General features: G+C 39.2%; 3 protein-coding genes across 3 annotated transcripts in view; all 3 read right to left on the minus strand.

The window, feature by feature from the left end:
• The window catches only part of LOC100490822 (vomeronasal type-2 receptor 26), a 4899-nt gene extending 2141 nt beyond the window's left edge, over nt 1-2758 (minus strand). Inside the window, exons 1-2 of the mRNA XM_031891764.1 lie at nt 2741-2758; nt 882-1005 (exon numbers count right to left, since the gene is read on the minus strand). Of these exons, the coding sequence (XP_031747624.1) occupies nt 882-1005; nt 2741-2758 (142 nt within the window). The remainder of the gene's footprint in view (nt 1-881; nt 1006-2740) is intronic.
• Nucleotides 2759-20273: 17515 nt separating this feature from the next.
• On the minus strand, nt 20274-29657 carry LOC100498582 (extracellular calcium-sensing receptor). The gene is made up of 5 exons (XM_018096459.2): nt 29400-29657; nt 25447-26289; nt 22588-22815; nt 22120-22243; nt 20274-21256 (listed from the first exon to the last, which is right to left on the minus strand). The coding sequence occupies exons 1-5, from the start codon at nt 29655-29657 to the stop codon at nt 20334-20336; spliced, it is 2376 nt and encodes a 791-aa protein (XP_017951948.2). The 3' UTR covers nt 20274-20333.
• A 19439-nt stretch (nt 29658-49096) lies between these two features.
• Nucleotides 49097-60191, minus strand: LOC100485069 (extracellular calcium-sensing receptor). The gene is made up of 7 exons (XM_031891765.1): nt 60110-60191; nt 59474-59564; nt 55596-55722; nt 53611-54453; nt 51927-52154; nt 51073-51196; nt 49097-50143 (listed from the first exon to the last, which is right to left on the minus strand). The coding sequence occupies exons 1-7, from the start codon at nt 60189-60191 to the stop codon at nt 49224-49226; spliced, it is 2415 nt and encodes an 804-aa protein (XP_031747625.1). The 3' UTR covers nt 49097-49223.
• Nucleotides 60192-60948: the final 757 nt, after the last annotated feature.

Raw genomic sequence — 60948 nt, forward strand, 5'->3', positions numbered from 1 at the left:
TTGATCCCAACTAAGATATAATTACCCCTTATTGGGGGCAGAACAGCCCTATTGGGTTTATTTAATGGTTAAATGATTCCCCTTTCTCTGTAATAATAAAACAGTACCTGTACTTGATCCCAACTAAGATATAATTACCCCTTATTGGGGGCAGAACAGCCCTATTGGGTTTATTTAATGGTTAAATGATTCCTTTTTCTCTGTAATAATAAAACAGTACCTGTACTTGATCCCAACTAAGATATAATTACCCCTTATTGGGGCAGAACAGCCCTATTGGGTTTATTTAATGGTTAAATGATTCCCTTTTCTCTGTAATAATAAAACAGTACCTGTACTTGATCCCAACTATGATATATTTAATCCTTATTGGAGCCAAAACAATCCTATTGGGTTTAATTACTGTTTAAATCATTTTATTAGGGTTAGGAGAGAGGGGGAAAGTAAGGTAAAGAGGCAGGGTAGGCAATATATGATTGACAGCTGGAATTTTGAAATGCCTTAATAATGGGTTTGGATGTGTTAATATAAAAATGACTTTGGGTTTCTTGCTTAAGTTGAAAAGGACTTTTATTATACAGCTTTTTATGCTGGGTGACAGGTCCACTTTAAGGTAGGAGATCCAAATTACAGAAAGACCCCTTATCCAGAAAACCCCAGGTCCCGAGCATTCTGGATAATGGGTCCCATACCTGTACCAGTTATAATGAAGGAAATGAATGTGCCACTGAGGCCATCATTAGTAAGGCACCCTGTTCTGTATATTTAGACAGAAGAAGAATGGTAGTATTTAGGTAAAATAAGAAGAATGGATTAAACTGTATATTGTTTTCTCAACCTTAATATCTATTATCCAGTAACTAAATGCTAATGTTACAAACCATTTGGGTTGAGAATCTCTCCTTCAGAACATGGCAGACAATCAAAGCAGCAGATCTTCTGCCCCTGAATTGCAGCTCTTCTGTAGCCTTTGGGGCATGGATCACTGCAAACCGAACTCGGGACCTATGAAGAAATTATAATAATTATGTATTTGACAGCCTGGGTATGATTCATTTCTAACTGATAAATAAATGGTAAATAAAAAGTAAATGAAAACAAATTAAATCTGCCCAATTCAATTAAATTTCATAATCAGCATTTGGCCTACAGGCAGGATTGGCTTGTGGCCTGATAACACTGCTCTCTGCCATCACTAAGGGGCCCATTTACTAACTTTTCTCATTTTTTTCATTTCCTCAAATTATATTTTTTAGCAATAAAAATCATGGATTGTACTAATTACTCTAAACCACAAAGAATTGTGTTTTTTATTAAAGGTAAAAAACCACAACAAACACTAAAAGCTGTGGAGGTCATGCAGAAGTCAATGGGAGCTGACTAAAGGTCCCCATACACGGTAAGATCCGCTCACTTGGCGAGATCGCCAAGCGAGCGGATCTTCCCCCGATATCCTCACCTACGGGTGGGCGATATCGGGGAGCTTGAAGTTAAAAAAAAAAATTATCTGATCGTTTAGCCCTGGGGCCAAATGACCGGATTATGTATGTGGCAATGGGGCAGTCAGTTCGGGGACCGCATCAACGAGCCGATGCGGCCCCCGATCCGACTGAATCTTTTAACCTGGCCGATCGATATCTGGCCAATTTCAGGCCAGATATCAGTCGGCCAGCCCGCTTGTTTCTGCCCCTACACGGGCAGATAAACTGCCAAGTCGGTCCAAGGGACTGATATCGGCAGCTTCTATCGGCCCATGTATGGGGGCCTTAAGGCAAATTGTAACGATCTTCCTTTGTTTTGTAAATGAAGAGATTTTCGTGAATTTTTTTCATTTGTAAGAAAATTGTTTACAAAATTAGGATTTTAAGATTTTTGCATTTGATCCACAGGGTTTTCTTTGATTTTTTTTTTTATGTGTACTTTTTTGAAAAGGCTGTTGATAAATTGCTTGACATTCGTGGCTTTAGTGAAAAATATTTTTTGTGGTTTCAAAAACCACTTAAACCACTAAAATAAGAATGTTGATAAATGGGTTGTCTTAAACTCATAAGGGTTGATTCTCTTAGGTGCGATAACGCTTATCACATGCTTTTTTGCGTTAAAATTGACGCGAAAAAAAAACGTGATTCGCGAAAGTTTTGTCACATGCGTTAAGTCACATATTGCGTACATTAAATAGCGTGCAACCGAATGTGTAAATTTTAACGCATTGTGTAAATTAGCGAATGAAAAAAATAGTAACGCATGATTCACAAATACATATGAAGCATTAAATGCGCTAAATATCAGATTAGTCTACCAGGGGCAGGCGGTAATATAACTTTGTGAGCTTTTGGCAACACAATATGGACTTTGCAGTTGGATTTATTCAAGTCTGTGTTGGCCCTAGAGTGATGCAGCCGCCAGTTTGCAGGGAAATGGTCATTTTCAGAAAAGTACTTTTGCGAGCGTAATGGTGTGTATGGCTAATATGGCGTGCTCGCAATAAGTAGCACTTGTGCGTTAATTAGCGCACGTTGCGTCGAATACCGCACGAAAATAACGCAAGCAGCATCGCGTCTAAATTAACGCAAGTATCCTTTTAGTGAATCGTTCTTTAAGACACGAAAAATAAGATGCAATAACATTTTTAACGCATGCTATAAATAGCGCTTGTTTTAACGCTCTTTAGTGAATCAACCCTATTATTTTTTAACATCATTCACTACTTCCTTTGCTGTTGCCTAGCAACACATTTGACCTTTGATGCCACTTGCATGATTTACCAAAGTCCAATAAAACTTACTTGGCCGTGTCCTCCATTCCATAAAATCTTGTTTAGCTGAATACTGAGCCCCTCGCCATTTATAGAGCCGGAATCAAAACTACCAATAGAGACATACTGATTACTTCCATTAGGGAACAGCTGCCAGTTCAAAATCTCCACAGACTGAGGGACATCCCCATTCTCATCAAAATATATTCTTTCTCCTGCTGTGTTGTTGAAGTCTACCTTTCTGAGGTAATGAAGCAGCTAGGAGAAAAGATGGCACTATTTGTATAATTTGTTTTCAAAGAGTAAGAATGATGGAATACAGAATCATTGCAGAGAAGGTAGCATTAAAAGAAGCTCAAAGCCACACATTTTTGTTTGCTCCCCCTCTTTTTTTTTGCATCTCCACAGTGATGAACTTTGTGTGTCTGCAAGATTTACAAATACAGGTATGGGACCTGTTATCTAGAATGCTCAGGACCTGGGGTTTTCCAGATAAGGGATCTTTATGTAATTTGGATCTCCATAACCTAAGTCTGCTAAAAATAATTTATATATTGAATAAAACCAACAGGCTTGTTTTGCCTCCAATAAGGATTAATTATATCTCAGTTGGGATCAACTATAATGTACTGTTTTATTAGAGAGAAAAAGGAATCATTTATAAAAATTAGAATTATTTGCTTATAAAAGAGTCTATGGGAGATGGCCTTTCCGTAATTCAGAACTTTCTAGATAAAGGGTTTCCGGATAAGGGATTCCATACATGTATTGAACAAGGTTTTTCAGAGGGGTCTTAAATTCCTCTTTATGGGGAGGAGCAACTTATGAGCAGCTGGGAAATTCAGGTAACAGCTAGTCAAGGAGGTAAAATTAAGAAGAACGTCAGGGCCATATGTAACCCTCCCTTCCAAACCTCAGGGTTGTCCCCAAAAAAGAAAAAGAGAATTGTTGGCTTATTCACCACCTGTCCCATCCAGAGAGCAGGTCTGTGTAAGTCAGGATAGACAAGGTTATTTCATGGTTTATCACAAGAAAATTCATGTATAAGATTCCATTCAAGGAGAAAAATGTTCTCCAAAGGAAGTTCCCATTTTTGCCCCATAGACTTGCAGTAGAGTTTATACACAATAAGCTTTGTTACAACTGACTTTCTCATATACCAGACAAAATTGTTTCTAAGGCTATGAATGAAATATTAATGACTTTTTTTAAAACAGATCAGAGGAGATTAAAGTAATATAAATGATCTTCATTTTTATTATATGTGGTTTTGTAATTAGCTAACGTTTTGTTCAGCAACTCTCCAGTTTTTGTTACCCACTGTGCACTGCTATTTAAACATCTCCACATTCTTGATATCCAACATATCCCATACATGCAACAGTTTTATGGGGATAGATGCCTTAAATATACCCAACAACACAGAGGGGCACATTTACAAAAGCACGAACGCTCGAGCGTTCATGCGAACACTCCGAGCGTATTTTCGCCGATTTTGTCGGGCATCAGCACGACTTCTTCGTACGGCGCACGACTTTTTCGTACGGCGCACGACTTTTTCGTACAGCGCACAACTTTTTTGGACGTTTGCACGAAAAAATCGGAAAGGTTTTACCGCTGTTTACAATTGTTCGGTATGAAAATTTTGTGACTTTCGGATCGCCAATACGATATTATCGTGACTAAAACAACTTTTTCATAAGCATTTTCGTGATATTTGGGATCTTACGAAATTTTCGTTTCCAATACGATTTTTTCCTATTCATGATTCGGATTCGTGGATTAGTAAATGTGTCCCAGAGAGTTCTATATTAAGTTACTTTATAATTACATTAAATTGAATGCATTTTCTAGATATTTGCACATAAATAGCAGAACAGTTCCACTACACATAACTTGAAGGAAGAGAATAAAGGAACATCTAATGAAATCATAATATCCTGTAACAATATATACAGGGGCTTTTTGGCACTGGCTTTAATGAAACATTTCTATGAAATGAATGAATGCAGCTCCCTCACACAACTTAATCTGTGCATTATATACAGTACCTGCCAAGGCCGGTGGTTATAAATATCAGCACAAGATCCATTCTTGAAAGGCCCTTTCCCTGGGACACAGTTCTTCATCAGGTGCAAAGCATGAGCTACTGCAAAGACTGCGTTATGTGTTCTATATGAATATATAAAGTTATAGACATCATATATATTGGGGTCAATACTGTCCAGTCTCTCCTCTCCTGTGCACCAAACAATGTCTTCTTTAAGCAGTGCTGGAGATGTATTATTGACTGTATCATTTCCTGGCCAAATACAGTGAAAAGCAGTCTCCCAAAATGTCTTCATGTAAGGATCATCTGGAAATCTGGAAGGATGGATGCTATAAAGAAACTCCTTAAAGCCTGGAATTTTCCCCTTTTGAGGTGCTAATCCAAGGCTCCCATTTAAGGTTGTTAAGATGTCAGTCCTAGGGAAGTCAGAAGTAATGGACCAGCCTGAGGTTCCCACCCACACTTTGCCAGTGATATTGTGAAAAGAAGCCTGTTCCATTAAAGGGACAAGGTTTTCTATGGTACAAAATAAAATGATCACTGTTGCTCTGGATCTCTTGACAACACCAATGATACGGTAGACAGACTCCATGGAGCTGATTATAGGAAGTGTCTCTTGAAATGCAATGCATCCACCATTCTTCTCTATTTCTCTAGTTACAATTTGAGCACCCAATATCCCCAAGTCATTATTTGAGGATATAACACCCACCCAGGTCCAGTTGAAGTACTTAACCAACTGAGAAATGGCAAACCATTCATATTCAACTTTATGTATTGTCCTGAAGAAGGATGGGAAATGAATTTTATTGCTCAACAAAGGCAGCCCAGAACCATAGCTAATCTGTTAATAACGGTAAGAAAAACAGATATAGCTCAACTCTATCATTCTGTGCATAGTTATATATCCCAAATTACTGCATTGGGTACATAATTACACTTGTACTGGGCTGAAAAAAGACACTTGCCCTTCCATTTTACCCCTAAAGGGAACACCCAACACTGCTAATCCAGAGAAAGGTTTTGCCAACAATGCCTCTAGTGCAGGAACATAAAGTTATAAGAGAACTCCTTGTTAGCAATCAGATATTTTTTCTTAATCAAATAATCTGGGTAATGTAATAAGAGATCATTTTTGCCCAGATGCATTAACTCTTAGCAACCAATAAGACATTTCACTTTAATTAAATTTTAATGTCAATGGTAGCTGCTGATTCATTGTAAGTGACTAGATCTGTAGAAAACATTGCACCTTTTATTACATAACCCCTTTTGTTTCTTAAAGGGATACTGTCATTATTTTTATGGTAGACTTTTTATTTCTAAATACTTTTATTCCTACTGTTTACATAGCAAATGATTCTCTCTACTATTTAAAATTTTATTCTTGAACCAACAAATCTATTTTTTTTAGCTGTAATATTGGTGAGTAGGCGCCATTTCAGTGCATTGTGCCTGAGTCTGAGCTTTCAGAAGGAGCCAGTGCTACACATTAGAACTGCTTTCAGCTAACCTATTGTTTCTCCTACTCCCATGTAACTGGAGGAGTCCCAAGCTGGAAGAATATGAAGAATATGACTAGCCACCAATTAAATATACAAAAATCTGTTTGCATTTTTGAAAAATGGATTTCAATACAGGATTCTGCTGGAGAAGCTCTATTAACTGATGGGTTTGAAAAAAAATGTTTTCCCATGGCAGTATGCCTTTAAATATATTTTTTTTTTACCTGGGATGCTGTGTTAATGTCACTTTGTGTATCTTAATGATGCATCAATCATCTCTTCTGCACACAATTCATCTGAAGAGGAAAGACAGACATATTGGTGCTCAACCCAACTATGCAGAAGCGCAAGGAGCATGTGTGGATGGAAATACTAGGGCCAATATGCAAGCAACTTTCAGTCCAATTGACAAGCACAGTGTGATCACATTTAATTTGGATGTAGATATGTCAGGTACTGACACCATTAATGAAAGTACTTGTGCCCTTGCAGTTCCATATTGGGCAAAGCTCCACTGCAGCTGTCCTGTCTCTTCTGATAAATCATGTGCAAGTGCATCTATTGGCAACTAGGAACCCTTCAGTTACAATCACCCTTAACATGATGGGAATTCCTGGGCTCCCACTTGGGTTTCAGCCAGGGATGGACTGAATCCACTTTTTCAGCCAAATTCAAAACCTTTGTAACAGATTCAGTTGAATACTGAACCAAATCTTAATTTGCATACACAATTTAGGATAATTATTATTATTAACATTTATTTATAAAGCACCAACATACAGTATTCTGCAGCGCTGTACAATAAGTGGGTTTCATACACTGGACATACAGACAGTAACATATACAAGAGGTGAAGAGGGCCCTGCCCAAAAGAGCTTACAATCTACATGGAGAAAGGGGTGAGACACAAGGTGTGGGAATGGGCATGACCAGAGTTAAGCAATGTGAGAGGTGTGGCACAGGGTATTGCTTTTAGCAGCACACTGAGGTTATGTTAAACTAAATTAGGGTAAGCTTCTCTGAATAAATGTGTTTTTAGAGATCTTTTGAAGGCAGAGAGATTGGGAGAAAGTCTGACAGTTTGTGGGAGCGAATTCCAGAGAAGGGGGGCAGCCATTGCAAAGTCTTGAATGCGAGCGTGTGAGGAGGGAATGAGAGAGGAGTTGGGGAGCAGGTCAGTAGAGGAGCATAACAAGCAGGTTGGTTGGTATCTAAAGATGAGTTCAGAGATGTAGGGTGGGGCAGAGTTATGGACTGCTCTGAATGTGAGAGTCATGAGTTTGAATTTTATCCTAGATGGTAGGGGAAGCCAGTGCAGGGATTGGCAGAGTGGCACGGCAGAGGAGGAGTGGTTGGAGAGGTGTATGAGCCTGGCAGCAGTATTCATTATGGACTGGAGAGGGGACAGTCTTTGGAGGGGAAGGCCTATTAATAGGGAGTTACAGTAGTCCAGGCAAGATATTATAAGAGAGTGAAGAATTTTGGCAGCATCTTGGGTGATAAATGATCGTATTTTGGAAATATCTCTTAGGTGAAAGTGACATGATTTGATAAGTGACTGGATATGAGGAGTGAAGGACAGGGCAGAATCAAGGATAACCCCAAGGCACTGGGTCTGGGAAGATGGGGTCATGGTAGAATTGTTAACTGTAATAGATGCCTTGGAACAATGTAGGTGTTGGATGGGGGAAAAAGAACCAATTCAGTCTTAGAGAGGTTTAATTTAAGGTAACGTTGGGACAGGCAGGAAGAGACACGAGTTAGAAGCTCTGGGTTGAGATCAGGAGAGGAAAGATAGATCTCAGTATCATCAGCATAGAGGTGGTACTGAAAGCCAAAATAATTGATTAGTTTGCTAAGTGAGGAGGTATAGAGAGAAAATAGTAAGGGGCCCAGGACAGAGCCTTGAGGAACCCCGACAGAAAGAGGCAAAGGAGAAGATGATGCTCCATTGTAAGAGACACTGAAGGATCGATCTGAGAGATAAGATGAAAACCAACATAAGGCAGCGTCAGGAAGGCCAAGAGAGCAGAGACACTAGAGGAGAAGAGGGTGATCCACAGTGTCAAAAGCAGCTGAGAGATCGAGAAGTATTAGTAGCGAGTAGTGGTTTTTGGCTTTAGCTGATAAGAGGTCATTAGTTAGTCGGGTTATAGCAGTGTCTGTGGAGTGTTGTTGTCTAAAACCAGATTGTAGGGGATCCAGGAGGTTATTGTTAGAGAGGAATAGCATCAGTCAGTTGTAGACTAGGCACTAGGTAGTCTAGAGATTAATGGGAGCAGAGAGATAGTTCTGAGGTTACTAAGACTGGAGGGATCAAGAGAGCGAAAGATTCCAGTAGAGAGGGAGAGATTGAATAGATGAGTTAAGGCTTTGATCAGACAGGGGTTGGCACTGCGTAGAAGTTTGGAAGAAATGAGGCATATAATTCAGTATTAGCATTTATGATTCTGTGGTTTTTATTCTAATTATAATCACAGAGAGTAGTTTAACATTACTACAAAGGGGTAATGTACCTGCGGATATCTGTACAATCCCAAGATCCTTGCTAGGGGCTCTGAGGCCTTAGAGGGCATGTCGCCAACAATAGCCAGTGGCATAAGATCCTTGTTGCAGTGAAAGTTTGGCACTCCAAGTTTTTTCCCCGATAAAATCCATGTTGCTCCTATTAGTGACCGTATCTCATTATAACAGGCGTCATAGAGGTGGAAGCCCAGTGTTATATTGGGTAAAAGATCATTTGATGCATTAATTTCCATGATGGCGAACTCCATTGCAAGTAGGAAGCGATAAAATCTAATTTGAAAACTTAAAAACGGAAGTAAACAAACTATCAAAAGGAGAAAGTGTTCAATGGACTATGAATACTGTACTGTAATGTATATGTTTATATATATATATATATATATATATCATGCACAGTAATGCTCTATGAAGGGTTTAGAGTTGCACTGTAAAACAAAGCTGCTGCACCCTATCAGAAGCTGGTTGCTAGGTTGCTATCATGAGAGAAGAAGATCTCATTAATTTTCACAATTAGTAATGACTTGCGAGAGTTGCCGTTCTGTTCACAGATATGCTGTTGGAATGATTTTCTGTCAAGAGAAGTGAGCTTCAATCTGATTGCAGAACAACTCAGAGAGATCCAGTAAGATAGTAGCTCAATTCTGAAGAGGGAAAATCATGGCCACCACTTAGGAAAGAGGAGGATGGGAAGTTTGGGCTGAATTTTTACTGCTCCCTCTCTAGGCAACGCTTCTGTGGGGGAAAGAATTAAAGTACAGGAGTAACCAGGGGATGAAGAAAGGAAAGGGGGATACTGAAAATGAGCCAGAGGGGAATGCAACTAAGTTAACCCATATATACTAAAAGAAATTACTGGAAGACTGCTGCTGGGGGTCCTATAAAAAAAAGGAACATTCCCAAAGAGGTAGTTCATCTTTAATTTTTGAGGTGACTTTTGAGGTGACATAGACAACGATATTGTGAGACAATTAGTAACTGGGCCTCATTTTTTATTTTTTGTGGTTTTTTGTTTTGCAGATCTCCAGTTTGAAATTTTAGCAGCTATCTGGTTGTAAGGGCCTGATTTACCTTGGCAACCAGGCAGTGGTTTGAATGAGAGGCTGGAATATGAATATGAGAGGGAATGAAAATAAATATAAGGAATAAAAAGTAACAATATTAATAAAACTATTGCTTCAGAAAACAATAGTTTTTGGCTGCTGGGGTCAGTGACCCCTATTTTGAAAGTTGGAAAGATGTAGGAAAGGAAAGCAAATAATTCAAAAACTATAAACAATAAATCTGGAGGCATGAAGGAAAGGGGTTACAGCTGTATGTCAGGCCCACTTACTATACCAGCTTCATTCTATCTTCCATGTCATCACCCATCAATGCGGCCATTTAAATAAGGTACTGGAATAGCACCCATTATCTGAAGTGCTTAGGGTTTTCCAGGGGTGAGGGATTTTCTGTAATTTGGATTGACATACCTTGTCTGCTAAAAAAAAGTAAATATTAAATAAACCCCAAAATGATAGTTTTTGGATAGATCCACCAATGTGGATCAATGCAGCTTATACAGAGAAAAAAAAACGTAATTCAGAGTTTTCTGGATACTGGGGTTTCCAGATAATGGATTCTATATCAGTATTTATATGTTAAACCAGATATTATATTGAAAACAATGACACAGTTGGACGTACCTGCTGCACTGAAGAGGTTGGGGACTTTCCCTATAGGTTATTACAGGATAAGTCACTTCTACATGAACAGGAAAGAGGCCTCCCAGTGTGATATCTCCAGGGAGAGAATAGCCACTGACTTCTTCAGTAACCAGTCTGCACCCTTCTAATAATGTTTCACATCCACCATCTTTGTACCATAAAAGTATTAGCAACAGACGGCAAAGCGTAATGGTAATTAGAGGCAAATCCATTCTGTTTATTGGCCTGTTGTTTGGAAAGAAAGAAAAAACAGAGTCTATATTATAGTGAAAATACACTTACTGTAAATGCATTTAGTGGAGTGGATATCAGACATACTGTTCTGCTCTGTGCTGTAAAATACAGTTTCTATTTATGTATTTATATATTTCCTACTGAGTAATAAAGATGTACAGAAGGCAAAGTTAGATGCAGAGTGCTGAATGTAGCAACAATTGTAAATGTACCACAATACTATAAATCAGCAAATGGAATACTTTCATTTTATTTGAATCAAGGGGCAGCTAACTCTGGAACTGGATAATGTTCCTAAATGCAATGGATAAGTAACAATCATCCTTTTTCAAGTTTTCAAGTTTTTTTAAAAAATGCTGGTGCTTGAGAAAAAAACCCTCATGATTGTAAAAAACTGTGGAAACAAACTATTTTCTGTGCCTCATTTTTACATAGGCCATTGCTGCATAAATATCTAATGTACAGTGTAAATATAGGGAGCGGATGGAAACAGATAAACATTTGTGTATGAAGCCTCCAAGCCACTGAAGTGTAAATTGACATACATACTATTATAATAGGATGCAGCACAGCTTTCATATACAGGTACAGAAAGCTCCTAATTACTGGAAGATAGAGATAAGCACATTTTTGGATTTGATGCAAAATTCTGCAATTTTTTTTTGTAAACCAGTCGCAAATTTACCTGATTAAAAAATTTGCTAACAAGAAAAAAATTGCATCAAAAAAGTTGATTCTGTTTCTTGAAAAAAATTGCAGATGGTGAAATGTGGAATTTTTCCGGAAATCCATGCCTGGGGAACAAATTTGCTCATGAATAAAAGTATCCTTTCTGATCATTTTAAAGTATTTATAGTATTTTTGGTAATTAACATTTTTTGTTAATTCAGCTGTGACATTATTCCTGTAGTTACAGACCTATAGGGAAACATGAGATACATTTGTGTTGCCTTGTAGTGAGCCCGTAGCCCCACACACGGTGCCTGTACATGCCAAGTGGCAACACTATTTTGAACACAGAAAATCTCTTATACAGAAGATACAGTGATTATGATTTATGAACAAATCTGTTGTAAAGATTCTTGTTATTATTATTTATAATTATTTATAAAGCGTCAACATATTTTGCATCGCTCTTTATGAGACATAACTTCTTACCTCATGAAAAGGTTTTTCTGCAACAAAATTATTAATGCTTGATAGAAATGCTCAAATACATTGGGCAAATGCAGAGATAAGTTTATATACTCTATGGTTACTGGTCTAGAAAATGATTATTAAAATTAATTAGCAGGTATATGCTATAATTATAAGATAATGGTAGTTACAGGTTAATATATAGCGCAATTACAAAATTTATTTGGGAATTAATTTAAACTGAAAAACTGTCATGACATTTATTTATAATTAAGGGGAGGCAGAAGCATAAATGACATCAGCATATTTGAATCAAAAGTATGTAATGAGTGGCACAGTGACTGCAAAAACCATAGAGGATAGGTACTGTATGTCTTTCCCAGAATGCTTTATCAGACACTGCAGAAGTTGAGAATAACAGGAACTGTGCTCACCAGGCTGAGAGCGAGTACATTAAATTAGACATCATCTGTAAAAAGGGATTAGTCTAAGAGTGTTCTCCATGTCCAAGAAGATACTGAGACTGTCAGCAGACATTCTGCCCTATTATTAGAAGAATGGACATTAATTTGTTGGTTACATGTGCTGTATGAAATGTAAATGTTATTTGGTGAAAAAAAACAAGATGTGAATGAAGTATACCAAATACCAACATACCAAATTCCTGCTTAAAAGGATTCTATCATAATTTTTATGGTGTACTTTTTATTTCTAAATTATACTGTTTTCATAGCAAATAATTCACTCTACCATTTAAAATTATATTCTTGAACCAACAAATGTATTGTAGGGACCCAGAGGGTTAAATGGCCCCTATGGCTTTAAATCCCTACAGGTTCCATTTCCTTAGTTGCTGGGCAGAAGGGAATGTATCTAAGTAAGTTCATTAACATATGTATGCTATTGGCTAGCAGGAATGGTGACCACTTCCTGCCTCACTTTGGTATAGTGCTGGGAAAGGAGTAGCACTTCCTCTTTGCTTCCACCTGAGGAACAGGGTGGGTGTTGCTGTGAGCCCGGGGCATTGGCCTAGTTATAGTCGGGAAACAGGGCCCCGTGAATGAGGCATTAGATAGTGGCAGGCATAGGCAGAGGATGACTTTTTTGTTTGGGGAGGCTAAAGATGGCCCATACACAGACTGACCTACAGCTAATGTGACACTTAGTGGATTCGCTGCTGGTGTAAAAAATTAACCTCCCAACTACCTCTTGCCGTTCCCACTGACTCCCAGGGATACTGTGCAAAAGTGCGGGTGGGGGGATTTTTTTAACCCTAAAATGCTTAGGATGTAAAAGCATTCATACGTGCACTTCTGTTAGGGGTTCTCTATACATTTGTGTTCAGTTAGGTTAAAGGGGTAGTTCACCTTTAAATTAACTGAATTAACTTAAATTAAACACTGATATTCTGAGACAATTTGCAATTGGTCCTCTTTTATTTTTAATGGTTTTTTGGTTATTTAGCTTTTTGTTCAGCAGCTCTCCATTTGGTATTTCAGCAGCTATCTGGTTGCTAGGGTCTTATTTACCAGGTAGTGGTTTAACCAAGAGATGGGAATATGAATAGTTAAGGGGCCTGCATGGAAAAATAAAACTGTAGCTTCACAGAGCAATACTTTTTGGTCAGTGACCCTCATTTGAAAGCTGGAAAGAGGCAGAAGCGAAAGGCAAATTATTCAAAAACTATAAAAAATTAACTAGGAAGACCAATTGCAAAGCTGCTAGGAATAGGCCATTCTATAATATACTACAAGTTAACTTAAAAGTGAACCACCCCATTAGATGTGTTTAAGTTAGCTTTATAGAGAGAGAGGCAGCGGGTACTGACATCCCAGGCACATTATATACAGCGAGATGCAGTCTTTATATACAAAACCAGCACATTATATGCCATGAGGAGCAGTGGGTACAGATGGCAGATATTCAGGCCCTGGCACTATAACACTGGCACTGATACACAGCATTGGCTCCACTGTAAAAAAATACTAAATTACTAAAAATAAACAAAACAATGACAAAAGTAAAAAAAAAAATAGAATGTGCAAAAAACCATAACAAATATATAAAAGCACAATGAGCTTTGTCGGGGGAAAAATTAACTTACTCTCCATCTGTTAGTGTAGGGGATATTATAAATGTCAGATGGCAAAAAACAATTTAATTCCAGCTAGTGACTCAGCCTTTAGAACATATACATGTAGCCCACTTTATAAACAGTTGTGGCACTACCTGCTGATATGTCACTATACTTGGCCCTTTCAGGAGTCCTGAGCCCCGCTTACTTTGGGGAACAACTATTTCTCTATACTTTGGCGTGCCTCCACCCAGGATAGGGATAGAATGAACTATAACTCCCCTCCTGAGAACTTGATACTGTACTGCGGTGTGGGGACTCCCAGCACTCCTGGTACCTTGCCCCCTCCCTGGGGTAGTTGCTTACCTGGCAGTGTGGATCCTCCGTGTATGCAGAGACAGAACACTGGATGGATGTTTAACCAGTGGAACTTATTTATTGCACAGTTGTATCAGACAGGCAGGTTACACACAGGAGCAATGTTACAGTCAGGGTATACCCCCTCTTCCTTAAGAGACCCTCTCTCCACGAGATATTAGCAGTACTCCCGCCAGATGATTCCCTTTAGGGGTTCCCTCCGGTACTTCTCGCCAGAAGCCCCTCTCTAGGGCACTTCCCGGTACTTCTCGCCAAGCGGACACCCCCTACGAGACCTCACCCCGGTACTTCCACTTAGATACCCCTGGATTAGGCAAATCTCCTACACTTAGCACTTTACTCCCTGACTCCAGCTATGAGTGCTGGTGGATCTTAATCCAGTAATTCTCCTGTCGGGGCCACGCTGCCCAGCTAGATAACCTGCCTACCACTCCTAGAGCGGTCTATAACAATTACTCACTGTCTAACTCTGACCTGTTGTTAACCTCTTCTCCAAGAGGGGTCCCAGGCTGAAAGACCTGGCTGCACATGGCTGCACAGCCTTTTATACTAACTGTACCACCCTGTGGCCATAACCCTTATCTGCAGGGAAGCTAATCCCCTATTAACTATTTAGGTGCCAACCCACCCAAAAGTGTTGCACTATTTAGTATCACCCACCCTTGGGGTCTATCCTGGGGGTAACCAACCTAGGGGCCCAAATTTGGAGATCCCTACATACAGTATAGTACCTGTGGGATGAAAACTGCAGCAAAGTTCAAAGCTGGTTCATGGGTAAACTTACAGTCTGCAGATTCTTCTTTTTTAAGTCTTCATTTCTGCAGTTTGCAAAATTTCCCGATCCCTGTCTGCATCTGTGTCTTGATTGGTCAATTTTACTGTCTGTCAAGAAAGCTGTGCTCTGATTGGAGAATATACAAGAAGAAAGATCCAATCAGAGCACAGCTGATTAGAGCAGAACCCGGAGCTTGCAGGGACAGGAGAAGATTTGCAGGACAGCGCAGAAACAGAGGTGCCAGAGCAGGTTTGGGGAGGCTTAGCCTCTCCTAGCCTTATTGAAAATATGCCTATGGTGGCAGGTGTAGCTCCCTTTATAGTACCACTCTAGGGGTGTAAGGCAGTTAGGGCTGAGCTAGAAAGAGCAGTTCTGAGCCCCTACATAGGACTGGCAGTTTTGGAGGAATTTCTCCCAGGAATAGGGGAATCAGGATAGAGAATTCCCTGAGGGGATCCACTACGGGGTGTGGCAGAGGGGAAGTGAAATTCCTGCCAAGTCTGCCCGCAGGGGAGTGTCAGTCTGTATTACACTCTGTATGTGGTGTTGGCTGTACCACTGGCCCCTGAGAAGCTGTATTGTGAGTAACCCTGTGGGGGTTCAATAAACACTTGTTATTTTGTTGTTTGCAAGAACCTCTGGCGCCCTCTGTTTTTATTTTTCTGTATAGCAACAAGAGAGGTGTAGTTGCTCAACACCCTCACCTTCCTCTTCCACTTAGCGAAGGCCCATTCTGGGTAAGAGAGTACAGTGTAACCCATGTTCTACTGGTACTAGTCCAGGAAGGCAGCTATTGAGCTGAAATAGAGGTTACATATTTTTTGTAGTTGCAATCAGTGCTGCGGAATACGTTGGCACTTTTAAAATAAATGTTAATAATAATAATAATAATAATATTGGTGTTTAGGCTACTCCAGGGGTTAGGAAAGCAATATTCTTTTTGACTTTTGGCATTTGTTCATCCACTCCAACATTTGTATTCCCACTCCAGAATGTATACATCTGCTCCAAAGAAAGAACCTTTGTGGATTCCAAGTGTCTGGTTAGTTTTGCTCTCTGGCAAAGATTGCCTACAGTGGTTGTGTCCAGCTCCATACAGGCCCAGGAAGAGAGGAAACTCAGCCATTATCACTGCAATTGGAGTCAGAATACTACACATTAGAACTGCTTTCAGGTAACCTATTGTTTCTCCTACTTTCATGTAACTGGAGGAGTCCCAAGCCGGACTTGGATTTCTTACTATTCAGATACCTACTAGAAGCTGCTATCTTGCTCCCTTCTCATTGTTCTGCTGATTGGCTGCTGGGAGGGGTAATATCACTCCAACTTGCAGAAGTAAAGCGTAACTGAAGTTTATCAGAGAACGAGTCACAGGGCTTTGGCACCCTAGGAAATGGAGAATATGGCTAGCCCCATGTGAGATTTCAAAATTACATATAAAAAAAAATCTGTTATTTTCCTGTAAAATGGTTGTTTGGTATTGGTAGTATCACTCTTGCCATTTAAGTAAATTTTCACTGAACTACTCCACTCCAAATGACCTTGATAGAAACCTTGCCCAATATTCCAACAGACCAACAGTCCTATCTAACTGCATGTGGTCATTTGTGGTTCCCCCTCACTCCATTGTTCCAGTAACAAGGCTGCCAAAAAAGGGGGACACATACAGACCTACTGTGACCCATTACTTCTCAGTATATTACCCATCACCATTACCCAAAGAAGTAGACACTGAAGCAAAAATGTTGGTGTAAATTGGGCCACAGCTTTATTGATACAAATGTATTAATGTAGTTATACAACATTATGCCAACAGCTGCAGGTACAGCGGCAGGTACATCCCTAATCGACAAGAATCTCCTTCTGTGGGAGCTTAACTCACCAAGGTTAAAGTTCCTTATAGGCCATGCACCATAACCCCACCACCGCCCACCCATTGCAAATGGGCCACCGCCCCTGCACGGCCAGTGCTTGTTCAGTACCTGTTTGGAAATCCATTATAACAATATTCAAGTCTATTGGGTTGAGGTGTACCCCATCTTTTCTAAGCAAAGAGCAGTTATGCTTCACCATTTCTCTATGCCTTAAAGCTATACCCCCAATCCTGTTTGTGAAAGCTGACACTGACATATTCAATTTTATACATGCCTTATGAATCACTTTTTGGTTTCTCGCACCCCACCATTGTTGTCTGGATATAATCTCTTACCAAACTACTTTTACTCCAAAAATCAGGGTATAGCAAGGGGCCAAGTCCTGTTTTATGTTATAGATCAAGTCAACACTACAAATCTTTCCCATGTTATTCTCACCCGTATGAATGGCCAAGATTTTGAGACCTGCAGATATACTGTACCAATATGTCTACCAATAATTTGAGACCACTGCATGCCATGTATTCCTGTCCATCTTATATGTACTTGGTCTAGCAGTAAGCCTAATTGGTGACCATAGGGGTGTTTGGTAGTCTCTTAGAAGCCCAATATACATAGGAGTGCCCAAGAATCCATACACAAGTGGGAGGGAGACCTTGTTGATATAAATAAACAAAGAGAACGTTCAATTATTGCATTAAATGGGCAGAAATGTAAGTTCTATAATGGTTAGATTGCCACCTACCAATGCACTTTTAGGGTGTTAAGCCCATTTGATTGGCCTCATGTTTCCTGCATAAGCTTCCATTATCTTGTCATTTTCCATAACTTGTTTGTGATGAACTCCCTCTACTGGTCATTTGGTGCATCTCCATATAATCACTTTCAATGTCATGTTTGACTACTTTAGACCACCATCCTTCCAACATGTGACCTAGCACAGTGCCTTGTGGGAGACCAGATTTCATTTTGTGGCTTATGTTGTGCAAGAAGAAGAGTTTCTACCCTCACCCCAACTGTAGCATCACTGGTAAGCTAGGGGACTTAAATCTGCACTGAGCCATTTCTACAGCTGCCAGTAGTAGTGATGAGCGAATCTGTCCCTTTTCACTTCTCTGAAAAATTCACAATACTGCAGTTATGTACCTATGTACATTCATGTTCCATGCTATTACTTATTGCTTGTCTTCAGTTTACAATCTGTTAATTACAATTTCATTTCTTCATTACATTTTTTTATTATTCATTACAGCTTCACTTTTGCCCTACTCATCCAGTAAAATTCTATAGACTTCATTCAGTCTCTGTTATTGGAGTGGGGTAAGGTTTAGCTGTATGTAAAGCTACTGTAACCCTTTCTTGGCACACTCCTTCATACACTGGATTACACTCACACCTTTGGGCTGTGCTTGTTTCAGTAGGCTGAATTCCCTTTGCATATATGTGAAAGGTAAAGGGGAACTGGGATTTACATAAACACGGGCAGGGCAAATGTGTTCACTGTGCAAATAATTATGTGCTGCAGAAATCTTATAAATGACTAGAAAATAATAGTTGGCAAATGTACATCCTAATAAATGAAAATAATCCAGGACACATGAGCCTGAAAGTAGCCTCTATGTTTAATTTTGCCATCAGAGAACCTTTTACCTGCATTGCCGACTAGACCTGGTGCAAATTTTTGCAACATTCTTTACCTTAACTTGATTCGTAATTTGGATCACCATACCTTAAGTCTCCTATAAAATCATTTAAACATCAAATAAACCCAATAGGATTGTTTTTCCCCCAATAAGGATAAACTATTTCTTAATTGGGATCAAGTACAGGTACTGTTTTATTACTACAGAGAAAAGGGAATCATTTAACCATGAAATAAACCCAATAGGACTGTTCTGCCCCCAATAAGGGGTAATTATATCTTAGTTGGGATCAAGTACAGGTACTGTTTTATTATTACAGAGAAAGGGGAATCATTTAACCATGAAATAAACCCAATAGGGCTGTTCTGCCCCCAATAAGGGGTAATTATATCTTAGTTGGGATCAAGTACAGGTACTGTTTTATTATTACAGAGAAAAGGGAATCATTTAACCATTAAATAAACCCAATAGGGCTGTTCTGCCCCCAATAAGGGGTAATTATATCTTAGTTGGGATCAAGTACAGGTACTGTTTTATTATTACAGAGAAAAGGGAATCATTTAACCATGAAATAAACCCAATAGGGCTGTTCTGCCCCCAATAAGGGGTAATTATATCTTAGTTGGGATCAAGTACAGGTACTGTTTTATTATTACAGAGAAAAGGGAATCATTTAACCATGAAATAAACCCAATAGGGCTGTTCTGCCCCCAATAAGGGGTAATTATATCTTAGTTGGGATCAAGTACAGGTACTTTTTTATTATTACAGAGAAAAAAGAAATAATTGTTAAAAATTGTAATTATTTGTTTATAATGGAGTCTATGGGAGATGGCATTCCTATAGTTCTGATGATAACATGTTTCTGGATAATGGGTCCCATACCTACAATATGAGTTGCTTTAAAATTACTTGGTATTCTTTAACTTGAAATCACGGTATATGCTTTTTCATACTTCTGTGCACTTGAAATTATTGTTGGTTTTTATATTACAGGTATGGGATCCATAATCTGAAAACTGGTTATCCAGAAAGCTTAATATAATGGGAAGGCCAACTCCTATTCCATTTTAATCAAATAATTAAATGTTTCAAAATGAGTTACCTCTTTCTTTTTAATGATAAAACAGTACCTTGTACATGATCCCAACTAAGGTAGAATGAATCCTTATTGGAGACAAAACAATTCTATTGGGTTTATTTTCTTGAAAACCCCAGGTCCTAAGCATTCTGGATTACAGGTTCCATGCCTGTATATATTTTTTAATTTTATCATAGACTGTAGAATTAAAAAAAACAACAGACCAATGATTGGTTTGAAAATGTATTCTGTTTTCTGCAAAACATGCCATACACAAAACATAATATTCTTTAAGATTACACTTCAAACTTTGGAGCTCAACTGTATATGATAACACTTCAAACTTCACTATGTTTATGTTTCAGATACATGGTACATTCCAAGGATAAAACATGAGAATACTCTAAAGCAGAAGAGTTCTAAACAGGGTCATAGATGATTGCTTATCAAATTTAAACTGACTATGTTGGCAGCTATGCTCATATATAATGAAAAGTTTAAATATTAATGTTTTAGAATCTGTACAATTTTTAAAAATGTGGGTATCAAGTTATATGTGTAATTATAATAAAATGCAGATGAGTTAAGCTGCCCATAGTCAAAATCTTTTTCCTCGGTTTCGAGTATTTCTCCCTGTGATGTACTGTCTGCTGTTCATTTCTGGGTGCAATAATATTATATAACATTTTGGGGAAAAGATGCAAAAAAGACACCCAGCACTTGAAGAGAGAATGGCAAAGGTTTCTACTGCCACTGTCTGTTTCCCCTTGGTACTGAGATAAGCAGGTATAAATGTCACCCAAACACTGGCAAATACCAACATACTGAATGTAATGAACTTGGTCTCATTAAATGTGTCAGGGAGCTTCCTAGCCAGAAAGGCAACAAATAAACTAACGGAAGCTAAGAGACCCATGTACCCCAAGACACAAGCAAATAACACCCTGGACCCCTCATTGCACTCAATCACTATTATTCCTATTTCTGCTGCCATATTGTACTCTGCAAATGGAGCTTCTGTGGTCAGCCAAACTATGCATAGAATTACCTGAACCATGGTACACCCTGGGACAATGTAAATGGGTATTCGTAGTCCCACTAGTTTCTTTAGTTTACTGTCTGGATTTGTAGCACTAAATATCATTATGACAGTGATAGTCTTTGCTAGTATGGTAGAAACGCAAAGTGAAAAAATGACAGCAAACATGACCTGGCGTATCATGCACATTATCCGGTTGGGTCTGCCAATGAATGCCAAGGAACACATGAAGCCAAACATGAGGGAGATGAGAAGTAGGTAGCTGAGATCTCTGTTATTTGCCTTCACTATGGGGGTCTTTCTTTTGATTATAAACAGGCAGAACACTGAAAATGTAAGGAGACAAAACAAGACTGAAATACAAGCTAAAGCGGAGCCCAATGTCTCTTCATAAGAAAGGAACTGAATGAGCTTTGAAAGACACTCTTCTTTTCTGCTATCAGGCCATTTGTCTTCTGGGCACTTGAGACATTTACTGTCATCTAGAATAACAGAAACAATGTTATACAGAGAGAAGAAGGCACACTACGAATGCCCCAGGAGGTGGCCCCCCTCATTCTGTGGCAGAAAGGTCTTTCCATAAAAAAAACAGGTGTGAAGCATTTGGATGCGGCTGTGGACGGGAATGCTAAATATTGGTTGGATTCTGCACCATATGTACATGATCTATATCTATATGTGATTAAAAATTGAAAGGCTGATCAGATGTTTCTGTCTAAAAGTGACTAAAAGTTTTTAATTTGGGTGCTTCAAATATTGCATTTGCTACTGACTGTTCTAACTTTTGGCACTACCTATAGTGTGGCTAATGCATTAGAGTTTGTGGGAGTTAAGCCTACACACAATAGTGAATACATGCTGCTTCTAGAAGTACCTAAAGATATGTTTTGAATCTGCATCTGTTAATTTGCGTATGTTTGTTTATCGTTAAGTTTCAGGGTCTGACATTCCCACCAAATACAAAGCCAGTGTAACTGAAGTCATGTTGTACCTAGGAATATATATGGCAATGCTTCCCTGCAGTGGAAAATAACAGTACTGCAAAACACATTTGGACCATCGAATGATACAGCTCCTTAATAAAGTATTAAAGTCAGCATAGGTAGTAATGGCATCTGTATTTAAAAGTAGATTGAATGTTTTTCTTAAAGGAAACTATACCAGTTAAAATGAAGGAAATGAATGTGCCACTGAGGGCATCATAACTAAGGCACCCTGTTCTGTTTATTTAGACAGAAGAAGAATGGTAGCATTTAGGTAAAATAAGAAGAATGGATTGAACTGTAGATTTTTTTTCTCAACCTTAATATCTATTATCCAATAACTAAATGCTAATGTTACAAACCATTTGGGTTGAGAATCTCTCCTTCAGAACATGGCAGACAATCAAAGCAGCAGACCTTCTGCCCTTGAATTGCAGCTCTTCTGTAGCCTTTGGGGCATGGGTCACTGCAAACCGAACTCGGGACCTATGAAGAAATTATAATAATTATGTATTTGACAGCCTGGGTATGATTCATTTTTAACTGGTAAATAAATGGTTAATAAAAAGTTCATGAAAACAAATTAAATCTGCCCAATTCAATTAAATTTCATAATCAGCATTTGGTCTACAGGCAGGATTGGCTTGTGGCCTGATAACACTGCTCTCTGCCATCACTAAGGGGAGCTGTCTGAGGCAAATTTTAACGATCTTCCTTTGCTCTGTGAATTAAGACATTTTGATGCAGAAAACACTGCCATCCCATAAATGATAATATTGGCAACCCTTTGATGCCACTTGCATGACTTGCCAAAGTCCAATAAAACTTACTTGGCCGTGTCCTCCATTCCATAAAATCTTGTTTAGCTGAATACTGAGCCCCTCGCCATTTAGAGAGCCGGAATCAAAACTACCAATAGAGACATACTGATTACTTCCATTAGGGAACAGCTGCCAGTTCAAAATCTCCACAGACTGAGGGACATCCCCATTCTCATCAAAATATATTCTTTTCCCTGCTGTGTTGTTGAAGTCTACCTTTCTGAGGTAATGAAGCAGCTAGGAGAAAAGATGGCACTATTTGTATAATTCACTTTTAAAGAGTAAGAATGCTGGAATACAGAATCATTGTAAAGAGAGAGCTTGTATTAAAGGAAGCTCAAAACCACTCATTTTTATGTGCTTTTATTTTTGCAGTGCCACAGTGATGGGACTTTGTGTGTCTGCAAGATTTACAAATATTGAGCAAGGTTTTTAAGAGGGGTCTTGGATTCCTTTTGAGGGGGAGGAGCAACTTATGGGCAGCTGGGGAATTCCTCTAGGTATTAAGTAAAAGCTAGTCAATGAAAAATTAAGAAGAATGTCAGCGCCATATAAAAACCTGCTCTTCAAACTTTAGGGTCCTGTCCCCAGGAGTTGTCCCCAAAAAGGAAAAAGATAATTTTTGGCTTATTCACCACATGTTCCATCCACAGGGCAGGTCAGGGAAAGTCAAGATAGACAAGGTTATTTCATGGTTTATCGCAAGAAAATTCATGTATGAGTTTCAATTCGAGGAGAAAAATGTTCTCCAAATGAAGTTCCCATTTTTCTCCATAGACTTTCAATAGCATACAATTGACTTTCTCATATACCTGACAAAACTATTTCTAATGCTGTGAATGAAATATTAATGAGGAGATTAAACTAATATAAATGGAACGGGTGCATTTTACATAATGATGACATTAAATTGACTGTGTAGCATGGTAGATTTTCTATTGATTTTATAATGATTTACAATATATACATCTGCTTTGACATATGAATCAAATGTTAGGTTTGAGTCAAGTAAAAGTAGCAGATTTTGGGACAGCTATTGTAAACACAATAGCAGTGAACAGTAAACAGTAAACGCAGGTATTTTTTCCCAGCAAATATCCTTGGAATAAACAATGGGACAGCTGACAGACAATACACATAGGGGCACATTTACTAAGACACGAATCCAAACCGAATTGGAAAAATTCCGATTTGAAAACGAACATTTTGCGACTTTTTCGTATTTTTTGCGATTTTTTCGGCGCCTTTATGACTTTTGGGAAATTATCGCGACTTTTTCGTTACCAATACGATTTGCGCGAAAAAACGCGAGTTTTTCGTAGCCATTCCGAAAGTTGAGATTTTTTCGTAGCGTTAAAACTTGCGCGAAAAATTGCGCCTTTTTCGTAACATTAAAACTTAAAAGGCGCGACGTTTCGCGCAAGTTTTAACGCTACGAAAAAATCGCCAGATTTTGCGCAACTTTCGGAATGGCTACGAATGGCTACGTTTTTTCACACAAATCGTATTGGTAACGAAAAAGTCGCGATAATTTTCTGAAAAAATCGCAAAATACAGATCATTACGAAAAAAACGCAATCGGACGCATTCGGCCCGTGGATTAGTAAATGTGCCCCTTAATGTAAAACTTATTTGAGCAACAAATAAGGCCTTCTACAAAGTTAGTAAATTGTCTAGTTAACAAACAACAGTTTGTATACAATATTGCACAAGTCAGCACTTGATGTTGGGAGGTTTGCTAAGAACTCTGGTATAAAAGGGAGCCCCCACCATGTGTTAGTAGCTTCGCCTAGTACTCCTGGATCATCGCTTGGTTATCGGGAACCTGAAGGTCTTGAACCAAAGGTTGTGGGGCTCCCAGATTGTGCTGAATTGATGCAGAACTGCCTATGCTTGTAACTATAATCATACAATATATAGTAAATATATATATATATAGTAAATCTATTTAATTCTATTATTACTTGTGTGTGTAAGTTATTGCTCACTAACAGTTTATCAGAAGGTTTAATCCTTGATCCTGCATATGTATTAATATTTGTTATCAATGTCAATTAATTCAAATTATTAATATTAATAAAGGTTCTCACCCCCTTTATTACAGACTATAACTGCAGGTACATGCAACATTAAAGGGGTTTTGTTAACTTTTAGTATGATGTAGTGCAGTGATCCCCAACCAGTGGCTCGAGGGTAACATGTTGCTCCCCAACCCCTTGGATGTTGCTCTCAGTGCCCCCAAACCAGGGAGTTATTTTTGAATTCCTGACTAGGGGACAAGTTTTGGTTGAATAAAAACAAGATTTCCTACCAAATAAAGCCCCCTGTAAGCTGATAGTGTGCATAGAGGCTGCCTAATAGGTTGACGGGTAAGAAAGGTTGGGGACCCTTGATGTAGAGAGTAATATTCTGAGACAATTTGCAATTGGTCTTCATTTTTTTTATTATTGGTGGTTTTATAATTATTATTATATTATTATTTAACTTTTTGTTCAGCAACTCTCCAGTTTTTTACCCACTGTGCACTGCTATTTAAACATATCCATGTTCTTGATATCCAACATATCCCATACATGCAACAGTTTTATGGGGATAGATGCCTTAAATATACCCAACAACACAGAGTTCTGCTACTTCATAATTACATGAAATTTAATGCATTTTCTAGATATTTGCACATAAATAGCAGAAGAACAGTTCCACTACACATAACTTGAAGGAAGAGAATAAAGGAACATCTAATGAAGTCATAATATCCTGTAACAATATATACAGGGGCTTTTTGGCACCGGCTTTAATGAAACATTTCTATGAAATGAATGAATGCAGCTCCCTCACACAACTTAATCTGTGCATTATATACAGTACCTGCCAAGGCCGGTGGTTATAAATATCAGCACAAGATCCATTCTTGAAAGGCCCTTTCCCTGGGACACAGTTCTTCATCTGGTGCAAAGCATGAGCTACTGCAAAGACTGCGTTATGTGTTCTATATGAATATATAAAGTTATAGACATCATATATATTGGGATCAATACTGTCCAGTCTCTCCTCTCCTGTGCACCAAACAATGTCTTCTTTAAGCAGTGCTGGAGATGTATTATTGACTGCATCATTTCCTGGCCAAATACAGTGAAAAACAGTCTCCCAAAATGACTTCATGTAAGGATCATCTGGAAATCTGGAAGGATGGATGCTATAAAGAAACTCCTTAAAGCCTGCAATTTTACCCTTTTGAGGTGCTAATCCAAGGCTCCCATTTAAGGTTGTTAAGATGTCAGTCCTAGGGAAGTCAGAAGTAATGGACCAGCTTGACGTTCCCACCCACACTTTGTCAGTGATATTGTGAAAAGATGCCTGTTCCATTAAAGGGACAAGGTTTTCTATGGTACAAAATAAAAGGATCACTGTTGCTCTGGATCTCTTGACAAGACCAATGATACGGTAGACAGACTCCATGGAGCTGATTATAGGAAGTGTCTCTTGAAATGCAATGCATCCACCATTCTTCTCTATTTCTCTAGTTGCAATTTGAGCACCTAATATCCCCAAATCATTATTTGAGGATATAACACCCACCCAGGTCCAGTTGAAGTACTTAACCAACTGAGCAATGGCAAACCATTCATTGTCAATATTATGTATTGTCCTGAAGAAGGATGGGAAATGAATTTTATTGCTCAACAAAGGCAGCCCAGAAGCATAGCTAATCTGTTGAAAAATAAAAGTAAGAAGGACAGATATAGCTCAACTCACATATCATTCTGTGAATAGTTATATATCCCAAATTACTGCATTGGTTACATAATTATACTTGTACTGGGCAGGAAAAAGAGGTAAACTTGACAGACTGAGACTAAAGGCAGGCTTGGCTCTGGAACCACCAAGGAAACAGATATAAACCTAGTACAGTGAAACTCAAAGTACTCTCAAAGGAATGACATTCTGCTCTACAAAAAGCCTTGATAAAACAGAGCTCTGCAGTGACATGGAGGAGTTTTTCCAGAGATTACGAATCAAAGAATTCTTCCATGATAGGCCTAATATAACACCAGAGGACAACCCAGAGAATAATTTAATCAAAACAAAAAAGAAAAAGCAACTGGACCCCACAACCAGGACAAAACCAGAAACTGGACCAATACATTGATTGTTATAGAAATAGAGATATATCTAAAATACTGGCCAAGCAAAGGAAGCTGATTTACAATATCAGTATCCAGGAGAGAAATGCTATACAGGCTTTGAAAACCAACAAAGACTTAATAATTAAACCAGCTGATAAAGGGGGCGCTGTGTTAATAATGGACACCACAGGGTACATAAAAGAAGCCAATAGACAATTGTCTAACACCGAATACTATAAAAGGCTGGAAAAGGATCTCTCTCATAAATATACAAAGTCATCAGTGGCCTCTTCCCCCCACAGACACACTTAATGGATTTGATGCCAGTGAAGCCCAGAATTGTATGTATGTATGTATTACTTTATTTATAAAGCGCCACAAGGATATGCAGAGCTGTACAATCTTACAAAATACAAAATTACATTTGGGGAGGGGGACAAATGTTATAATAAATAAATACAATAAATATATAAAAATGCACAGGGAATAAGTGCCATGTGGTATGAGATGCAGTAGGAAAGAGGACCCTGCCTCGTAGAGCTTACAATCTAAGAATTGGTACTTTTTACAAGTTGCTGAAAATACATAAGAAAGGGAAAACAGAATGACCCATCATCTCTGGTATTGGAACATTAACATTAGAAAACATTATGAAGCCAATTGTCAAAAAAACACACAGTTTCATACAGGACACCACTGACTGTTTAAACAAACTGGCCACCATAGATCCAGCCTGCCAATATTTCTTTTGAAAAACTTCATATGCACACAATACCAAATCTACAACTAATCAGATTTATACTAACACACAACTACTTCTCATTGGGAGATGCCATATATCTCCAACTGATGGGAAGTGCAATGGGAAGCAAAATGGTACCTCAGTATACTTGTTTATGGCCCAGTTAGAGAAAAATGTCCTGGCTTCCTGCAACTGCAACACCATATAGATGAAATACTTAATATGGACAGAAAAGGAACCAATTTCATCCCACGATTAACCTTACCCTTAACCATTCCTCTTCACACATTAATTTCCTGGATACCACAAGCTACATCAAATATGGAATCATACAAACATCCCTATACCAAAAACCAACAGGCTGTCCTGCATATCACATTAAAAAATGTATTATTTTAAGCCAGGCTCTGAGATACAACCGGATTTGCTCAAACCTCGAAGACAGAAATAAACATCTCAATTCCTTACAGAAAACTTTTGTTAATTTTGGGTCAGGTTTCATGTCACACTATCTGACCTGACTGATTCCAGACCCCTGGACTATTTACAACCCACCCTAATAAACATTAATTACGTTTATTATCTTCACAAGTTATCTCTATCTATCTGTAACTTCCTAATTTAGTGCTTGTAAACACTTCTCTCTGATCTATCAGTATATATGTTGTGCCATTTCAGTTCTCATTTGTATTTTGCCTGATGAAGGGGCCTTAGAGCTCCGAAAGCTTGCAATGTATTTCTATTATTAGCCAATATAGGTATCATTTCTACAATACTCTTGTATTTGTGTAGTTTTATTAGTTTTACCCCTAAAGGGAACACCCAGAGAAAACACTTTCCAGAGATAGAATTTGCCAACAATGCCCCTAGTGCAGGAACATAAAGTTATAAGAGGACTCCTTGTTAGCAATCAGACATTTTTTCTAGATCAACTAATCTGTGTAATGCAATAAAAGTTAATTTTTGCCCAGGTGCAGTAACTCCTAACAACCGATAAGACATTTGAAGAGATGTAATTTTAATGGTACCTGCTGGTTGAAGTAGGTGACTAGATCTGTAGAAAACATTGCACCTTTTACTACATAACCCCTTTATTTCTTAAAGGGATACTGTCATGATTTTTATGGTATACTTTTTATTTCTAAATTACACTGCTTAATTTACACTACTATTTAAAATGCTATTCTTGAATGCTGTGTTAATGTCACTTTGTGTATCTTAGTTGTGTAACAATAGGCTCTTTTGCACATGATTCATCAGAAGAGGAAAGACGGACATATTGGTGCTCAACCCAACTATGCAGAAGCACAAGGAGCATGTGTGGATGGATATACTAGGGTCATTATATGAACAACTTTGGGTCCAATTGACAAGCACAGTGGGGTCACACTTAATTTGGATGCAGATATGTCAGGTACTGACACCATTAATGAAAGTACTTGTGTCCTTGCAGTTCCATATTGGGCAAAGCTCCACTGCAGCTGTCCTGTCTCTTCTGATAAATCATGTGCAAGTGCATCTATTGGCAACTAGGAACCCTGCAGTTACAATCACCCTTAACATGATGGGAATTCCTGGGAATTGTGTTAATAGGTTTTGAATTGTGTTAATAATGGATTGTGTTAATAGGTTCCGCAAACTGTGTCAAAAGAATCATGCGCTAAAGCCATTTTAAACTTCACTATGATTTATGAAGTTGTGTTAGTTTTGACACATCAGGTGTATTTATTGTAGGCGCAACTCACCGTGTGGCTGGAATTGTGTGGAAAAATATGTTCCAATTTTCATCTGAAAATTGCACTTTTAACACTAGACTGCACTTATAAATAACCCTTGTTATTGTAAATGAGGCATATAATTCATGCCTCAATCAATAGCATTTGATCCTGTGGTTTTTATTCTAATTATAATCACAGAGAGTAGTTTAACATTTCTACAAAGGGGTAATGTACCTGCGGATATCTGTACAATCCCAAGATCCTTGCTAGGGGCTCTGAGGCCTTAGAGGGCATGTCGCCAACAATAGCCAGTGGCATAAGATCCTTGTTGCAGTGAAAGTTTGGCACTCCAAGTTTTTTCCTCGATAAAATCCATGTTGCTCCTATTAGAGACCGTACCTCATTATAACAGGGATCATAGAGGTGGAAGCCCAGTGTTATATTGGGTAAAAGATCATTTGATGCATTAATTTCCATGATTGCAAACACCATTGCGAGTAGGAAGCGATAAAATCTAATTTGAAAACTTATAAACAAAAGAAAACAACATGTCAAAAGATCAAAACGTTCAAAGGACTATGAAAACTGTCCTTAATGTATATGTTTATATATATATATATATATACAACTTTGACAAAGGCTGGTGTTACAGCCGAAACGTTAGTTCACTTTTTGGCAACAAAATAAAAAAATTTTTGTTCTTCATAATTCCTGCGAGTGCGGTTTTCGTTGTTTTCCCTATATATATATATATATATATATATATATATATATATATATCATGCACAGTAATGCTCTATGAAGGGTTTAGAGTTGCACTGTAAAACAAAGCTGCTGCACCCTATCAGAAGCTGGTTGCTGGGCTGCTGGCATAAGGTTGAAGATCAAACAAAACTCACAGATATGCTGTGGGAATGATTTTCAGTCAACTGAAGTGAGCTTCAATCTGAATGGAGAACAACTCATTCTGAAGAAAGGACAGCCACACAGCTCTGAATTGGAGCTTCAGGGGCTTATGACTGGGCAGGGTAGAGCAGGCAATGGTTAATTATCAGCAGGGATGGACTAAATTTTACACTTAAACACAATTTATGAATTGTCATTTGGAATTTATTTGTGTTAAAAATAAAGGTGTGGCCAACAAGGATTCCTATCGGACAGGATGGTATGTGGTCAGTCTTTTCTAGTTTGCAAGTAGTATTCAGCACTTTTTATGATAAAAGGAAATACCTGGCCTGAAACATTGCTGGAGTGCCCTAAGATGTATACAATAAACACATTTTAAATAAGAAATACTAAAAATGCTGTTCAAAACTGTTTTTCATCAGTCATTTCTAGGACATAAAAAAGGAGGGGGAGACAGCTTCTGCAATTGCCCAGTCAAGGACAGCCACACATATCTGAATTGGAGCTTCATGGGCTCATGACTGGGCAGGGTAGAGCAGGCAAAGGGGGGTTAATTAGCAGCAGGGATGGACTTAAGGGAAAGGGAGGCGCAGAGAGGGGACATCTTGGCAATGGTGCTAGGTAGGGCAGCCATCTTAGGTCAGGAGCGGGAATAAAGCAGTCCTGCCCTCCCTCCCCATTAGAGATTGTAAGTCACAAGCGTGGCCTTGGGGACAGGGATATATGGATGGGAGAAGTGAAGCATCTAATGGGGGGATTAGGACTGTCACAGCTACTGTGTGACACTTTGAACTTTGAAAAAGGCCTGTGTTTAGGCTGAAACATTAGGGCAAGGTTGCACATAGCATAGAGCAGCCTCTCTCAGCCCTGTGTTTTTCTGTCAGGCTGAGATGAGCGCATCCGCTTCCCTAAGCTGCCAGCGTGCCGGCACTGAAAACTACAGTATCCGCCTCAGTGCAGGCACACACCACCCCTATCAAAACCTTTAAAGCCTTTCCACTGCCTTACATGGGTGTCTAAGTACCAAGCTGCCAGGTCACTTTAGAGGGTGGGAAAAAAACTTGCTGACATGGAGAATGGCCAGAAAAGGAAAATCAGGGTAAGTATGAAATTAAGATGTTGTACTGTGCTAGCCACTAAAAATATGCAGCAAATGTAAGGTTAGGTGATACCTTTTATTGGCTAACTTGAGTAAGTAAACATTGCTGGCTTTCAGAGCTCTCAGGCCCCTTCGTCAGGCAAAATACAAATGAAAGCTGGAAAGGCACAGCATATATACTGTTAGATTATTGAAAAGGGTTCATGATCAATAAATTAGAAAGTTACAGATGGATAAGAGATAAGAAAAGCGATTAGGGTGGGTTATAAATTCAGCCAGGCACATAGTGTGACATAGAACAAGAAATAAAAGTAAAAAAAAGTAACGATACACAATAAGGGTCCATTGATTGGGATAACAAACGTATCCGGATCTTATTCACTTTACAAGTTCATATAAGACTGTAAAAAATAAATTACAAATGGGAATTATGACCTATAAAGACAAGATAATATTTTGGCCAAGATATTGATAAGCCCCCCCCCCCCAGGGTAAACAGGAAGCAAATACTAGTAAGTATGATGTAATTTTCCCTTTTACCCTGGTCATCTCCATGTCAGCTTATGTATGGGATGTGCCCAAACTTAAACCATCATACTAAGTTTAAGTAGAAATATTCTGCTCTCATATTAACCCAGCTTATACAACTAATTTAACCTATACATACTAAAAGAAACTCCTTGAAGACTGCAGCTGAGGGTCCTGTGAAAACAAAAGGAACATTTCCAAAGGGGTAGTTCATTTTTAATTTAACTTTTGAAGTGACATAGGCAATGATATTCTGAGTCAATTAGTAACCGGTCCTCATTTTTAATCTGTTTGCTATGGTCTGATTTACCTTGGCAACCAGGCAGTGGTTTAAATGACAGGCTGGAATATGAACAGGAGAGGGACAGAAAAGACAGATAAGGATTAAAAAGTAACAATATTAATAAAATTGGAGCCTCGCAGAGCAATAGTTTTTGGATGCTGGGGTCAGTGACCCCCATTTGAAAGCTGGAAAGATGTTACATATGGTTGAAAAAAGACCAGAGTCCATCAAGTTCAACTCTTCCAAGTAAACCCAGCACACACAAACCTATACTGACCTATCTATACACCCACATTCATAAACTATACATACAACATTAAAGGAGAAGGAATGTTAGGCACCCCCAAGTGATTTTAATCACTTACCTTTTACCCTGAGCTGGTGCCCCTGTTCAGAGAGAACCGCACCAGCCTGGTGTACCTGTAACGAGCGCTTCCTCTTCCTTGTTCGTGCTTGTGCAGTACAGTGAAAAGCCAAACTTTAACAAAAAATTCGGCTTTTCACTCTGATGCGCATGTGCTGGCCCTTAAGTCAATGCCCTTTTTTATACAAGACAGCACTTTATTTGCTTTAGTAGCCACAGAATGACACTGCCTGGTATTAGACAACTTGTTATCTACAAAACCCCCTAGATCCTTCTCCATTAAGGATCCCCCAACACACTACCACTTAATGTATAACTTGCATTTATATTATTTCTACCAAAGTGCATAACTTTGCACTTGTCCACATTAAACCTAATTTTCCAGTTTGCTGCCCAGTTTTCCAACTTTATCAAATCGCTCTGCAAAGCGGCAGCATCCTGCATGGAACTTATAGTTTTGCACAATTTAGTATCATCAGCAAAAATAGAAACAGTACTGTCTATGCCCACCTCCAGGTCATTAATAAACAAGTTAAAAAGTAAAGGACCAAGGACTGACCCCTGTGGTACTCTACTAACCACACTGGTCCAATTAGAAAGTACCCTATAGTAGTTATATTACTAGAACTGGGTATATTAAAAGAAAAACTACATTAGCTGGAGGAGCTAGAGTTCAAAATTTCTGCTTTTTCCCTGTTCTCATCAACCAACTTACCCCCATGTGATAATAAGGTTCCCACCCCTTCTTGCTTTATTTTTTTACTATTCACATAATTAAAAAATAATGCTGGATTCTTTTTACTCCTAGCTGCAATATCCCTTTCCATCTCTATTTTAGCTTGCCTGATAGCTTTTTTGCTGCTTTATTTGCTTCCTTGTACCTGATGAAAGTTTCTGCTGTCCCAGCTAACTTGAACCAACCTCGGCACTAACACTTTTATTCAGCCATAAAGGTTTTGCTTTCCAATTCCTCTCCTTACTTACAAGGGAATATACTGATCTATATACTTGCTAAGCAATGTTGTAAAGATGTTCCATTTTCCTTCTGTGTCTAACCCCATGAAAAGCCTTTCCCAGTTGACACATTGCAGAGATGCCCTTATACTGGCAAAGTCTGCACGTCTAAAATTGAGTGTTTTAGTTACTCCCTTATAGAGCTGTCTCTGCAGCACTATCTCAAAGGAGACCATGTTGTGATCACTGTTCCCCAGATGCTCACCCACACAAATGTTAGAGATGAGTTCATTATTATTAGATATCACCAGGTCCAAAATAGAGTCATTCCTAGTAGGTTCTTGAACCGCCTGAAATAAAAAGTTGTCATAGCATATTTTACAAACCTACTAGCTTTTTCTGACTTAGCCACCCCATTACTCCAGTCAATGTCCGGATAATTGAAGTCCCCCATAATAACAACTTGACCCAGTTGTGAAGCCTTCTCCATTTGCAATAGTAGCTGGATGTAGAAAAGGAAAGCAAATCATTCAAAAGCTATAAACAATAAATCTGGAGGCAAGAAGGAAAGGGGTTACAGCTGTATGTCAGGCCCACTTACTATACCAGGTCCATGTGGACATTTTAATAATGTACTGGAACATCATCTATTATCTGGGATGATGGTTTTTCTGTAATTTGGATTACCATACCTTAAGTCTAAAAAAAGTAAACCTTTAATAAACCCAAAATGATTGCTTTTCCACTAATGTGGATTAATGTACCTTATGCAGATTAAAAGAAATAATACAAAAAATTAAAATTAACCTATAATTCAGAGCTCTCTGGATATTAGAGTTCTCAGATAATGGATTCTATATCTATATGTATATGTTAAACCAGATATTATACTGAACAAAATGACACAGATGGACGTACCTGCTACACTGAAGAGGTTGGGGACTTTCCCTATAGGTTATTACAGGATAAGACACTTCTACATGAATAGGAAAGAGGCCTCCCAGTGTGATATCTCCAGGGAGAGAATAGCCACTGACTTCTTCAGTAACCAGTCTGCACCCTTCTAATAATGTTTCACATCCGCCATCTTTGTACCATAAAAGTATTAGCAACAGACGGCAAAGCGTAATGGTAATTAGAAGCAAGTCCATTCTGTTTATTGGCCTGTTGTTTGGAAAATAAAGAAAAAACTGAGATTCTATATTATAATGAAAATACACTTGCTGTAAATGCATTCAGTGGAGAGGATATCATCCAAGCCCCTGAAGTGTAAATTGACATACATACTATTATAATAGGCTGCAGCACAGCTTTCATATACAGGTATAGGGTCGTTTACATGGAAATTAATTATGTAGAAAGAAAGAAGAATTTATATTATTTTTGGTAGTTAACATTTTTTGTTAATTCAGTGTTGACCATTATTCCTGTAGTTACAGATCTATAGGGAAACATGAGATACATTTGTGTTGCCTTGTAGTGAGCCCGTAGCCCCACACACGTTGCCTGTACATGCCAAGTGGCAACACTATTTTGAACACAGAAAATCTCTTATACAGAAGATACAGTGATTATGATTTATGAACAAATCTGTTGTAAAGATTCTTATGAGACATAACTTCTTACCTCATGAGGAGGTTTTGCTGCAGCAAAGTTGTTCGGTTATTGATGCTGATAGAAATGCCAAAATACTTTGGGCAAATGCAGAGAGAAGTTTATATACTCTATGGTTACTGGTCTAGAAAATGATTATTATTAAAATTAATTAGCAGGTATATGCTATAATTATAAGATAATGGTAGTTACAGGTTAATATAGGAGTATAGTGTGATTGCAAAGTTTCTTTGGGGATTAATTTAAAGTGGAAAACTCTCATGGCATTCATTTATAATTAAGGGGAGGCAGAAGCATAAATGACATCAGCATATTTGAAAGCAAAAGTATGTAATGAGTGGCACAGTGACTGCAAAAACCATAGAGGATAGGTACTGTATGTCTTTCCCAGAATGCTTTATCAGACACTGCAGAAGTTGAGAATAACAGTAACTGTGCTCACCAGGCTGAGAGCGAGTACATTAAATTAGACATCACCTGTGAAAAGGGCTGAGTTTGAGAGTGTTCTCCATGTCCAAGAAGATATTGAGACTGTCAGCAGACATTCTGCCCTATTATTAGAAGAAAAAACATAAACTTGTTGGTTACATGTGCTGTATAGAGATGTAGCGAACCTCACAAAAAAAGTTCATGAACCCGTTCGCGAACTTCCGCCAAAAAGTGCGAACTTTTGCGAACTTTGCGAACCCCATAGACTTCAATAAGAAGGCGAACTTTAAAACCTAGAAAAGCCATTTCTGGCCAGAAAACTGATTTTAAAGTTGTTTAAAGGGTGTCACGACCTGGACAGTGGCATGCAGGAGGGGGGTCAAGGGCAAAAATTTCTCTGAAAAATACGTTGTTGACACAGCGTTGCGTTTTGTGCTGTAAAGGGCACAAATCACACTACATTTCTAAACTTGTGTAATAAACTGCTTTAAAACGTCCGGCGTCTACATGCCAATCAAGTCGTGTAAAGGTTACAGCTGGTTCACACGCAAAGACAAAACGCCACGTTTACTGCAACGCAAAAAACTGCAAAGAGCTTTAATGATACCGTCAAGTGAGCGAATAATAGTTTTTACTAGTTGCTTGTTACCTCCAGGACGTTCGTCCTCCTCGGTGGGAATATTTCTGTAGTGGTGTGTTTAGCAGTCACCGTGCTTGTGCGCACGTGCACGGTCAGGCAGAGGTAATTCAATGAAGTTCAGTGAAGTGAACCAAAAAGCACTGATTCTGCAGTGTGGGCCCAGTTTTGGCCTACTTTATTGATCACCTGCGGTGACCATAAAAGATACGATTTTGCCGCTGTTGCAGAACCCTGAAAAATCAGGCATGTGTACATTCCTGAAAAATTATGTTTTTTTTGTCACAGCCACTGAAGCACAGAGGCCAGAAAAAATATGGCATAAAAATGCTGAAAATAATCATTTTTCTGTCGCAGGCACTGAAGCACAGAGGCCAGAAAAACTCAGGTTTTACCTGTCCAAAAAGTTTGGCTTAAAATTAAACCAGTAGGATTTGCACCCTAGTTTGTACGGTGGTGGAGGAGGATGCTAAAGGACAGCTGTGTGTGGAGTCATGTGGCGTGCAGAGAAGGACAGCTGCATGGGCAGTCAGAACAAGTCTTCCGGCGTGCAGTAACCCTACGAGATCCATGCCTTATTCATTTGAATAAAGGTCAGGTAATCCACACTTTTGTGACCTAGGTGAGTTCTCTTCTCAGTTACAATCCTTCCTGCTGCACTGAAGGTCCTTTCTGAGAGGACACTTGAGGCGGGGCAAGACAAGAGGTCGATGGTCTAGATACCATCCAACCCGCTTGTTACGCTCCTCTACTGACCTGCTCCTCAACTCCTCTCTCATTCCCTCCTCACACGCTCGCATTCAAGACTTTGCAAGGGCTGCCCCCCTTCTCTGGAATTCGCTCCCACAAACTGTCAGACTTTCTCCCAATCTCTCTGCCTTCAAGAGATCTCTAAAAACACATTTATTTAGAGAAGCTTACCCTAATCTAGTTTAGCAATACCCTGTGCCACACCTCTCACAACTCTGGTCATGCCCATTCCCACACCTTGGGGCTGATTTACTAAGACACGAATTCGAATCCGAATTGGAAAAATTCCGATTGGAAAACGAACATTTTGCGACTTTTTCGTATTTTTTGCGTTTTTTTCGGCATCTTTACGATTTGCGCGAAAAAACGCGAGTTTTTCGTAGCCATTACGACTTGCGCGAAAAAACGCGAGTTTTTCGTAGCCATTCCGAAAGTTGTGCAAAGTCGCGATTTTTTCGTAGCGTTAAAACTTAAAAGGTGCGACGTTTCGCACAAGTTTTAACTCTACGAAAAAATCGCGACTTCTCGCGCAAGTTTTAACGCTACGAAAAAATCGCCAGATTTTGCGCAACTTTCGGAATGGCTACGAAAAACTCGCGTTTTTTCGCGCAAATCGTATTGGTAACGAAAAAGTCGCGATAATTTCCGAAAAAAATCGCAAAATACCGATCATTATGAAAAAAACGCAATCGGACGCATTCGGCCCGTTCGTGGGTTAGTAAATGTGCCCCCTTGTGTCTCAACCCTTTCTCCTTGTAGATTGCAAGCTCTTTTGGGCAGGGCCCTCTTCACCTCTTGTATCGGTAACTGATTGCTTTATATGTTACTCTGTATGTCCAATGTATGTAACCCACTTATTGTACAGCGCTGCGGAATATGTTGGCGCTTTATAAATAAATGTTAATGTAATGTAATGTAATGATGGCAAATTGTGACAGCTCTGGCCACAGATCAAGCCTGTGCACCCAGTAGTCCAGGGGTTCATCGCTCTTCAAAGTGTCGATATCTGCAGTTAACGCCAGGTAGTCCGCTACCTGTCAGTCGAGGCGTTCTCTGAGGGTGGATCCAGAAGGGTTCTGGCGCTGCTTTGGACTGAAAAAACTTTGCATGTCTGATGTTACAGAGTGGCCAAAGTGCAGAGTCTGGCTGTTGCAAATTAAACGCCTGACTGGCAAGTTGTGCCGCCGCTGAATGTCAGCAAGGCGTGCCATGGCTGTGTAGGAATGTCTGAAATGGCCAGACACCTTCCTGGACTGCCTGAGAATGTCCTGCAATCCTGGGTACTTTGAGACAAACCGTTGGACTATCAAATTGAGAACATGTGCCATGCAGGGCACATGTGTTAAATTGCCCAGTCTCAGTGCTGCCAACAGATTGCTTCCATTGTCACACACCACTTTTCTGATCTTCAGTTGGTGTGGAGTCAGCCACCAATCGGCCTGTGAGTGCAGAGATGACAGGAGTGCAGGTCCGTTATGGTTTCTGCTTTCCAGGCACGTCATCCCCAAGACAAGACAACGGCGTACCTGGCACGTCGAATAGCCTATGGGGAGCTGGGGGTGCACAGGTGTGGAGGAGGACACAGCAGCAGAGGAGGACTCAGCTGAGGAAGAAGCTGAGGTAGAGAGTGAAGGAGGAGTAGAGGAGGTGGCAGGCCCGCATGCAATCCGTGGCGGTGACACCAACTCCACTGTTGTTGAACCACGCATTCCCTGCTTCCCAGCCATCACCAGGTTCACCCAGTGGGCAGTGTAGGTGACATACCTGCCCTGACCATGCTTGGAGGACCATGTGTCAGTAGTCATATGGACCTGTAGGGATCCATAGGGTTAACTAGTCCTTATGGCTTTAAACCCTGCAGCTTCCTGGTTTTGTGCTGTTACTGGGCAAAGACCCATGTATCAGTTTTGAGGTTCATATGTGTGTATTGGTTAACAGGGAGACCACTCCCTTGGGACACAGATATAGTGTTTAGCAGGGGGGTGGAGCTGCCTCTTTGGCTGCCTTTGCTCACAGGGGAAGGAGCACTGTGCTGGAGGCAAGGAACTAGGCCCCAGTAAGCCATGTGCCCCAGAGTGTGGTCATCCACTCTGGTGAAGTCGGGGACAGGGACCCCGTGAATGAGGACCAGTTAGATAGCAAGTTTTGTGGAGCACTTTCTAGGAAAGTGAGATAGTGAAGGAAGAAAGCACGAGCAGTTTGGCTCAGAGGAAAGTAGCTGTGGGAGTACCTTCCAGACAGGCACTGTTGCCTTAGCGTAGGGCCACGGTTTAGACATAGGAGGCAGGTAGTGTGTAAACCCTGATCCAGAGTTGCCGTGGGGCCTGAGGAGTGTGGTATCCAGCTGACTGTTCCAGAGAGTGGGTGTACACCATCTCTGTGCTTACAAGGACTATTGGGTTACAGCAGATGAGATCAGCAGGACAGCTGTCCCCAGCAGCTACATACAGAGCAGTAGAAAGTAGATTACTAGTCAGCAAAGCTACCTAAACTGTCCCTCAAACCCCTGCACAGCTCTCTCCCTATGCTAACTCATCAAACACACACAGGCAGAATGTAAAATGGCTGCTGGGCTTTGGTTTATATATGGAAGGGAGTGGTCCGGGGGGGTGGTCCAGGAGGGAGAGCTGCCTGATTGGCTGCCATGTATCTGCTGGCTCTGGGTTGAGAGGTCAAAATTTAGCTCCAGCTAAGGCGAACCCAAAATTGCAAACATCGATAAAAGTTTGCGAACTTGCGAGCACCCGAAGTTCGCGCGAATTAGTTCGCCGGCGAACAGTTCGCTACATCTCTAGTGCTGTATGAAATGTAAATATTATTTTGTAAAAATAGACATGATGTGAATGAAATATACCAAATAACAATAAAGCTAATTTCTGCTTAAAAGGATTCTATCATGATTTTTATGGTGAACTTTTTATTTCTAAATTACACTGTTTACACAGCAAATAATTCATTACACCCATTTGTGTAGGTGCCATCTCTGTGCATTGTGCCTGAGTCTGAGCTTTCAGCCAGCGCTACACATTAGAACTGCTTTCAGCTAACCTATTGTTTCACCTACTTCCATGTAACTGGAGGAGTCCCAAGCCGGACTTGGATTTCTTACTATTGAGTGCTATTCTGATACCTACTGGGAGCTGCTATCTTGCTCCCTTCCCATTGCTTTGATGATCGGCTGCTGGGAGAGGGGTGACATCACTCCAACTTGCAGTACAGCAGTAAAATGTAACTGAAGTTTATCAGAACAAGTCACAGGGCTGTGGCACCCTGGGAAATGCAGAACCTGGCTAGCCCCATGTGACATTTCAAATGTTCTGCTGTAAAAGGTCTTTAAACTGATGCATTTCATTTTTTCTATGGCAGTATTCCTTTAAAATGATTGGTAGGTAATGGTAGTATCACTCTTGCCATTTAAGTAAAGTTTCACATTCGCTTTTAACCAGTTATTGTAACAAGATGTAACTGCACTACTCCACTCCAAATGGGCTTTCTAGAAACCTTGCCCAATATTCCCATCTTAATGCATGCGGTCATTTGTGGTTCCCCTCATTGCATTGTTCTAGCAACAAGGCTGCCAAAAAAGGGGGCACATACAGACCTACAGTGGCCCATTACTTCTCAGTATATTGCCCATCACCATTACCCAAAGAAGTACACACTGAAGCAAAAATGTTGGTGTAAATTGGGCCACAGCTTTATTGATACAAATGTATTAATGAACTTATACAACATTATTCCAACAGCTGCAGATACAGCGGCAGGAACATCCCTAATTGACAAGAGTCTCCTTTTGTGGTAGAATCAAAGGTGTTGGCTGCTGAAACACTCAGCTTTAGTGATGGGCGAAAAGTTTCGCCAGGCATGGATTCGCGGCGAATTTCCGCGTTTCGCCATTGGCGGATTGTTTTGCGAAACGGATGAAAAATTTCGCAGCGGAAACATTCACCGCACGTCCAAAAATTGTCGCCGGCGTCAAAAAAGAATAGTCGCGGACGACAAAATAATAGCCGCGGGCGACGAAACAATAGCGCGTGACAAAATAATAGCCGCGGGCGACTAAACAAGAGCCGCGCGACGAAACAAGAGCCGCGGGCGACGAAACAAGAGCCACGCGCGACGAAATAATAGCCGCGCGACAAAACAAGAGCCGCGGGCGACGAAACAAGAGCCGCGTGACGAAACAACAGCCGCGGGCGACGAAACAAGAGCCGCGCGCGACGAAATAATAGCCGCGCGACAAAACAATAGCCGCGGGAGACGAAACAATAGCCGCGCGACAAAATAATAGCCGCGGGCGACAATTTTTTTTTGTCGCACGACATTTTCGGCGTTTCGCGAATTTTTCGCCGTTTCGCGGATCTTTTCAAAGATTCGTGAATTTTTCGGCGAAGCGAAACGGAACAGATTCGCTCATCAATACTCAGCTTAACTCACCAAGGTTAAAGTTCCTTATAGGCCATGCGCCATAAGCTCACCACCACCCGCCCATTGTAAATGGGCCACCGCCCTAGTACGGCCAGTGCTTGTTCAGTACCAGTAAGGAAATCCATATTAACAAAATGTCTGGATATAATCTCTTACCAAACAACTTCTATTCAACCAATCAGGGCATAACAAGGGGCCAAGTCCTGGCTTATGCTATAGATCAAGTCAACATTACAAATTTTTCCCATGTTAGTCTCACCCGCATGAATAGCCAAGATTTTGGACTCTGCAGAGATACCACAAATTTGAAGAACCTCAGGAATAATTTGAGACGACTGCATGCCATGTATTCCTGTCCATTTTATATGTACTTGGTCTAGCGGTAAGCCTAATTGGTGACCATAGGGGTGTTTGGTAGTCTCTTAGAAGCCCAATATACATAGAAGTGCCCAAGAATTCATTCATACTGTAAGTGGGAGAGAGACCTGGTTGAATTTAAATAAACAAAATAAATAAATAAAGAGAACATTCAATTATCACCCCATTATTATATGGGGACAAATATAAGTTCTATAATGGTCAGATTGCCACCTACCAATGCAGTTCAGTTTTTTTTCAGCTGTTGAGCCTATATGATTGGCCTCTGTCATATTTCCTGCATAATCCATTATCTTGTTATTTTCCATCACATTTTGTGCATTTCCAAAAAAAAAATCACTTATAATGTCATGTTTGACACCTTTAGACCATCATTCTTCATCATTCTTCAACATGTGACCTAGCACAGTGCCTTGTGAGAGATCAAACTCCATTTTTTGGCTTATGGTGTACAAGAAGAATAGTTTCTACCCTCACCCCAACTGTACAATCATTGGTAAGCTAGCAGACTTAAATCTGCACTAAGCCATTTCTACAGCTGCCAGTAGTAGAAATGAGGAAATCTGTCCCATTTTGTTATCTGAAAAATTCACAAAACTGCTGAAAAATTCGCTCATCACTAGCAGTTATGTTCCTATTTCTTCATTACATTTTTTATTATTCATTAGAGTTTTACTTTTGCCCTACTCATCCAGTAAAATTCTACAGACTTCACTCAGTCTCGTTTATTGGAGTGGGGTAAGGTTTAGCTGTATGTCAAGATACTGTAACCCTTTCTTGGCACACTTCTGCATACACTGGATTACACTCACTTCTATGGGCTGTGCTTGTTTCAGTAGGCTGAATTCCCTTTGCATATACTGTAGGTAAAGGGGAACTGGGATGTATATAAACACTGGCAGGGCAAAGGTTCAAATAATTCTTTGCTGCACAAATTTTATAAATGTCTCTCAATGACTTCCCAGGGCCCTTCTTTTTTATCTTTCACTACTGGAACACCAAAGAATTTCCTAAACAAATTAAGCAGATGAAAAAACTCATTGAATTCAGCTGGACTAACAAAAAGGAAGTCACCCAGGTAATGCAGCATAGAATAACTAGATATTTAGCATCACATGGGTAAACACATATCTACAAGATAATAGTTGGCAAATGTACATCCTGACTCTATGTCCGATTTTGCCATTAGAGCACCTTTACCTGCACTGCGGACAGGTTAAAAGGCTGTGTTAAGGAAGTATAATGAACCCCGTCTCCTCTGTCAACTCCATCATTGACTGACTCACCTGTCAGGTATGAAAGGTGGTGTATTAAACAATACTTTCCTTTCTCCTTTTGGGACACTACCCCACAATGGCGGGGATAGTCACAGTTGGACCGAGGACCACATTATTGAGCTGATGCAGTCCCTGATATTACTGGAAATTCAACCCTGCCTGATCAACACCTGCCCCATTTTCAGTTAGATATCAGGGAGGGCCCCATAAATGGGCAGATAAGCAGCTGAATTGGTCTAAAGAACTTGAATTAGCAACTGAAATCTGCTTAAGTATGGCCACCTTTAGCCCTGCATTCCTGTGATCGTATTTCTACAGCATTCCTACGTAGTGCAGTCCCCCCTTTATAATTTGGGCACTTGGCACATTCACTGCCATCTAGACCAGAGGAAATATATTACAGGTAAAATGAGGGAAGTGGAGGGAAGCAGTTATCATATTGCATTCAACATTTTTTCTGCAGCATAAAATTGTAAAGCCTTTCTTAGTATTTAAAGGTATACTATATTTTTTTAGATGCCCATTTATTAACACTCTCATGTTAGTAGTTTTAGAGTTTTTTGAAACCAAGACTAAACTCATTTCCAGTAAAATGTCTAGTCATTTATAAAAAAAATATGATTTGAAAAAGCAGGAGTGAAAAAAGACGTGAAAAAATTGCAAAAACCGCAACTTTTTAGTATTGTTGCACAAATGAAAACATCAAAAACCCTGAAAACCATTCAAACCACAAAGCAAAGAAAGATCTTCCAGTTGTAAAAAGGACACCGCCTGCCCTTCCAGCAGGTCACTAACTAAAAGCCCACTTCAAAAAGCACCCAGAAAAAGATAAAGTCAAAATGCTGGACTATTCTGCATTGGGCAGCTTTGGATCCAGATCTAAATACCATTGAACACTTGTGGAGAGACCTGAAAACTGCAGTTGAGAGAAAGTAATTTTCATGGGCAGATTTATCAACATTTGGATTTTTTGTGGTTTTTTTTAACCATTTCCACAAAAACCTTGAATGTCTAGTCATTTATTAAAAGATCCAAACTGAAAAAGCACGACGCAGAAAAAAACAAAAACTGCAACTTTTTCATACGAAAACCTCTAGAACCACAAAGCAAGAAGAAAGATCTTCCAGCTGTAGAAAGGGCACCTACCATTGACTTCTACATGATCTCGACAGCTTTTAGATGGCGTACTTTTTCTTTTGAATTTATCAGAGTTTTGTTGTATAATAAATAGTGAAAAAAATGTTTTTTTTCCCAAAAATTGTACAAAATCATATTATGATGCCAAAAATACTTTGCCCTAGAAAGCATTCTTTGATAAGCACAACCATTTGCCTGTGGATAATCACATTGGAGGGTGTTTACATCAGCTTAAAGCATGTGCAACAGTGTTTTGGGCCAGGAAGTGTGTTTTTACAGTACATACTCATGCAGCAGTCTGAAACATACAAAAAAAAATTCTTACATGGATGTGCCCTCCGTTCCATAAAATCTTATTTAGCCAGATATTAAGTTCTTGGCCTTTGGGAGAGCCGGCATCAAAACTTCCAATGTGGACAAACTGATTAGTTCCATTAGGAAATGATTGTCAATTCAGGATATCCACATAAACAGGAACATATCCATTCTCATAAAAATATACTTGTTCCCCTGCCGTGTTATCGAAGACTTTGCTTTCTTGATGTAATGAAGCAACTATAAGTAAAATGTGACCATTTACTATTTGTCTTATAAAAGGGTCACAAAACATATTTGAATTTGAAGTCAAATAGCTGTTGTCAGTTGTTCTCCAAATGAAGTTTATAGGAAGTTATTTGACTGCACATCATGTAACAATCTATTAGGAAATATAAACTCAGAGGAGGTATAAATCTAAGATATAGTAGTGAAGATCAGGCTTACCCGTTCACAGGTTTGGTCCGGGTGCTCATGCCCCAGACCCTCAGCCACATAGGAAGACATTCAATAGGAAAGGTAGGCACTCCGGAAATCCAAAAAAGGTAAAGTAGAAGCTCAAAAATTGAAGTAAAATAAATAATACTTTATTTAATTATACACATATATGCTATAAAGAAGCCTTACATGTTTCGTACCAAATGGAGTACTTAGTCATAGGCTGCCTATGACTAAGTACCCCATTTGGTATGAAATGCGTAATTTTTTATTTTACTTCAATTTTTGAGCTTCTACTTTACCTTTTTTTGGATTTCCATAACAATCTATTAGGCCCTCACTCACTTTAGGTCAGTGATCCCCAACCAGTGGCTCAGGGGCAACATGTTTCTCACCAACCCCTTGGATGTTGCTCCCAGTGCCCCCAAACCAGGGAGTTATTTTTGAATTCCTGACTTGGGGGCAAGTTTTGGTTGAATAAAAACAAGAGTTACTACCAAATAAAGCCCCCTGTAAGCTGATAGTGTGCATACAGGCCCCTAATAGCCAATCTTAGTCCTTATTTGGCTCCTCCATGAACTTTTATGGTGCTTGTGTTGCTCTCCAAGTCTTTTTACATGACTGTGGCTCACAAGTAAGAAAGATTGGGGACCCCTGCTTTAGGTTGTGGAAGACTACACTATACCTACCACTTGTCTTACCAGTTATATACTAACTACTTAAACAATCTTGTGTTGAGGTTACCCGCTACTGTAAAATAATCTTTATTCAGTTGCAATAGCACAGTAAAGCTCAAAGCAAAAATCATGTGCACAGGGCTCACCCCGATTTTACAAGCTACAAAAACCAATGAAAGTGTGTTTAGTACACAAATAAAACTAAATAAACTAAAAACCCTAAATAAAACTTTTAATTGCAATACCAAACGTCACACCGCTGATCCAATTAAAAAGACTTAAAATGCCTAGAAAACACTGGTCTAGGTCAAACAGACATGCAGGGTGTTACTTCAAATAGTTTAGTTCTTGTTTTATTTTTTATATTCATTTAATTTTGTGATTTAATTTCATGGGAGATCTACATTCATTCTATTGTACATATCATTCAGAAAAGATATTGCCTCCTTGTTAGTGATGAGCGAATCTGTCCCGTTTCGCTGAAATGTCAGAAAATTTCTGAAACTCTCCACACTTCTTCGCCCTATAGCGGAGCAGGCTGTTTATGCTTTTCTAAGTGATCCTTGTCTTTTTGTGGTGCCGCTCCAAACCCCCCAATTTTCCCATTGACTTTGAAAGGGAAGATTTTCAAACTGCTGCAACTTTTTAAAGCTCCACTCCCCACACTTGAATAACGTATTCATGGGGTCACCCTGAATGAAACAGCAACATTTGTTGGATGACCCAAAGTGGGAGGGGCCAACAACAGCCAATCAGATTTCACCAATTGACTTAAATGGGGAAAATGAAACTGCTGCCAATCTTACAGCTTTAAGGCTGCCATTGAGCCCTATGGAAGGCTTCCAAAATCATACATTGAAGTTTCAAAGCCAGAAAGGTTTTCACACCGTTTACAATCATTCAGACCCGAAAATTTCATGACTTTTGGATCACAAACACAATATTTTCATACGACCAAGAAATTAATTTTCACCCAATTTTCACACAATTATCGTGGTTACTCAGAATTTTTTCCAATCATGCTTTTAACTAGCGAAAATGAGTTCTTTAATGAATGGGCCCTTAAGTATCCTTTGACCTAAAACTGTGGTACATGCATTTATTTTTCCTTGAAATGGTGTCCCCTATACAGTATATTGTTTTATGCTTTCCCTTGTATTGAATGAATGGGATTTCTGTTTACTTAATTAGTGCTGGGTGTTTTTCAGTTACAAAATATATCTAGTTCAAATGCTCTGCTAATTATTAATTAATACAGTGAGTAAATCAGCTTTTGGGCATAATTTCATATATATTTATAATTTTTTTAGGATGCAGAGTAAAATAAAAGAACTGAACAGCAATTGGTTTGAACATTTTATTACATTACCATGGTGTATTCTGTTTTTTGCAAAACACCCCATAGACAATATATAATATTCCATCCTCATGTTTCAGATACATGGTACATTCCAAAGATGAAGCAGGAGAACACTCTAAAGCAGAAGAGTTCAAAACTGATGACTGCTTTTTACTTTTAAACTGAATATGTTGGCATCTGTGCTCATATATAATGTAAAGTGTAAAGATGAATGTTTCAGAATCCATAATGTGGGGAATCAATTAGTATATGTAATTCTAATACCAGAAACAATTTGATGCAGAAAGAAGAAGGCACAGTACGAATGTCCCAGGAGGTGGGCCCCCTCATTCTGTGGCAGAAAGGCCTTTCCATACACAAACCTGGTGTGAACTGATTGGATGTGGCTGAGGACGGGAATGCTAAATATTGGTTGGATCAATTAGTATATGTAATTCTAATAGAATGCAGATGAGTTAGTGTCCCACATCACAACAAAGAAAAACATAATGGAGACCCTGCTGGATTTTTAAAGTAGATAGTTTGCAACCAACAGGGTTTACTATTGATTAGGACCTAGCTGCTTTTTAAAACACTTTTAAGATAACTTTAAAACATCCCATTATTTCAACCTGTTCTATGAAACTCTTTGGGGCACATTTACTAACCCACGAATCCGAACCGAATTGGAAAAATTCCGATTGGAAAACGAACATTTTGCGACTTTTTCGTATTTTTTTGCGATTTTTTCGGCGCCTGTTACGACCTTTTTGTAAATTGTCGCGACTTTTTCATTACCAATATGATTTGCGCGAAAAAACGCGAGTTTTTCGTAGCCATTACAATGCGCTCGTATCTTGTCGCGACTTTTTCGTATTGAGCGCTCGTAAGTGCCGGGTGAAACTTTTAGACTTAGCATGATTTTAGAAGCCTCCCATAGGACTCAATGGCACCCTGCAGCTCCAACCTGGCCCAAGGAAAGTCTCCCATAGGACTCAATGGCACCCTGCAGCTCCAACCCGGCCCAGGGAAAGTCTCCCATAGGGCTCAATGGCACTCTGCAGCTCCAACCCGGCCCAAGGAAAGTCTCCCATAGGGCTCAATGGCACTCTGCAGCTCCAACCCGGCCCAAGGAAAGTCTCCCATAGGGCTCAATGGCACTCTGCAGCTCCAACCCGGCCCAAGGAAAGTCTCCCATAGGACTCAATGGCACTCTGCAGCTCCAACCCGGCCCAAGGAAAGTCTCCCATAGGGCTCAATGGCACTCTGCAGCTCCAACCCGGCCCAAGGAAAGTCTCCCATAGGACTCAATCGCACCCTGCAGCTCCAACCTGGCCCAAGAAAAGTCACCATACTGAAGCTTGAATGAATCTGAATCTTTCGTACTCGGCGCGAAGGCTACGAAAAAGTCGCGACTTTTCGCGCAAGTTTTAACGCTACGAAAAAATCGCCAGATTTTGGAATGGCAACGAAAAAGTCGCGACAACTTTCCGACAAATTGCAAAATACCGATCATTACGAAAAAAACGCAATCAGACGCCGTCGGAACAATCGTGAGTAAGTAAATGTGCCCCTTTGTATCTATTGAATCAGTGGCATATATTTGTAGAGAAGTGTTCTTTTGATTGTCAGGTGTTCCAAATAGTTTTTTTTTTTTTTACTGTTTACTAGTGTAATAGAGATATTGTCTACCTTAGAAGATAGTCCAGTTATGGATCGTGCCAAAGCCAATGGAATATGGGATTATAATTTTGTTGCTTCACTGGCACTTTAAAATTTGAATGGAAAAGAGGTTTGGAATACAAGGAAATGCAGTGATGTATGTATTTGGCTGCTAGCAATGATGTAACATCAAAGGTCCAATAGAGAATCTCCATAGGTGATGATGTCATTTTAGTGAACCATCTTGTTAGTGTATTAAAGAGCATGTGGGACTAAATACATTATTATCTCCTGAGGAAACGTGGCAATCCATGAGAAAAACATGGAGGGCTTTTTACGCTTACGGTACTACCCTTTGTACAATCCTGTTACTGACATTTATTTTATGAGTATCCCCTTTTGTTTTTTTTCTGTTTTTTTTCAAATATTAAAATTATACTAAACTGTTTGGCGTGTCTCTCTATAGCAAATATATTTTGAGCACATGCAGAAGATTGATTGTCATGCCCATTGTGTTTGGCTTTGATTCCTTGGGCATCTGGTGAGGAGGAGATCCTGCTTTTGAAAGGATACCATCACCTGCAGTCTGGCACCTTCATTAATTTTGTATTTTTACGAAAATGAATTTGGCAGTAGCACTTGCACTTTATTTTGTTCTTAATGTGTGGGCACGTGTGCACTTAAAACATTATATAGAACCTGGTATTTTTGCGCTTCCCAACAGTTATTTTTCTTGGTCTTTGGATTCAGCAGAGTGAATTTGATAAGGGTGGAGCTGCAATCAATTGTCTTATACCACAATTACAGCGCTGAATGAACTTTTCTTCTGATGATTTACGATACCTATTGAATCCATTGCTTTCTAGCATTTCTTCCTGTGATGTACTGTCTGCTGTTCATTTCTGGGTGCAGTAATATTGTATAACATTTTGGGGAAAAGATGCAAAAAAGACACCCAGCGCTTGAAGAGAGAATGGCAAAGATTTCTACTGCCACTGTCTGTTTCCCCTTGGTACTGAGATAAGCAGGTATAAATGTCACCCAAACACTGGCAAATACCAACATACTGAATGTAATGAACTTGGTCTCATTAAATGTGTCAGGGAGCTTCCTAGCCATAAAAGCAACAAATAAACTAATTGAAGCTAAGAGACCCATGTACCCCAAGACACAAGCAAATAACACCCTGGACCCCTCATTGCACTCAATCACTATTATTCCTATTTCTGCTGCCATATTGTACTCTGCAAATGGAGCGTCTGTGGTCAGCCAAACTATGCATAGAGTTATCTGAACCATGGTACACACTGGGACAATATAAATGGGTATTCGTAGTCCCACTAATTTCTTTAGTTTACTGTCTGGATTTGTAGCACTAAATATCATTACGACAGTGATAGTCTTTGCTAGTATGGTAGAAACACAAAGTGAAAAAATGACAGCAAACATGACCTGGCGTATCATGCACATTATCCGGTTGGGTCTGCCAATGAATGCCAAGGAACACATGAAGCCAAACATGAGGGAGATGAGAAGTAGGTAGCTGAGATCTCTGTTATTTGCCTTCACTATGGGGGTCTTTCTTTTGATTATAAACAGGCAGAACACTGAAAATGTAAGGAGACAAAACAAAACTGAAATACAAGCTAAAGCGGAGCCCAATGTCTCTTCATAAGAAAGGAACTGAATGAGCTTTGGTAGGCACTCTTCTTTTCTGCTATCAGGCCATTTGTCTTCTGGGCACTTGAGACATTTACTGTCATCTAGAATAACAGAAACAATGTTATACAGAGAGAAGAAGGCACAGTACAAATGCCCCAGGAGGTGGCCCCCCTAATTATGTGTCAGAAAGGCCTTTCCATACACAAACCTGGTGTGAAGCAATTGGAGCTGTAGACAGGAATGCTTAATATTGGTTGGATTCTGCACCATATGTACATGATTACAATCTGAATTAAGCGTGTGCAATAAGTATAAGAACAATGGATTTTGCACTACATATATGTGACTGAAAATTGCAACGCTGATCAGATGTTTCTGTCTAAAAGTAACTAAAAGTATTCAATTGGGTGCTTCAAATATTGCATTTGTTACTGACTTTGTTCAAACTATTGGCACAACCTATAATGTGACTTAAATCTGCATTAGAGTGTGTGCGAGTTAAGCCTACACACAACAGTGACTACATGCTGCCTCTAGAAGTACTTAAAGACACATTTTGAATCTGCATCTGTTTATTTGCAGTATGTTTGTTTATTGTTAAGTTTCAGGGTCTGACTTTGCTACCAAGTACAAATCAAGTGTAACTGAAGTCATGTTGTACCTAGGAATATGTATGGCAATGCTTCCCTGCAGTGGTAAATAACAGTACCCCATAACACATTTGGGCTATCGAGTGAAACAACTCCTTCATAGAGTAGTAAAGTCAACATAGGTAGTAATGGCATCTGTATTATCCATATTTAAACAAAGATTAAATGTTTTTCTTAAAAGAAATTATGTCTCAAACTGTAGTTAAAGCTAAGGAAATGAATGTGCCACTGAGGAAATCATAAGTAAAGCACCTTGTTTTGTTTATTTAGACAGAAGAAGAATGGTAGTATTTAGGTAAAATAAGAAGAATGGATTTAACTGTATATTTTTCTCAACCTTAATATCTATTATCCAATAACTAAATTATAATGTTACAAACCATTTGGGTTGAGAATCTCTCCTTCAGAACATGGCAGGCAATCAAAGCAGCAGATCTTCTGCCCCTGAATTGCAGCTCTTCTGTAGCCTTTGGGACATGGATGACTGCAAACCGAAACCGGGATCTATGAAGAAATTTTAATATTTTTGTATTTGACAGCCTGGGTATGATTCCATTCCATTTTTTACAGACTATGAAGTATATAGACTCCTATAAAATGGATTGTCGTTTCATATATAATTGAATGGCTGCTTGGGACTGCTTGATATTGCAGCCGCAATGGGGTTAATGGGTCGCAAGGTAGTGTCACATGATCTGTTAAGGTATTTAATGATTAAATTGTTAACTTGTGTGTATTGCACCTGAAGAAGGGGTTACCCCCCCCCCGAAAGCTTGTGCCATTTGTTTCTGCAAATAAATGAGTTAAAGGCATTGCCGGCATATTGGTGTGCTTCTTCCCCTTTGCAAAGATATACAGTATAATTCCATTCCAACTAATAAACAAATGGTAAATAAAAAGTTCATGAAAACAAATTAAAACTGCCCAATTCAATTAAATTTGAGTTAGCATTTGGTCTACAGACAGGATTGGCTTGTGGCCTGATAACACTGCTCTCTGCCATCACTAAGGGGCCCATTTACTAACTTTTGTCATTTTTAATTTCCTCAAATTGTATTTTTTACCAATAAAAATCATGGATTGTACTAATTACTCTAAACCACTAAGAAATGTTTTATTTATTAAATGTAAAAAACACGATAAAACTAATTCAAAACTTTAAAGCTGTGGAGGTCCTGCAGAAGTCAATGGGAGCTGTCTGAGGCAAATTGTATTAGGGTCCAATAAAACTTACTTGGCTGTATCCTCCATTCCATAAAATCTTGTTTAGCTGAATATCGAGTCCCTCGCCATTTAGAGAGCCGGAATCAAAACTACCAATAGAGACATACTGATTACTTCCATTAGGGAACAGCTGCCAGTTCAAAATGTCCACAGACTGAGGGACATCCCCATTCTCATCAAAATATATTCTTTCTCCTGCTGTGTTGTTGAAGTCTACCTTTCTGAGGTAATGGAGCAGCTAGGAGAAAAGATGGCACTATTTTCATAATTTGTTTTCAAAGAGTAAGAATGCTGGAATACAGAATCATTGCAGAGAGAGAGTTGCATTAAAGGAAGCTCAAAGCCACTTATTTTTGTTTGCTCTACACGGTGATGAAATTTGTGTGTCTGCAATATTGAGCGAGGTTTTTAGGAGGGGTCTTGGATTCCTTTTCAGGGGGGAGGAACTTATGGGCAGCTGGGGAATTCCTCTGGGTACTAGGGTAACAGCTAGTCAAGGAGGTAAATTCAAGAAGAATGTCAGGGCCATATGTAACCCTCCCTTCCAAACCTCAGGATGCCCCCCCAGGAGTTGTCCCCAAAAAGGAAAAAGATAAGTTTTGGCTTACTCACCACCTGTCCCATCCACAGGGCAGCTCAGTGGAAGTCAGGATAGTCAGGGTTATTTTATGGCTTATCGCAAGAAAATTCAAGTATAAGATTCAATTCAAGGGAAAAAATGTTCTCGAAATTAAGTTTCCATTTTCCCCATAGACTTGCATTAGACATTACACACAATAAGCTTTGAAATAAGTTTTCTGAATTAAATTGCATTGCAAATTAAATCTCATCCATGAGTTATCACATGATTAATCTTTTTTCTCGTTAAATTGAATCTGGTTCAATGCGTTATAAGGTCCTGGCATGAGTGCAGTTGTGGTAGTGAGAACAGGCAAACTGTAAACTTTTACTATGGTCACATGTAAAAACTCTTCAAACTTATAATGCAATTAAAAATCTTTGTTAATTGGTGACATAAAAGACTTATGTCAGGTTGGCTAATGGTCACAAAATAAGTAGCCAATGGCACTATTATGTTACAGCTGACTTTCTCATATACCAGACAAAACTGTTCCTAAGACTATGTATTTAATCTCCTGTGATGTTTAAAAACAGTCATTAATATTTATGTAATATAAATGGAACTGGTGAGTTTTACATGATGATGACATCAAATGGACTGTAACTGCAGGCATATTCAACATTACAAAGGGGTTGTGTTAACTTTTAGTATGATGTAGTAATATTCAGAGACAATTTTTTATTATTTGTGGTTTATTAATTATTTAACTTGTTGTTCAGCATCTTTCCAGTTTTTTTATTACCCACTGTGCACTGCTATTTAAACATATCCACATTCTAGATATCCAACATACTGTATCCCATACATGCAATAGTTTTATGGGGATAGATGCCTTAAATATACCCAACAACACAGAGAGTTCTATATTAAGCTACTTCATAATTACATTAAATTGAATAATGTATGAATAGAAGAACAGTTCCACTACACATAACCTGAAGGAAGAGAATAAAGGAACATCTAATGAAATCATAATATCCTGTAACAATATATACAGGGGCTTTTTGTCTCTGGCTTTAATGAATGAATGCAGCTCCCTCACACAACTTAATCTGTGCATTATATACAGTACCTGCCAAGGCCGGTGGTTATAAATATCAGCACAAGATCCATTCTTGAAAGGCCCTTTCCCTGGGACACAGTTCTTCATCTGGTGCAAAGCATGAGCTACTGCAAAGACTGCGTTATGTGTTCTATATGAATATATAAAGTTATAGACATCATATATATTGGGATCAATACTGTCCAGTCTCTCCTCTCCTGTGCACCAAACAATGTCTTCTTTAAGCAGTGCTGGAGATGTATTAAAGACTGCATCATTTCCTGGCCAAATACAGTGAAAAACAGTCTCCCAAAATGACTTCATGTAAGGATCATCTGGAAATCTGGAAGGATGGATGCTATAAAGAAACTCCTTAAAGCCTGGAATTTTCCCCTTTTGAGCCGCTAATCCAAGGCTCCCATTTAAGGTTGTTAAGATGTCAGTCCTAGGGAAATCAGAAGTAATGGACCAGCTTGATGTTCCCACCCACAATTTGTCAGTGATATTGTGAAAAGAAGCCTGTTCCATGAAAGGGATAAGGTTTTCTATGGTACAAAATAAAATGATCACTGTTGCACTGGATCTCTTGACAACATCAATGATACGGTAGACAGACTCCATGGAGTTGATTATAGGAAGTGTCTCTTGAAATGCAATGCATCCACCATTCTTCTCTATTTCTCTAATTGCAATTTGAGAACCTAATATCCCAAAGTCATTATTTGAGGATATAACACCCACCCAGGTCCAGTTAAAATACTTAACCAACCGAGCAATGGCAAACCATTCATATTCAATTTTATTTATTGTCCTGAAGAAGGATGGGAAATGAATTTTATTGCTCAACACAGGCAGCAAAGAAGCATAGCTAATCTGTTGAAAAATAACAGTAAGAAAAACAGATATAGCTCAACTCTATCATTCTGTGGAAAGTTATATATCTGAAATTAATGCATTAGTTACATAATTATACTTGTACTGGGCTGTAAAAAGACACTTGCCCTTCCATTTTTAGCCCTAAAGGGAACACCCAACACTGCTAATGCAGAATAAGATTTTGTCAACAATGCCTCTAGTGCAGGAACATAAAGTTATAAGAGGACTCCTTGTTAGCAATCAGGTATTTTTTCTAGATCATCTGATCTGGGTAATGTAATAAAAGAGACAATTTTCCCCAGGTGCAGTAACTCCTAGCAACCAAGAAGGCATTTGTCTTTAAAGAGATGTTAATGGTACCTGCTGATTGGTTGCAGTAGGTAACCAGATCTGTAGAAAACTTTGCACCTTTTATTACACAACCAGGGGGATATTGTCATTATTTCTAAATTATACTGTTCACATAGCAAATAATTAACTGTATTATTTGAAAAAAAAATTCTCGAACCAACAAATCTATTTTGTTTAGTTGTAATATTGTTGTGTAGGCACCATCTCAGTGCATTGTGCCTGAGTCTGAGCTTTCAGCCAGCGCTACACATTAGAACTGCTTTCAGCTAACCTATTGTTTCTCCTACTCCCATGTAACTGGAGGAGTCCCAAGCCGGACTTGGATTTCTTACTATTGAGTGCTATTCTGATACCTACTGGGAGCTGCTATCTTGCTCCCTTCCCATTGTTCTGCTGATCGGCTGCTGGGAGGGGTGTGATATCCCTCCATCTTGCAGCTCAGCAGTAAAGTGTGACGGACGTCTTTAGTTTATAGATTTTGATACAGGATTCTGCAGAAGAAGGTCTATTAACTGATGTGTTCTGAAAAAAAAATGTTTTCCCATGACAATATTCCTAAATGGTTTTTATTCTAATTATAATCACAGAGAGTAGTTTAACATTACTACAAAGGGGTAATGTACCTGCGGATATCTGTACAATCCCAAGATCCTTGCTAGGGGCTCTGAGGCCTTAGAGGGCAAGTCGCCAACAATAGCCAGTGGCATCAGATCCTTGTTGCAGTGAAAGTTTGGCACTCCATTTTCTTTCCCTGATAAAATCCATGTTGCTCCAATTAGTGACCGTACCTCATTATAACAGGAATCATAGAGGTGGAAGCCCAGTGTTATATTGGGTAAAAGATAATTTGATGAATTAATTTCCATGATTGCAAACACCATTACGAGTAGGAAGCGATAAAATCTGATTTGAAATCTAAAAAAATAAAAGAAAGTACACAGTAATGCTGTATGAAGGGTTTAGAGTTGCACTGTAAAACAAAGCTGCTGCTCCCTATCAGAAGCTGGATGCTGGGCTGCTGGCATGAGGTGGAAGATCGCACAAAACTCACGGATATGCTGTGGGAATGGTTTTGTGTCTTGATCTGATTGGAGAACAACTCAGAGAGATCCAATAAAATTGTAGCTCACTTCTGAAGAAAGAAAATCATGCCCACCACTTAGGAAAGAGAATAGTGGGAGGTTTGGGAAGAACATTAACTTCTGTGTACTTCTGTGAGGGAAAGGGTAAAAAGACCAGGAGAAACCAGGGGAAGGGGGATACTGAAAATCAACCGGAGGGGAATGGGCATTCATAGCAGTAATTTTGTGGGGAAACAGTAAAATATAAGGTAAAAAAGCTAACAAGGTAGAGCATAAAGGGAACGTGGGGAGAAGGGGAGCATAATAGATGCAAACACTACACTACAGCATAAATGGATTGAGAAGGAAAAAAGGCAGAATATCTAAGGGAGCAGAAAGAAAGACACATGAGATAAAAAAAACTGCAGAGAAGAAAATGAAAGAAAGGAAAGAGAAGAGATAGCAGGGTAAATACAAGTGTGTGCCATATGTACATAGCGTTGCCACCTTTCTGGCTTCTTTCCTACCAGCTGGGCGGGGGGCATGTTTGTAAGGGGAAAGTCATGTGATATTGGGGGGTGGGATTGTGACAAAATTGGGGGTGCAGCCAGACACTATTGAGGACATTAAAAGGAACTTTCAAAAGAGGGATCAGAGGAACACAATGGCACACACTGTTGATCTCATCTGCTTCTGATCAGCATGACAGGCACTCCATCTGTGCTCACTGTATTTTCCCGCCGGTATTTGTTTAACTGGTTTCACTGTGTGATTGTTTGAACAGTTTGAAAAAGGACTATGTTTAGGCTCTCTCTCAGCTCTCTCAGCCCTGCATTTTTCTGTCAGACTAAGATTTAGCTTTTTGTTTAGAAGATCTCCAGTTTGGAATTTCAGCAGCTATCTGGTTGCTAGGGTCTGATTTACCTTGGCAACCAGGCAGTGGTTTGAATGAAAGGCTGGAATATGAGTAGGAGAGGGACTGAAAAGAAAGATAAGGAATAAAAACTAACAATAATAATAAAACTATTAATAGTTTTTGGCTGCTGGTGTCAGTGGCCCCCATTTCCATGTTCAATGTGGGCATTTTAATAAGGTACTGGAATGGCACCTATTATCTGAAGTGCTTAGGGTTTTCCAGGGGTGATGGCTTTTCTGTAATTGGGATTACCATACCTTGTCTACTAAAAAAGTAAACATTAAATAAAGCCAAAACTTATTGTTTTGCCACCAATGTGTATCAATGCAGCTTATACAGAGAAAAAAAAATAATAAAAAACACTCACCCAGCACCTGATCTGGGAAATAGCACTTATATTGTAATGTCACCCACTGTGACCTACAGCACTTATATTTGCCTATTTGTGTCTGTAAGTTACCCTCCCATATAGATTGTAAGCTCTACGGGGCAGGGACCTCCATCCTCTTGTGTCTTTGTCTCTTAACTTATTGCAACTGTATCTTGTACAGTTGCAATAAGTATTTATTGTATTGTATTTCTATTTATTGCTATACTTTGTATTTATCTACTAACTTATTAACCCCCTGTTTATATTAATGTATTCTACTGTACAGCGCTGCGTACATATGTAGCGCTTTATAAATAAAAATATACATACATACATACATACATACAATTAAAAGTAAGAACCTGTAACACAGAGCTTTCTGGATACTGGGGTTTGGAGATGGAATGGATTCTATATCTGTATGTATATGTTAAACCAGATATTATACTGAAAACAATGACACAGTTGGACGTACCTGCTGCACTGAAGAGGTTTGGGACGTTCCCTATAGTTTTTTTCAGGATGAGTCACTTCTACATGAACAGGAAAGAGGCCTCCCAGTGTGATATCTCCAGGGAGAGAATAGCCACTGACTTCTTCAGTAACCAGTCTGCACCCTTCTAATAATGTTTCACATCCACCATCTTTGTACCATAAAAGTATTAGCAACAGACGGCAAAGTATAATGGTAATTAGAGGCAAGTCCATTCTGTTTATTGGCCTGTTGTTTGGAAAGGAAAGAAAAAACTGAGATTCCATATTATAGTGAAAATACACTTGCTGTAAATGCATTCAGTGGAGTGGATATCAGACTGTTCTACTCTGTGCTGTAAAATACAGTTTCTATTTATGCATTTATATATTTCCTACTGAGTAATAAAGAGTATTTAGGACTTATGGAATTGCACCATATGAACATGGGATGTCGCTGGCTACAAGGTAACTACAAATGCAGCCAACGGGCTGATGTGGGATGTACAGAAGGCAAAGTTAGATGCAGAGTGCTGAATGTAACAACAACAATTGTAAATGTACCAAAGTTTTCAAGTTTTTCAAAATATGCTGGCCTCGAGAAAAAACCTCATTATTGTGAAAAAAATGGAAACAAACTTTAATTTGTGCCTTGTTTTTACATAGGCCATTGCTACATAAATATCTAATGTACAGTGTAAATATAGGGAGCGGATGGAAACAGATAAACATTTGTGTATGAAGCCTCCAAGCCACTGAAGTGTAAATTGACATACATACTATTATAATAGGGTGCAGCACAGCTTTCATATACAGGTATAGGGTCGTTTACATGGAAATTAATTACGCAGAAAGCTCTGAATTACTGGAAGGTAGAGATAAGCTATTTTTTTCTATTTGCTACGAAATTCTGCATTTTGCATTGACGATTTTTTTTTTATAAAACTGCTGCACAAATTCACCCCACTAAAAAATTTGCTAAGAAAAAAGTCACGGTCGTGTCAAAAAAGTCATGATTATGTTAAAATAAAAATACATTTTGATGCAGTTTAATGAAAAAAAATTGCAGATAGCAATATATGGAATTTTTCCGCAAATTCATATCTGGTGAAAAAATTTGCTCATTCATAAAAGTATCCTATTTTAAAGAATTTCTAGAGTTTTTAGTAATTAACAATTTTTGTTAATTCAGCTGTGACCATTATTCCTGTAGTTACAGACCTATAGGAAAACATGAGATACATTTGTGTTGCCTTGTAGTAAGCCCGTAGCCCCACACACGGTGCCTGTACATGCCAAGTGGCAACACTATTTTGAACACAGAAAATCTCTTATACAGAAGATACAGTGATTATGATTTTTGAACAAATCTGTTGTGAAGATTCTTATGAGACAGAACTTCTTACCTCATGAGAAGGAGGTTTTGCTGCAGCAAAGTTGTTCAGTTATTGATGCATGATAGAAATGCCAAAATACATTGGGCAAATGCAGAGATAAGTTTATATACTCTATGGTTACTGGTCTAACAAACGATCATTATTAAAATTAATTAGCAGGCATATGCTATAATTATAAGATAATGTTAGTTACAGGTTAATATAGGAGTATAGCGTGATTGCAAATTTTCTTTGGGAATTAATTTAAAGTGGAAAAATGTCATGGCATTCATTTATAATTAAGGGGAGGCAGAAGCAAAAGTATGTAATGAGTGGCACAGTGACTGCAAAAACCATAGAGCATAGGTACTGTATGTCTTTCCCAGAATGCTTTATCAGACACTGCAGAAGTTGAGAATAACAGGAACTGTGCTCACCAGGCTGAGAGCGAGTACATTAAATTAGACATCACCTGTGAAAAGGGATGAGGCTGAGAGTGTTCTCCATGTCCAAGAAGATACTGAGACTGGATTTAGGTTCATTTGTTTTTGCTTTGATGGCCTCTTGCCAGCAATACAAATTTATTAATGAACTTATACAACATTATGCAGTTGCAGGTACAGCTGGCAGGAACATCCCTAATCGACAAGAGTCTCCTTTTGTGGAAGCTTAACTCACCAAGGTTAAAGTTCCTTATAGGCCATGCGCCATAAGCTCACCACCACCTGCCCATTGCAAATGGGGCCCCATGACCGTATGGCCAGTGCTTGTTCAGTACCAGTTTGGAAATCCATATTAACAATATTCAAGTCTATTGGGTTGAGGTGTACCCCATCTTTTCTGAGCAAAGAACGGTTATGCTTCTCCACCTCTCTATGCCTTAAAGCTATACCCCCAATCCTGTTCATGAAAACTGACACTGACATATTACATTTTTTACATGCCTTATGAATCACTTTTTGGTTTCTCGCACCCCACCATTGTTGTCTGGATATAATCTCTTACCAAACAACTTCTACTTCAACAATCAGTGCATAACAAGGGCCCAAGTGCTGGCTTATGCTATAGATCAAGTCAACACTACAAATTTTTCCTATGTAATTCTCACCTCCATGAATGGCCAAGATTTTGGACCCTGCAGAGATACCAAAAATTTGAAGAACCTCATGAATAATTTGAGACGACTGCATGCCCTGTCCATCGTATATGTACTTGGTCTAGCAGTAAGCCTAATTGGTGACCAGTGGTAGTTAGTGATGAGCGAATCTGTTCTGTTTCGCTTCGCCGAAAAATTCGCGAATCTTTCAAAAGATCCGCGAAACGGCGAAAAATTCGCGAAACGGCGAAAATGTCGTGCGACAAAAATAATTTGTCGCCCGCGGCTATTCTTTTGTCACCCGCGGCTATTATTTTGTCGCACGGCTATTTTTTCGTCGCCCGCGGCTATTATTTCGTCGCGCGGCTATTGTTTCGTCGCCCGCGGCTATTGTTTCGTCGCGCGGCTATCATTTCGTCGCACGGCTATTGTTTCGTCGCCCGCGGCTATTGTTTCATCGTGCGGCTATTGTTTAGTCGCCCGCGGCTATTGTTTTGTCGCGCGGCTATTGTTTCGTCGCCAGCGGCTATTGTTTCATCGCACAGCTATTGTTTCGTCGCGCGGCTATTGTTTCATCGCCTGCGGCTATTATTTTGACGCCCGCGACTATTCTTTTTTGATGCCCGCGACAATTTTTTGACGTGCGGCGAATTTTTCCGCGGCGAAATACCTGGCGAAATATTTCGCCCATCACTAGTGGTAGTCTCTTAGAAGCCCAATTTACATAGGAGTGCCCAAAATCCATCCATACTGTAAGTGGGAGAGAGACCTGGTTGAATTTAAATAAACAAAATAAATAAATAAACAGAGCCCAGTGTCTCCTCATAAGAAAGAAAATAAAATAGTTTTGG

The sequence above is a fragment of the Xenopus tropicalis genome, chromosome 8, assembly GCF_000004195.4.
Source record: "Xenopus tropicalis strain Nigerian chromosome 8, UCB_Xtro_10.0, whole genome shotgun sequence".
Lineage (NCBI taxonomy): Eukaryota > Metazoa > Chordata > Amphibia > Anura > Pipidae > Xenopus > Xenopus tropicalis.

Bases quoted from the DNA above. Each gene is read 5' to 3' on its own strand.
- LOC100485069 (XM_031891765.1), bottom strand. From the start codon at position 60,191: ATGCAGTCGTCTCAAATTATTCATGAGGTTCTTCAAATTTTTGGTATC. The intron at 52,155-53,610 runs GTACTGTATATA...CTTTTCTCCTAG, and splicing joins ATAACCACCGGCCTTGGCAG to CTGCTCCATTACCTCAGAAA. The intron at 50,144-51,072 runs GTTTGTAACATT...CTGTTATTCTAG, and splicing joins AGAGATTCTCAACCCAAATG to ATGACAGTAAATGTCTCAAG.
- LOC100498582 (XM_018096459.2), bottom strand. From the start codon at position 29,657: ATGGTGTTTGCAATCATGGAAATTAATGCATCAAATGATCTTTTACCC. The intron at 26,290-29,399 runs GTACATTACCCC...ATTTTTCAACAG, and splicing joins GATTGTACAGATATCCGCAG to ATTAGCTATGCTTCTGGGCT. The intron at 21,257-22,119 runs GTTTGTAACATT...CTGTTATTCTAG, and splicing joins AGAGATTCTCAACCCAAATG to ATGACAGTAAATGTCTCAAG.